The 66,387-nt window shown below is 37.6% G+C and overlaps 12 protein-coding genes and 1 pseudogene across 16 annotated transcripts; 10 read left to right on the top strand and 3 right to left on the bottom strand.

Annotated features, from left to right (window-relative positions):
- Positions 1-3,952: 3,952 nt before the first annotated feature.
- LOC125192036 (G-type lectin S-receptor-like serine/threonine-protein kinase SD2-5 pseudogene) lies at positions 3,953-7,414 on the bottom strand (annotated as a pseudogene). Its single transcript, XR_016129033.1, has 2 exons — positions 7,058-7,414; positions 3,953-6,985 (listed from the first exon to the last, which is right to left on the bottom strand). The product of XR_016129033.1 is annotated as a G-type lectin S-receptor-like serine/threonine-protein kinase SD2-5 pseudogene (transcript).
- Positions 7,415-11,100: 3,686 nt separating this feature from the next.
- On the top strand, positions 11,101-14,438 carry LOC125192623 (Nucleotide/sugar transporter family protein). The gene is made up of 10 exons (XM_048090246.2): positions 11,101-11,330; positions 11,836-11,912; positions 12,093-12,254; positions 12,358-12,491; positions 12,935-13,065; positions 13,146-13,190; positions 13,287-13,384; positions 13,461-13,568; positions 13,818-13,874; positions 13,951-14,438. The coding sequence occupies exons 1-10, from the start codon at positions 11,198-11,200 to the stop codon at positions 14,023-14,025; spliced, it is 1,020 nt and encodes a 339-aa protein (XP_047946203.1). The 5' UTR covers positions 11,101-11,197; the 3' UTR covers positions 14,026-14,438.
- A 163-nt stretch (positions 14,439-14,601) lies between these two features.
- Positions 14,602-15,401, top strand: LOC125192624 (ATP synthase subunit b', chloroplastic-like). Its single transcript, XM_048090247.2, has one exon. The coding sequence runs from the start codon at positions 14,676-14,678 to the stop codon at positions 15,306-15,308; it is 633 nt and encodes a 210-aa protein (XP_047946204.1). The 5' UTR covers positions 14,602-14,675; the 3' UTR covers positions 15,309-15,401.
- Positions 15,402-15,979: 578 nt separating this feature from the next.
- LOC125192622 (GDT1-like protein 1, chloroplastic) lies at positions 15,980-18,354 on the top strand. Its single transcript, XM_048090245.2, has 11 exons — positions 15,980-16,208; positions 16,540-16,604; positions 16,684-16,959; positions 17,063-17,116; positions 17,197-17,258; positions 17,351-17,419; positions 17,511-17,562; positions 17,640-17,714; positions 17,788-17,917; positions 17,994-18,064; positions 18,146-18,354. The coding sequence occupies exons 1-11, from the start codon at positions 16,103-16,105 to the stop codon at positions 18,263-18,265; spliced, it is 1,080 nt and encodes a 359-aa protein (XP_047946202.1). The 5' UTR covers positions 15,980-16,102; the 3' UTR covers positions 18,266-18,354.
- A 4,799-nt stretch (positions 18,355-23,153) lies between these two features.
- On the top strand, positions 23,154-24,602 carry LOC125196660 (adenine phosphoribosyltransferase 5-like). The gene is made up of 6 exons (XM_048095265.2): positions 23,154-23,316; positions 23,389-23,499; positions 23,614-23,706; positions 23,879-24,028; positions 24,110-24,171; positions 24,254-24,602. The coding sequence occupies exons 1-6, from the start codon at positions 23,226-23,228 to the stop codon at positions 24,323-24,325; spliced, it is 579 nt and encodes a 192-aa protein (XP_047951222.1). The 5' UTR covers positions 23,154-23,225; the 3' UTR covers positions 24,326-24,602.
- Positions 24,603-30,603: 6,001 nt separating this feature from the next.
- On the top strand, positions 30,604-38,569 carry LOC125193725 (TRAF-like family protein). Its single transcript, XM_048091590.2, has 10 exons — positions 30,604-32,231; positions 33,485-33,958; positions 34,064-34,365; positions 34,633-35,355; positions 35,453-35,731; positions 35,887-36,048; positions 36,136-37,065; positions 37,138-37,353; positions 37,536-37,796; positions 37,984-38,569. The coding sequence occupies exons 1-10, from the start codon at positions 30,842-30,844 to the stop codon at positions 38,311-38,313; spliced, it is 5,067 nt and encodes a 1,688-aa protein (XP_047947547.1). The 5' UTR covers positions 30,604-30,841; the 3' UTR covers positions 38,314-38,569.
- Positions 38,570-38,931: 362 nt separating this feature from the next.
- LOC125195831 (putative sucrose-phosphate synthase 1) lies at positions 38,932-43,300 on the bottom strand. Its single transcript, XM_048094084.2, has 12 exons — positions 43,011-43,300; positions 42,788-42,877; positions 42,489-42,718; positions 42,346-42,409; positions 41,563-42,258; positions 41,360-41,467; positions 41,077-41,208; positions 40,739-40,915; positions 40,627-40,680; positions 40,481-40,543; positions 39,514-40,416; positions 38,932-39,441 (listed from the first exon to the last, which is right to left on the bottom strand). Exons 1-12 carry the CDS (start codon positions 43,191-43,193, stop codon positions 39,043-39,045), a joined length of 3,099 nt encoding a protein of 1,032 aa, XP_047950041.1. The 5' UTR covers positions 43,194-43,300; the 3' UTR covers positions 38,932-39,042.
- Positions 43,301-43,513: 213 nt separating this feature from the next.
- On the top strand, positions 43,514-47,479 carry LOC125196929 (synaptotagmin-5-like). Its single transcript, XM_048095594.2, has 13 exons — positions 43,514-43,894; positions 43,976-44,080; positions 44,156-44,206; positions 44,285-44,405; positions 44,725-44,846; positions 45,001-45,102; positions 45,193-45,267; positions 45,664-45,743; positions 45,831-45,981; positions 46,056-46,286; positions 46,413-46,700; positions 46,804-46,917; positions 47,092-47,479. Exons 1-13 carry the CDS (start codon positions 43,790-43,792, stop codon positions 47,233-47,235), a joined length of 1,689 nt encoding a protein of 562 aa, XP_047951551.1. The 5' UTR covers positions 43,514-43,789; the 3' UTR covers positions 47,236-47,479.
- A 69-nt stretch (positions 47,480-47,548) lies between these two features.
- LOC125196782 (putative vacuolar membrane protein YML018C) lies at positions 47,549-50,014 on the top strand. Its single transcript, XM_048095404.2, has 8 exons — positions 47,549-48,088; positions 48,283-48,624; positions 48,708-48,922; positions 48,989-49,053; positions 49,117-49,212; positions 49,305-49,422; positions 49,490-49,625; positions 49,744-50,014. The coding sequence occupies exons 1-8, from the start codon at positions 48,008-48,010 to the stop codon at positions 49,795-49,797; spliced, it is 1,107 nt and encodes a 368-aa protein (XP_047951361.1). The 5' UTR covers positions 47,549-48,007; the 3' UTR covers positions 49,798-50,014.
- Positions 50,015-50,193: 179 nt separating this feature from the next.
- LOC125196548 (hydroxyproline O-galactosyltransferase HPGT3-like) lies at positions 50,194-53,546 on the top strand. Its single transcript, XM_048095111.2, has 12 exons — positions 50,194-50,520; positions 50,596-50,671; positions 51,088-51,137; positions 51,245-51,426; positions 51,765-51,825; positions 51,920-51,992; positions 52,356-52,479; positions 52,566-52,653; positions 52,786-52,836; positions 52,931-53,002; positions 53,084-53,196; positions 53,285-53,546. The coding sequence occupies exons 1-12, from the start codon at positions 50,387-50,389 to the stop codon at positions 53,305-53,307; spliced, it is 1,047 nt and encodes a 348-aa protein (XP_047951068.2). The 5' UTR covers positions 50,194-50,386; the 3' UTR covers positions 53,308-53,546.
- Positions 53,547-54,000: 454 nt separating this feature from the next.
- Positions 54,001-56,722, top strand: LOC125192094 (Leucine-rich repeat (LRR) family protein). Its single transcript, XM_048089547.2, has 6 exons — positions 54,001-54,320; positions 55,158-55,388; positions 55,732-55,878; positions 55,999-56,141; positions 56,218-56,332; positions 56,428-56,722. Exons 1-6 carry the CDS (start codon positions 54,045-54,047, stop codon positions 56,506-56,508), a joined length of 993 nt encoding a protein of 330 aa, XP_047945504.1. The 5' UTR covers positions 54,001-54,044; the 3' UTR covers positions 56,509-56,722.
- A 437-nt stretch (positions 56,723-57,159) lies between these two features.
- Positions 57,160-59,849, top strand: LOC125193107 (putative anion transporter 5). Of its 3 annotated transcripts, XM_089070251.1 has the most exons (3): positions 57,160-57,310; positions 57,868-59,308; positions 59,593-59,849. In XM_089070251.1, the coding sequence occupies exon 2, from the start codon at positions 57,979-57,981 to the stop codon at positions 59,305-59,307; it is 1,329 nt and encodes a 442-aa protein (XP_088926377.1). In that variant the 5' UTR covers positions 57,160-57,310; positions 57,868-57,978; the 3' UTR covers position 59,308; positions 59,593-59,849. The 3 variants fall into 3 exon arrangements, with proteins under 3 accessions (XP_088926377.1, XP_088926376.1, XP_047946806.1); XM_089070250.1 differs by lacking the exon at positions 59,593-59,849 and having other exon boundaries at positions 57,868-59,540; XM_048090849.2 differs by lacking the exons at positions 57,160-57,310; positions 59,593-59,849 and adding an exon at positions 57,351-57,486 and having other exon boundaries at positions 57,868-59,540.
- Positions 59,850-60,000: 151 nt separating this feature from the next.
- Positions 60,001-65,809, bottom strand: LOC125193106 (ubiquitin-like domain-containing protein CIP73). Of its 2 annotated transcripts, none has more exons than XM_048090847.2 (16): positions 65,638-65,809; positions 64,907-65,048; positions 64,223-64,340; positions 63,667-63,735; positions 63,424-63,518; positions 63,271-63,342; positions 63,034-63,153; positions 62,765-62,834; positions 62,522-62,679; positions 62,105-62,269; positions 61,946-62,017; positions 61,735-61,867; positions 61,171-61,551; positions 60,585-60,844; positions 60,396-60,473; positions 60,001-60,316 (listed from the first exon to the last, which is right to left on the bottom strand). In XM_048090847.2, exons 2-16 carry the CDS (start codon positions 65,033-65,035, stop codon positions 60,308-60,310), a joined length of 1,929 nt encoding a protein of 642 aa, XP_047946804.1. In that variant the 5' UTR covers positions 65,036-65,048; positions 65,638-65,809; the 3' UTR covers positions 60,001-60,307. The 2 variants fall into 2 exon arrangements, with proteins under 2 accessions (XP_047946804.1, XP_047946803.1); XM_048090846.2 differs by having other exon boundaries at positions 63,424-63,542; positions 65,638-65,808.
- Positions 65,810-66,387: the final 578 nt, after the last annotated feature.

Raw genomic sequence — 66,387 nt, 5'->3', positions numbered from 1 at the left:
ACTTGTTAGGCTTTGGGAACCTATATTTCTCTCTCTTTAAAAGATTGGTGGTAATTGAGAATTTCGCTTTTTGACTACTCCAATAATTATACTTCTACCATTAAACCCTATAATTATATACAAGATCATTTATTTTTGTGCCGTTTAATTTTTGCATTTTTAATGGGTGTTATACTGTTATAGCCTACAATACGCAATTTATGATATACTACTATACCGATTATGTATCGAGTAATTGCAAAATTAATTATGACATGAATAGGCTATCGAATATTACTATTGATTTATGCATTATATTAAAAAATGATGATAAACAATTTATATTATAGTGGCTCCGTAAATATTCGAACTTTTAATGTATTTTTAGAATCACCTTTTTTTATAATTCAGATACACAAATTTTTTATCTTGTATTCCATACAAATTTCGGGGGAGAAGTCTATAAAGCTAATATGACAAATTAAATCTAGCATAGGGGTAGTAAAAACATAATTTTTTTTTATTTGGATCTTAACTAATTTCAATTTGCCAATTTCGATTTCTACACCAACTTTTTATAACAAAAATAAATAAACCTAAATTTAACATATCTGAATTCAATTTTCAGAAGAAAAAAAATCATAAAAACACTAAAAATCCATGTATTTACATACCTATTAAAATGTTAGATAAAACTCAGTAAGCTTAGGGCATCCACAGCAGTGTCTCTTATCCGTCTTTTAATCGTCTCATCTCTTCACTATTCATGGGCCCCACTGTATTTTTCACTCCATCTCTTAACTAAGAGATAGCACCCACATCCATCCATCTCTTAACCATCTCATCTCTTAACTATTCATTCAATTTCATTTTTCATTTTTATTTTCAACAAATCCAATTAATAAAAAACACACTTCATTAAATAAAATAAAATTACAATTTAAAATCCTAAAAATAAAAAAAATACATAATTAAAATCCTAAAAAAATAAAAACACTAATTAAAATCCCAAAAAAATAAAAATACACACCATTAAAAAAATGGAGGCAAAGAGCTGTCTAATGAAGATCATTTGCGTCTACTCGTTGCCAAATTTTACCCAAATGTGCTCCATTAGATCCTCCTGGAGTTGGCCGTGGGCGGTAGAATCACGTGTCCTAGCCCGAATACACATCCGCTCTTCCAAAGACGGATTCAATCCACTGCGAGGCGGACTACTTGCGGTAGATCTTCCCGCGGTCTCAGGGTCGAACCAATTTCCCGCCTGAGGTCCTTCGTCGGCAACAATCATGTTGTGCAAGATTATGCACGTATACATGATGTCGACCATATTATCTATAAACCAAGTACGAGCCGGGGCTTTGATAATGTTCCATCGAGCTTGGAGAACCCCGAACGCTCTCTCCACATCCTTGCGAGCAGCCTCTTGCTTCTGCGCAAAAAGAGCCTGTTTTTCGTTCGCAGGCCTGTTGAACGTCTTCACGAAGGTTGGCCACTTCGGATAGATGCCGTCGGCAAGATAGTACCCCATTTTATACTGGCGGTTGTTAGCGACGAAGTTGATAGCCGGCGCTTTACCATTCAGAACTTCGGTGAAGAGGTCGGAGTGGTTGAGCACGTTGATGTCGTTGTTCGAGCCGGGGACCCCGAAATACGCATGCCAAATCCATAGCCGGTAGTCGGCGACGACCTCGAGTACAATGGTGGGGTGGGTGCCTTTGTGGCCGCTCGTGTATGACCCTCTCAACGCCGTTGGGCAATTCTTCCATTGCCAATGCATGCAATCGACGCTCCCGAGCATCCCGGGAAACCCGTGTGCTTGTTCGTGAAGTTGGAGCAGAAACTGACAATCCGCGGTGTTTGGCTTCTTCAGAAATTCGTCGGTGAAGGCTGCCCGGACGCCTTTGCAGAAGTTCATCAAACAAAGTCTCCCAGTGGTTTCTCCGACGTGTAGGTATTCGTCGAACAAATCCGCCGTTTGTCCAGTAGCAAGCTGACGGATTGCTGCAGTACATTTCTGGAGCGTCGTGTGACTGGGACGGCCAGTAGCGTCGAAACCTTCTTGGAAGTACTCTTCCCGGGCCGCCAATGTATTTGCGATATGCAAAAATAGCGGGCGTGACATACGGAAACGGCGACGGAAGTAGGTATCATCCCATCTCGGGTTGTTAGAGAAGTAATCGCGTACCAACCTTGCGGCGGCTTGCTCCCTGTCACGATGGATGTATTTCCGGGTTCGCTTTTGACGCGCCGCGGCTTCCTCCTCCTCCCTACGTCGATCTTCTTCTAGCGATTGTTCCATTAGTTGACGCATTAGCTCAAATGGATCCATGAATTGATTAAATTTGGGAGAAGAAAAATGTTTTGAGATGAAGAATGTAGTGTGTTTAAGTGAGAATAGAGAGTTTTTTATGGTGGATAATTTGTGGGAATGATTTGGTATTTATAGAAGTGATTTGGGGCTTAAAAAAAATTTTAAAAAAATTAAAAATTTGTAAAAAACAGCTATAAACGGCTAGTATAATTTTTGAATTTTTTTATATATATATTTTTTATTTTTTTGAGTTTTTTCTAATTTAAAAAAAAAAATCAATTTTAACGGATATAAACGACGCCCACTCGTGGGACGGCGAGTGGGCGTCACGCACGAACCAGAGCTCGCCACGTCGCCCAAGCGCGTGGCGTCTCGTCTCGCCGGGAGCCCCTTCACTAAGAGACGTGGGACGAGATAGAGACGGGATGAGGACGGGATGCATCCCACAGCGGCGTCTCTTATCCGTCTCGTCTCTGCGAGACGAGATAGAGACGGTTTTGTGAACCGCTATGGATGCCCTTATATTCGGGGCCGAGTGGCCCGATTCCATAAAGCACACTGTGGGCTTTACGGCCCATATTATTTTTCAGCACTAGAGAATAGCTCTGCTTCCGAATTGTTGGTGAAAATTCACTTTCTTAATCCTCTTTCAAGCACATCATTAGTTGCTAATTGCTTCATTAATAAGGTGAATTAACGTTCAATAGTGAAATTAGGTATGAATAGGGCCATAATGATCCTAGTCATGGCGATTTACCAACTAACAAAACTTATAAAGGTACCTTCAGAGTTGATCTACTTATTTTTTTCACGAAGTTTAAGAAATTGACGCCTAGTATGTTACATGGATATGTAATATATAGATAAATTAAGATAAAGAAAAAATAGAGAGAATAAGGGAGGAAAGAAAAATTAAGAGTCATAGTTGGTTTGAGCATGAGTTTTAAGGAATATATAAAGAAAAATGGATTGAATAAGTTAGTGAAAAATGAATTCCATTTATATATATATATATATAGGGGTGTACTAGTATAACAACTAATTTTAAAGTTACAACGTACATCCAACCACGTGCTGCCACATGGCACGAAAAATGCAATATTGTACACAGAAAAATGCAATACGCATTTGTAGAAGCTATAAATGAATTTCGGCAGATTGCATTTTTGTTATATGCAGATTGCATTTTTTATTGTTAAGTTTTGCATTTTAGATATTGACTGTTTAAATTGCATTTTATATATAGACGGATTGCATTTTTATATGTGAAAATGCAAAACTTAACAATAAAAAATGCAATTTATGTGAAAATGCAAAACTCAACACTATAAAATGCAATTTACATACAACAAAAATGCAATCTGCGAAAATGCATGTACAACTAGATTGCATTTTTGTGTTTAAAATATTGCATGTTTTGTGCCACATGGCAGCACCAGATTGGATGTACGTTGTGACTCTAATTAAGGGGGCACCCTAGTGCTCCCCTATATATATATATATATAAATTTTTTTAAAAAAATTTCACACAGTTGAAATGAAAAAAAAAGAAATTGGCGAAATTAAAGAAAAAACGACTTTAGTTGATCTAAACTATATTTAAAACTAAAGTTAATGTTGATCAAATACAGCTACTACAAAATTGTAACACAGTTGAAATGAACAAAAAAAAAACAGAGCTTTTCTATAGATCAAAATCACTAATTTACAAATGAAGAATACAAAACATGACATATATTTGAGATTTAAGATATCTTTAGCGTTACAAAACTTGAACTACTACAATTTACACAACACAAGCTGTCATCTAGGGCCTGAGAGGCGAACCGCAGAGAGATAGGCGTCGCTGTTGCAGTCCGAGGGGCCCGAGGAGGTGCCCCCTTCACTGATGGACTTAAAGAAGCTTGAGTAAAGCCTCGACCCTAGCTGGGAAGCCGTTGGAGGAGGAGGGACCGGGCTCAGCCCTTCGAGCATCTGCACGACTTTAGTCATAGGCGGCCGAAGATGCATATCATCTTGTATGCACCACAAAGCAACTTTGATGGCTATATCAATCCTCTCATCTTCCTCATTGATCTTCAGCTTCTCATCCATGATCTCCTTCAACTTACCTTCCTCCATCATCTTGAACGCGTACGAAGGGAAGTGCGACTTCTCAGAGCTCTGCGAAGGGTCATAGTTTTTCCGGCCACCAATGAGCTCGAGCAACACCATGCCATAGCTATACACGTCGCTCTTCTCTGATATAGCGTAGCTAGTGATCCACTCTGGTGCAAGATAGCCTCTGGTGCCCCTCATCGTTGTGAACACGTGGCTTTGCTCGCGTGTCATGAGCTTCGCCAGCCCAAAATCGGAGACCTTAGCCATGAAGTGGTCATCGAGAAGCACGTTCTCAGGCTTGATGTCGCAATGTATGATCTTGACATCACAGTCCTCGTGGAGATAAGCGAGGCCTTTGGCTGTTCCGACAGCAATGTTGTATCGCGTGTTCCAATCAAGCAAGAATTCGCCTTTGTCTTGCTTGAACAGCCATTTGTCTAAGGAGCCATTGGCCATGTACTCGTAGGCTAGGAGGCGGTGGCTACCATCCGCGCAGAAGCCCCTGAGGCGGACTAGGTGGACGTGATGGATGCTGCCTATGATGCTCACTTCAGCACGAAACTCCTTCTTGCCTTGGCCAATGCCTTCGAGTTGCTTGACAGCGAGGCGGGTTCCATCAGGGAGAGTACCGTCATAGACTGATCCGAACCCTCCTTGTCCGAGCTTGACAGAGAAGTCCCTTGTGGCTGTCTGGAGGTCTTTGTAGCTAAACCGGATTGGCATCCCGGATAGGCCTTCCAAGAAGTTGTCCTCCTCCTCTGAGCTCTCCCTATGCGTGTCAGGTGCTTTCTTGTTTTTCCGGTAGAAACGGAATGCAGCAAACACCATTGCTAATATCACAACCACAGTCACAATCACAATGACTATCACTATATGGGAAGAAGGCTTACTACTGTCTCCGCCTCCGTCCCTCCTTCCATTGCTCAAGATTTTGAGATACGAAGTGTAGCCACCTCCGTTACTAGATCCTTCCATGCTCCCTATCTCATTAAACAGAAAGCAATTCCCCGAACTATTCTGGAAAAACATAGCACCACATGAGCAATTGCTAAGACACGAAGCTTTGCAGCTGTCTAAGGTGGTTTCCTTACTGAATGGCTGAACAAATGGCAATGCGAAGTAGCTCAGATCATCACCGCCACTAACAAGTTCTACCTGACCATCACAGGGAGGAGCGACCATAGATTTGCACGAGGTAATGGATGAGGGACACTGGCATGAATTACCGGGATAACAGACTGCGTAGGGATCACAGGCTGTAGGCCTACTACATTGATCTTGTGGTATTCTTGTCGAAGATGGATTAGTCGAGCTACCTTGAAGCATGGAGAATGTGATAGAGCCATCACTGCCTATCACCGCAATCCACGTTGCATTTGCATTGGTGCTCTCCGAGAAGATGAACTGCCAAAGCAACACCTTACTCGAATCATAGAATTTCCAAGAATTGCCACTTAGAATAGCTGAGGCCGCTGCACCGCCCCCTTTATTGATGGTTATCCGGGTATCTCTTCTCATAGTCCAATACAGCTGTGGGGGGTTGAAACCCGCGCGGAGAGACATGTCCCCGTCCTTGATCTCAAGCGAGTAAGTCAAGTTGGCCGTGCCACGGTCACTAACAAGCCTCATTCCTTGAGAGAATTCTTGATTTGGGAGAAGGGTGTTAGTGGGATGGCTAAAACTCTGCCAAACAAAGCTAGTGTTATCACTCCCAACCAAAACAAGATTCCCATTATCCAACAACTGCAATGAAGAAACTCCTTTGTTTGCAGTATCAGAAGACCAGATTGTGGATCCATCACTCTGCAAGAAGGCATTGCCAGAGACATCGAACTCGAAGCTGTCTGAATTCTTAACTGGGGAATCCCTGTTGGCAGCCCAAACTATAGTTGAGCTTTTGTGCATCACAACAAGAAGAAATTGAGTAACATCAGCAGCAGTGGTGGTTAAACCGAAGGCGAAATTCGAGTTGTTCGACAACATAAACATTCCATCATTGTCTATGTAGTGCATTTGAGCACCTCTGAATCCTGGATCTATTCTCCCTATACGTTGCACACTCCCATTGCAGAATTCCAGCAGCAACAGTAATACAATAGGAATCAAGGAAAACCCCCAATTTCCCATCACCACATACAGATTTGCTTCAGCAACAACCAATATCAAAAGTAAACCAAACTATAACTAGTCCCTCTAACTCAGCATACCTCAACCAGAAAACCCACTATATCAACTGATTCAATGGTCCCCACTTTTTCAAAAAACCCACAATTCTGAAACATCAAACCCCAATTGTTTAAACCAAACCAAGCAATGAACAAGAAAAATTCGATCTTTCAACTAATTTTTTATTCCTTTCCTTTCAAGAATTTGAAGGAATACCGCAATTTTGAAGATGCAAACCCCCAAAAACAGACCATAAAATTATCCAATTGAAGTTCTTGACACCCAAAGATTGCAATGACAGAGAAAGGGACAGCTCAATTTTGGCAGCAGATGAAGTTCTTAAACAGGAAGCTTGACAAATAAATGATCCAATTGAAAAGTAGACAGAGTTTCCAGTCCAAATTCATCAGATGAGACTGCAATTTGCTGCAAAAGCAAGACTTCGAATTTAAGAGGAAAATACTCTGCAGCAAGGCATTATAATAAGCACAAACATACCATTCACAGAATTGCAGCCACCAAAAAATGGAGTCTTTTTTGCATAATAAGACTGACGGAGGAGGAAAAATAGAAAGAAAAAGAAGAAGAAATACAAGTGGGATTTGAAGAGATTGGAATTTTCCTAGAATTGAAGGCAGAAACGAACAAAGAGAATTGGATGAATGTGTCTATGCTTATGTCAAAGGCTTGGAGAGATCTGAGGTAGGCATTAAGTTTTTATTGTCCAAAAACAAAATACAGGTGGGCTACTAGTATATAAATACACCTATTATGGGGCGATGACCATTTTTTGATTAAAAAACAAGATTAAAAATTGGAAGTAGGACCCTAAGTTCATCCATGATTATATTTTTCCTTGATATCAAGAAAATGCTCATGTATGTGTTGCATAATGTTTGCGTATGTGTGTGAAATTATAAGGTTTTGAAGTCAAGAAATTCAATCGAGCATCAACATCAACATCTACACTACCTAAAAGTTATTTCTGGACTCGTGATTGGTGTGAAGAGTTTCCCAGAAATTTGTGTATATTCTATGCTGGATTTTCACACAGCTTTCGCCTTTTTGGTAGGAGAAAGTAATCATTCCTTTTATTGCAGAAATACATAATTTGTATATATGAAATTTATATCCTCGTAGTCATTTTAAAATATACTCCATCCGTCCCAGTTTTCCATTTCAGTCTGTCCCACATAATTTGTCCAATTTCACTTTTATTATTTTTGGCAGTGGACTCCATATTCCACTAACTCATTAATATTCACATTTTATTATAAAACTAATATATAAATGTAGGATCCACATTCCACTAACTTTTTCAACCCACTTTTCATTACAATTCTTAAAACTCATGCCCAGTCAAAATGACCCGAATTATCTAAGACGGAGGGAGTATTATATAAAATTTTCAATGAACAAAATTATGTGTTTTCCCTAAAGAAACAACTACACTTACTTTAGCTGTAGCTTGTAAGTATCAACTTTACCATACAAATTTAAAATGATAACTTGCACTCATAATAATAAGGACTCGTTAATAATTTTATTAACTTTTTAATTGTCCCTTTTGAAAATTTAATAGAGTAAATATTTTACTAGTATTAACGCGAAAGTTGAAAAAAAAAACATTGCTTGATGTGAAATACAATTCACGAAGTGATGTTTCAAACATGAATTATAAAAGGACCAATTAATTAGCAGATGCATTCACATGATGATACCACTAAATTAAATATAATCCAGTTGGAACGTGCATGCATAGTTGATATATGTCGCATGATTATTATTAGTAGTATGATATTTGATTTTTGAAAAATAGAATCGTGATTGGTTGGAGTGCATCTAACCGATTTCAGGATTTGCACCCCATTCATTCACGTTCTAAATATTAAATACAAAATACTCCTACAACTTTATTTTCAATTCGTACGAGGAGTTATATCTACTACTCCTATTATTTATCTTGAGATCAAGACAAGTTTCAATTTTGTCTAGTCAATTTCGATTTCGAAAATTTCACACCACACTATATTCTAAGAAAAATCTTTTCCAAAACTTTGTCATTATTTCCGTCAATATATTCATAACATTATAGTAATATTTAATGAGATAATTAATTTCGATGAAAGCGGCGATATGGCAAAAAAACTGAGGAATATTAAACAATGAATACATGAATTAATTAGATCGATTGAGGTAATCAATTTGTATTCTCGTATATTGGGATTAACGAAGATAACGGTTGCAAAATGACAAGACAAATACAGTACGTATTGTCAATACGTATTTTATTTTTAATTTAATATTTATACAGCTGGCAAATTTGTGATTACAATGTCGCTGATTTCTAGAACCATTCTTGATGCAACAATGTTGACAATGAGATTATGGCTCACAAGTATATACTACGAACACATGTAATAAAATTAATTACTGTAGTATTTGTTGGTGGGCGTATCTATTTGTTTCTAGAAATAGAAAAGTTCAACGTTAGCAGTTGAAATTGAGTTGATCATGCAAGAAATGCAAATATGTAACCGTATAAATATTATCCAGGCTCAACTTGTCACTTTCTTTATGATTAAAATCTAATTGGGGGTATCGAATGAAATAGACGCAAAATAATTATAAACTCACAACTTGAGCAATGTGAGAAGAAAAAAGATTAAGTCAAAAACTTTTACCATTGGTCAAGATTTGTTTCAAATATTTTTTACATATACAATATGCCGTATCTTTTTATGTTGATTTCTATATGTTGCGTATATTTCCTTTAAAAAATACTACTATACTCCAATAAAAGTTATAGTAGCAATTATTTTACATATATTGATGTGACGAAATATGAAATATATATCCATTTTCCATTAACTGATTTAACTTAATTATCAATTCATATGTTTTCAAACAAAAGAGTATTGATGGAATCATGGAAATGTCCGAGTTGGTTAGGCATTGAAAACTGCAGCAAGGAAAGCACTAAAAATTTACAATTACAATTATCATTATTAAAAGTGAAAAGCTACTTTTGTTTGAAGAACACTTCTTCTCACTATTAAACAAAGCATTAGGTTAGAAACTTTATTTTGAAAAAAACTTCAAACACTAAAAAAGCTATGAATTGGTATTGGACAAAGATGCGGCTTAGCGGTGTTTTATTTTATTCATTGATAAATAAACATAATTTTTTTTAAATCATACCATTGTGAACTTGAACTTGTGATCCAATTAAATTAGTAGGACAATGTAAAAATTGTTTGTCAAACGTTAGATAAAACATTTGTGGGATTAACTGCAATAGATTAGCTGCATTGTAAACGTTGAATAAGTTAGTAATACCAAGATATAGAAGCATATATGGATATTTCTAATTGTTTGATATCATAGTTAAGCTTAATTCAAAGCCCAATATAAAACCAGGGCCCTATCTAATCTTACTAAAATTATAACATTAACCTTATTTATGTATCTCACCAATTTGTCAAGTTAAGCCATGTTATTTAATATACAATACAAATTTAGATAATTTCTTTTCTATCAAACAACAACATAAAAAAATTATATCTCTGCATATCTTGACATGAAGCTCGTATTTCTTATATTGTTTTACATATCTTCTCATATTCCATCTTTTGTATCAAACGAGTCCTAAGTATATCCTTAATCCTCGTCATACTTGAAAATGAAACAAAATTTGTGTTCCTACATTAGTGCCCGATAATGTGTTATGTGTGTATGCCATTGTAGGGAAAAAATAAAATCCGAATTGATTCTTTAATTAATTATATAATGTAGACTGCCAGTGAGAATTATTTCCACCCCATAGAAATACTTTTGAACAGCCATATTCTCTCTCTGTGGAAAATTTTCTCAGTTCTTATAGTGGACGTAGATCACACGGCAAATTAATGCGAATTTAATGTTAAATTGATAAGAATAAAGAGAAAATAATTGAAGTATTGTTAGTTAAAATACAAATCCACTTTATTACGGAAAAACTTATCAAAAGTAACAGAGATTAATTTTGATGGATAACTCAATTTTTTTTGAACAGATGTAAGAATAACTAATATTTTAATTATAAAATTAAAATTTACTTTTATATTTTAACTCCTCTAAACTTGATTTGTCATTTTAAGTAAACTTCTGATATAGATAAAATCATTCGTAATTGAATATCTTTGTGAAAATATGATTAACCTGATCTTATTGTTTCAAGTACTTCAATTGAACTACTCATTTTCGCATAACTTAGAATTAGAACCCCTAAAATTGAAATCATGAAAAAACTAAAAAAAAAACAAAAATAATAATCATGACCTAGATATTCATAATTAATGATGAGTGTTAAAATGACATGAAGAATTATTAGCAACGGTAATAAAGAAGTGGTGAAATAAAAGGCTGAAAAATTTGAAAAGAATTTATTTTGAGAAGAAAAAATGACAGAAGAGGTTTTGCCTTTGAGTATCTATATTTTTCCGAAATAACATAAATTCGAACACATAATCTTTATTTATGAAATAAATTTATTTCCTAATCAGAAACCCAGAAATTGAAATAAAAGTATTCAACAGAAAGAAAGTATTCCACTCTGTTTAAAGAATCTGTTTCAAACGCAAAGAAAGAGACTAATCGATGGCTAAGAGCATTCCGATTCTACCAATGGCGTCGGCCGATCCTTCGCCGGTAGTCGAGGAGAAGCTCTTCAAAGGATCCGCCATGACTAAACGAGGAGCGTATGCCGCCATCTCTTACATGGCTTGTGCTGGTAATCTTTTAATTCTCTAATCCCAAAATAGTTGTTCTGATTTTAGTTAATTCGTTAAGCGTTAAGGCCAATAGGCGAAGGATTCAATATAAAACAAATTAAGTTGATTTACTGTTAAGGGTTTGATTTTCTGTGCAAGTGAAGCTGAAATTATTAGTTCTAATGAGAGGATTGAGTTTTCCTCAGTGTTGAATTTCCGTAGATATTGATATTCATTGAGGTTAAGTTGTCTGAATTGTCAATTTTCAAATCAATGTGGAGTTCAATTGAGTATTGGAACTGTAAAATATCAACCTTGCTGGGAGATTTTTTTGTGCAGGTTTAATTTCCAATAAAAAGGTTAAAATATTAGTTCTAATAAAGATTAAGCTTACCATGTCTTGGAGAATGAGAATTATTAGCTACAGTATTGTAGTCCTATGCAAAAATCATGCCTCACTCAGAGTTTTATGGTGCGAATTTGATTTGTCGTCTTTAAAAAAGTGAGTTCATTGTTATTTTGCAGTGCTCTTGGTGTTATTTAATAAAGCTGCTCTTTCTTCATACAACTTCCCGAGTGCCAACGTCATTACACTTTGTCAGGTATAGTAATATTTTCTGATATCAATGGTGAAGGGGTACCGATGGCAAAAGTTTCCATCAATGGTCATTATGGAATTCGGTAGTCATCACTTTAGAAGGAGTACAGCACTTTGGTTTTCATGTTTTAAGTTGCAGTGGATGACATGGTTCTGATAACTTGATTGATTGTATATGCTGCAGATGATATCTTCATGTTGTTTGCTTTATGTTCTACGACGCTCAAAGCTCATTTCTTTTAATGCTAACGAATCCGTAGCTGCCAGTGACAGTTCCAACATGTTGGTATCAATACAGACGTTGATTCGCACTTCACCTCTCGCTTTTACCTATTTGCTTTACATGGTAACATTTCTCTCCTAATTTATTGAGCTTTGTCCTGTTGCAGATGGTAATCTTTATCCCCATACAAAAGTTTATTCACAAATTCTCTTGGTTGCCTTGAAAGCTAGTTACCATGGAGTCAGTTCGAGGTGTTAATGTTCCAATGTATACAACACTGCGAAGAACTACAGTTGTAGTTACAATGATTGTTGAGTACCTCCTTGTGAGGCAGAAGTATACACGTCCTATTCTTGGAAGGTAAGCTCCATCTCACTCTGTCAAAGCTTTTTGATTAGATTATTTAGCTGCCTATCTCACAGAAAGTGCATGGTAGCATAAAAGGTTCACTATGTTCGAACTATGATAAAAACATACATTATCACCCATCGATTGACATAGCAAACCAATTATGAATCATAAGTTTATTTACTTTGGATCGAACTCTTCAACTAGACTTTAAAGGTAAACTTTCACCCTCCACGGTCAATGTGTTGGAACATAGATTGCTACAGTCCACAATCTACTTGCATTGAATACACAAACATTGCAAATAGAAGTTTTATCATGACAGCAATCTACTTTTGGGCCCTCTTCTGAATCTGGACTCTCTATTTCCAAAATATTTCTGCTTAATATGGATATGTTCGAAGTGAGATTATTTCATTCCTTTTCTACTGTCTTAATAATTATGGTTTTGTTAGTGTGACCTTGATAGTTCTGGGTGCTTTTATTGCTGGATCCCGGGACTTGTCGTTCGACTCCTATAGCTACCTTGTTGTTTTTCTGTCCAACTTTACCACTGCAATATATCTAGCAACCATAGCCCGTATTGGTATTACTCCTTTACCCTCAGTTCAAATGTTCTCTTTTTAGCTCCATTCTTTGCTCATCATTCCAATTTTCTCCCCCCAGGAAAATCCAGTGGCCTCAATAGCTTCGGCCTTATGTGGTGCAACGGTATGTACCTATACAATTGTAGCTTTGAAGTCCTAAACTCCTAATTATTCAGACACCACACTCTTTGTTTGAGAGTTAGACCTGTTTTTTCTGTAGGAATCTTATGTGCTCCTGTTCTACTGCTTTGGACCCTTTTCCGAGGTGACTTGGAGATGACGATGAGTTTTCCATATTTGCTTTCTCCTGGTTTCCTGGTAATGCGTGTGACGAATTTTTAGAGTGGTGCATCTTAATACATTTATAAGTTGTTTCATGCTTATATGGTTTCAGGCAGTGCTACTTTTTTCGTGCATACTAGCTTTCTTCCTGAACTATAGTATATTCCTCAACACGACTCTGAACTCTGCACTCACACAGACTATCTGTGGTAATTTAAAGGTTTGTCCTATTTTCCTTCTACTTCTTTCTTTTATACTTACTTCTTAAACTAGTTTTAATTTTCGAAGTTGTGACGATTTGGTGATCGCATATAAATCAAACTTCTTTTTGGGTTCCCCATTCATTTAATGAGGGCAGGAACTGAACTGAAGCAATATTGTCACTACCACCCTTTCAAAATCATGTTCACAGTGTTGTCGACTGCCAAGAAACTTATGCTAACATGCCTATTTTGTACGGTTTTTGCAGGATCTTTTCACGATTACACTAGGCTGGGCTATTTTTGGTGGGCTGCCATTCGATTTGGTACGTGCAGTACACGATACTTCATTTTGTTCTCCTATGCTTCTGACCCTAATATGAATGTGTGTTTTGTTGCCAGTTGAATGTGATTGGGCAACTTCTCGGCTTCATAGGCTCAGGCCTGTATGCCTATTATAAGCTTATTGGGAAATAACTGCTTTCAAGTCTCAACTTCTTCAATGGATTTTTGTGCATTGCGTTTGCATCTCTTGATATTTTGACGGTGGTACAAGATTCTAATGTCCAAGAGGGAAGCATGACTTTCGAAGGAGGACTTGCTGCTGTAAAGCATACTTTCTGGTTTTAAGAAGTGGAGATTGGTGACGCATTTCCACCTTATAGAGAGACTAGAATTGGTTCTTGTTAACAGCACTGCAGTCTACAGTCACTTTGATTATTCCTATAATGTAAGAGAAGTAGCAGTAATGTGTTTAAAGAGAGGAGGCTAGAAACTAACCCATTAATCTTCTTTTTTCCTCACGACTTACTAGTTACATTTTCGATGTGTTTGTAAAGATACAAATTAATTGAAAAAATTGTGCAAACTTCCACAGAGTTCAAATTTTATTCTAAAGAATTTAGTAATATTCCTAATTAATTTACAGTTTAATAAGTGGTTTTATTTAGAAGAAGGATAATATTTTGGATTTTGGCATGGAACGGCCACCTCTCATCAATTTGTGTGGCAGAGAAAGAGATAGCCTTTTTTGCAAGATTTGGTTACCCTCTCCAACACAAACAACCACTCCACTCAAAAACAAGAAAAAAAAATCAAGAACTTGCAGAAGCTGAAGCAGAGCATCCATGGCCAACATGATCATGGCCTCTCCAAGAACTCTAATCACCGCCCACAAACCCAAACCCCAAATCCAAACTCAACCCCATTTTTCTGTCCCCAAAATCAGTCTCCCCACATCCCTCAAAGTCAAGCCCCAGCACCTCCTCGCCGCCGCCACAGCCTTGTCCCTAAGCCACGCGCCGCCGTCGCTGGCGGCAGACATCGAGAAGGCGGCCCTTTTCGACTTCAATCTGACTCTCCCCATCATCGCGGCGGAGTTCCTGTTCCTGATGTTCGCAATGGACAAGCTGTACTACTCGCCGCTGGGGAAATTCATGGACGAGAGAGACGCGGCGATCAGAGAGAAGCTGAACAGCGTGAAGGACACGTCGGCGGAGGTGAAGCAGCTGGAGGAGCAGGGGGCGGCGCTGATGAAGGCGGCCAGGGCGGAGATATCGGCGGCGCTGAACAAGATGAAGAAGGAGACGCAGGTGGAGGTGGAGGAGAAGCTGGCTGAGGGCAGGAAGAAGATCGAGGCGGAGCTGCAGGAGGCGCTTGCTAGCCTTGAGAAGCAGAAGGAGGATACCATTGCCGCCCTCGATTCGCAGATCGCCGCCCTCAGTCAAGACATCGTCAACAAAGTGCTCCCTACTTCTTGATCGATTTCCATTCTACTTCCTATGTATTTTTTAAAACAAACTATAGTATGTAACTACTGATTTTTATGTTTCAACTCTGTTTTCAACTATCAATTATCTCATATTGCAACCATAGTTTTACTAACACCAAGATTTGATCTTTGAAAAGATTCAATCTTGATGTCTATTTTAGTTCTACATATCTTGGTTTTTTCGTGATTGCACAGGATGTTGGAGGTATTTTTAAGCTGTATAGATCTGAAATTATAAATCTTGATGTAATTACTGATTTTGATGCCTGGACTCTGTTTACAACAATCAATTATCTCAGAATGCCACCAAAATTTCACTACAGATTTAAGAACACCTAGATTTGATCTTTGAAATGGATTCAATCATGATGTGAATCCATCCTCTAGTTTCAGTGTTGGCTGCTTCTTGAGGGAAAAAAGATTCAATCTTGATGTCAATTTATACTCTTTTTTTGGTTCTATATATCTTGGTTTTTTCGTGATTGCACAAGATGTTGGAGTATATTTGATTTAATAAAATGGTAGTGATAAACTACTTATATGAAAAAAAAAGAAAGAAAAAAAGTGGTATGGGTTGAATTTGAGCCCCACATGCCAAATCAGCATGGGATTCAGTTGTTTCCACCACATGTATATATCTAGTGCCATATCAGTGTTATCACTTCACATTTGCAATTAGAACAGTTTTCATCCTCAAATCAACACATATTGATGGCTTCATTTCATGCTTCTTCCTTATTCTTTCCCAAAATATAAAGGTTCATTTTTTTTAGACACAGAGAAATGATGGGCCACAGTAGTCTATCTGGGGCTCGCTTGGCTACCTTTCCATGGAGCTCTCTTGCTCATCCCACCCTCAATTTCTTCTTTCCCCCACGGTTTCATTCAAGTAATCTCTTAACTTGGAATATTATCATTTTCTTTCTATTTATTTGGAGTTTTTAATGTGATTTCTCTGTAGTTTCCAAAAATATAATTCTTCTGTTTAGTGAAAGAATTCATCTTTATTTTCTGGGCAGACTAATGATGGTTACTAAAATGTGGAGTAGTAGCTTTTTAGGTACAGATGTTAATTTCAGCTGGTGCATGATATCAGATTGCATTGTGAAATGCTGTATCCAAAACAACAATTTAGACCTCAGTTTTGTGAATTCAGAGTGTTTTTTACATATGCACATTGGTTTCTTGATATATAGATGATTGATTTGCCTTGCTTGTAGGGAAGAAAAAGCCATCTTCGTATGGTTCTCTGGTCTCATCTTTTGCGGTTTCTGCATCGGCTAAGGTTGCTAATGCCCATAGTAATACCACATTACACAGCATCAGATTCATGTACCTTGAAACTGTATAGTTTTTACCCTCAGGAACTCAGGAGAACGAAGGAGAAACGAAAAATTTGCAGCTCTCCTGCAAAATTTACATTTCAGCGTCAACACAAGCCAAGGAAGAAATGTGACACATTGTTAGACCATGAAGTTGGAGATGCTCCGTCGCTTAGTTTCACGAAGATTCTACTGTCTTCTGGACTCTTCACCTTCCTAACCGCTCAACAAGCGCTTGCAGGTCCAGACGTTGCCAGCAGCCTGCAATCGCTTCCATTTTTAGGGGATGCTGGCGATTTAAGCACAGGTTTTGCTTCAGTTAGGAAATTCTCCCTTTTAACTTGTACAATAATCTTCATGTCTCCCTCTATTTGCTCCAAAATCTTCATTACTTTTAAAAATTCACAATCCTTGCTTGCAGGCCTTCTTGCTGATATTTTTTTCAGAACTCGGGGATAAAACCTTCTTCATCGCAGTAAGACACCACTAGTGTGAATGTACATGAATAATCTGTTTGCAATTTCAGTAAGATGAGCATTGTGATGTTGTGAGCAGGCACTTCTAGCAGCTAGAAACTCTGCTGCTGTCACATTCATTGGGACTTTTGGTGCACTCGCGTATGTTCTTACACCTCTCGAGTCTCTATACAGTCTATCAAGTATGTTGTTAGTAGTCTTTCTCATTTCTTGATGCTATTTGGACTGGACAGAGTTATGACAGTTATATCGGTTGTTCTTGGACGAACTTTTCATTATGTCGATGACATCCTCCCGTTCAGGTTTCATGTCAAAATTACTAGTACTAATATATAGTTTTTGTTTGAATCTTTTTTTTTTGTTGTTAACATAAATCTGGCCTTTTGCAATCAGGCTTGGAAATGCTGATTTGCCTCTTGATGATCTTGCTGCAGTTTGCTTGCTGGTAAGGCTTGCTTTCTCTCTCGTCATCACTAGCTACCTCAGCTTGTATACCTAATTAACTAAAACTAAATATATTAGGTATATTTTGGTGTTTCATCCTTGCTTGATGCTGCATCTGGTGATGGCCTCAAAGCAGAAGAAGAACAAAAAGAGGTATCTTATCTACACACACATAATGATTCAAACTTGTTTCCACAGTTGAATGTCAAATGATTGATCCATGCAGGCAGAACTGGCTGTTTCCGAAGTCTCAGGGTCGGGCGCAGGCATACTTTCCGCTGCCAACACGGTCCTGAGCACATTCGTGCTCGTATTTGTAGCTGAATGGGGGGACAAATCTTTTTTCTCCACAATAGGTATATATCGCCTCCGTCAATGCCTTCTAATTCGAGTGTGACTAGAATTGTTGATGCGAAACATGAATTGTTGTAGCACTTGCTGCGGCTTCATCGCCCCTAGGAGTCATTGCAGGGGCACTTGCTGGTCATGGAGTGGCAACACTGGTGAGCTTGCAAGGCATCGTTCTATATGAAATCCGAATACTGACTGATTTGAACCTGAGATCTTTGGTTTGATAAATGCAGCTTGCTGTTCTAGGGGGGTCGTTCTTGGGAACGTTCCTCTCCGAGAAGACTATTTCATATATTGGCGGCACTCTCTTCCTCGTCTTCGCAGTAGTGACTTTAGTTGAGATCGTGAGCTAGGATTAGACCGTCGCAGCTTTCTTTCGAAAAATCTTTAGCAACATTCTAAGCATCTGAGTTTGATTTACAAAGCCTTTATTTTGATCTAATGCAGTACTACAACATAGGGTTCGGTGCCTCAATTGAATAGTAATCGTAGATTTCAAAGTGTGAAATTCAAATGCAATCAAATGACGCAATATACAATGGATGTTAATTACTATTCCTAATCAAATCCTATCTAAAGGTCTAATATATTTACTTTTGTATATATATGTAATAATAAAACAAAATATCACAATAACATAATAAATTCAATGTCACAATATATGTCATTCGAAACAAAATTTATTTTTTAGATTTACAAGTAAAGTAATTAAGTTTAAAATCTAATTAATAATTGAAATTCCAGTTAGTTGGGACCAATTCATTCAATTAAGATTATTAAACTACAATTTTGATTAATAAATACTCATTTTGTCCCATAGTAATTAAGTTGTTTTCTTTGGATCGTCCTGGAGTAGTTGAGTCGTACTCTCTTTGTCCCATAATAGATGACATACTTGGAAAATGACACAAAATTTTAGAAGATGTTGTTTTGTGTGTTAGATGGAAAAATAAAATAATATATTTATATTAATGTGAGAGATAGCTTTAAAAAAAATGTGTCATCTATTATGGGATGGAGAGATTATTTTTGACAAAAAATTTTGTTATCTCATATTTATTCTCTATCAAATTAACATCTAAATACTCTAATTTCCGTGACAAAATGAACGCCACGACTAATATAGGAATTATGGGCTTGTGTTGGTATTGAGCTTGGATTTACAAAATAACCCAATTGGAGCTCATTTCAACCAATGAGCCTAACCCAGACCCAGCTCAATTGACAACTCTAGGCAGCATGGAAGTACTATGATTCACACACATCCCATAGGCAGTAGCAGTAAACAAAAACACATATCCCTCCATCAATATAATAGTAGAAGTAGTTAAAAGATTGGACGTCAGATACCTACCTCCCATTTCAATTACAGTAGAAAAATCTTGCAAAAGATTCTCAACGGCTGTGATTAAAGAGAAGAGCAATATTAGCATTTAGCCGTTTGATATAAATGGACATTTCTAAGAGCAAATTTCTAAGAAAATCTTCAAATGATTGTGTTATGAGACGGTAGTTATTTTTCTTTTCATACGGCGGGCGTGCACATGAACATATCTCCCACGTCGATTATACCATGTGGGACCTTCCATCAATTGCCAAATCCCAGTTTTTTCAATTTACAATCCTTCGGCTTAATTATTCTAAATACAATTATGAAAAATAAAATTTATTAGTTTCGTAATTTTATAAATTAATTAGAAAAAATTTCAAGTTTAAATTATTCCAGTACTATTATTATATTATGAATGGATAACATTGAGACTAATTGTTGGTGATAAATAGATTCGATTTTCCATTTTTCATATCAGATATAATTCTTGTAAATGAGTTTGTTGTATTCTAGTTGAGGCAAATCAAAATTTCTTATTTTTTTATAGTAAACTTTAACAGTTATTGGACATATCAAAATTTGATCAAATTTTAAAATTTTCCATAAATTTGCCTATCTAAATAATTGTTGCTACGTTTTAGTTTGAGAAATCCATTACTAATATCACGAACTTTTGTTGAATTTTAAATTTTCACATAAAATTAAAAATTGATTGTAAATGCCATGAACTTTGATATTGTTGCTAATTTTTATAGCTTAACTATTTAGGCGAAAATATCAAGCATGGAAAATCGGCAACCAACAAAGTTCATTAGTTTTATGTTATAGTTTTAAGTTGAAAAAGTCCAAAATTTTATCAAAGTTCGTGATATTTGCAACTAATTGTCCTTTTTTAGTAGTTTGAAGATTTAGTTAGATAATAATATTATGCAAATGCAAATATTATGTACGTCATCCGTCACTCGTTATGTGTTCCACACGGCACATGTCCCTTATAAAATGTCTCATTTTATTTTTAATATATTTGGCAAATGGACCTTGTAGTTCACTAACTTATGTATTTTTTTAACATTTTACTATAAAACAAATTCATTTCTACACATATTTTATTACTAAAATTAATAAAATTTCTATTAACTTTTTTTAAAAAAATTTCTTGAATTCATGCAAATTTTTGTGTGATATTTGTTGGTGGATGGATGGAATAATATATTAGTAGCACTAATTAAAGACGAGAATAATTAGAAAAAGGGGCTGGACCATCATGATTATATGGAAACTAACCTTCGTCAATATTTTCATTAGAGCATTCCCAACAGTTTTCCTAAAACCTCCCTTATTTCTCCCTAACTCCTGTCACATCAGCGCCACATCAGCACCATAATTTATCCTCAGTTTTTAGCCAACTTTTAGCCAACAGCTCCAATGGTTCCTCCCTTATTTCTTTCTAACTCAACATTTCATTTTTACATCATCACTAATTTAATTGTTTTATTTTTGTATATAATAAAGCTAGCTAATTTAATTTATAAGACAAAACAAATAATAGTAATTTAATTTAATTCTCGTCGGACCGAGAATGAGAAGACGATTCAGAATTCATTAAATATAGATGGAGAGAGAAAATAAATGAAGAGAGAAAAGGGATGAGGAGAGAATGAAGAGAGAAAAGGGATGAGGATGGGGAGAGAATGAAGAGAAGGTGTGTATTTATAGGGGGGGAAATTAAAAAATATATATATATATATATATATATATATATATATATTTATCGCCCACAGTGGTCGGCGATAATTCGGCGATAATCCGGCGATTTAACGCCGGTTGGCGATAAAACGGGAGGAAAAATTGCCGAATTATCGCCGACCTCTCCCATTGGTCGGCGATAACTCGGCGATAGACGGCGAAGAAACGCCGACTTTTAGCCGGCACCATAGTGAGGGTAAGAAAGCAATCCAAATCAACGTAGACAAACAAATTTCATTATAAATATTTTTTTGGAATGTGGAGTATTCTTTTACATCTATCTTATTCTTGTGATTCCAAAATCATAGTATTATCGGATATTCATTTGGAATCATAACCTAAATTTGTCAATACTTGAAGGGTCCGATAAATTTACATTGTCATTCATTTGAAATAAACATTGTTAGTAGGAGTACAAACAAAAGTTGCAAATGAAGGAATGGCGGGGCAATTTTCTAATACTGCGAAACATTAGGTTTGGTTTATAATTTTAAAACGAAGAAGGCGGTGGGTGATTTTGTAATTGTGTAGTTATAGTGGGGTGAGAGGGGAAAAGAGAAAAATATGAATAACGAAGTTGAGAGTGGGGACCACAACAAAATCTAAAAAGGCTGAACTTACATGATTCTCTGCATACCTACAGCCGTCAATTTTCATCAAAAGTACCAAATTATCCTCCTTACCTCGATTCCCACGAAAAGCCACCACATTTCATTTGTAATCACCAAGATTTATAATCACTAAGATTTTCCAATTACTGCGAAACATTAGGTTTGATTTAATCACCAAGATTTTTCTTCATGTTTTACTTAATTTTTTCTTGCATTTATTTGGAACTAAGAAAACCTCTCGTATTAGGTAAGATTATGTACTAGTAATAACTAGTCCCTCTGTTCCATAGTAATGAAGATATTTTTTTTGACATGAATATTAAGAAAAATTATGTTAAGTGAGTTAAATAGAAGTAGGATAAAATGGAAAATAAAAAAAATAGAGAGATGAAGAGAGAAAAAAAAGTAAGAGAGAGTAAAGTAAGTATGGAAAAATATGTTCCTTTAGAGAAATGACTTTATTCTTATGGAACGTATCAAAATGACAAAATGACTTTATTAGAGGGAATAATAAATTTGAAAGAATAGCTGATTCTTGTTTTTTTCCAAATTACGTAAACAAACATAATTATGAATTTATGAGACTTTGTACCTTTCAAACACTTAAAACCTAACAAGTAATCTTTAATAGAGCTTGGACTTTATTGATCGATATCTCAAAAGATTTTAGTAGACTTTTTGCCAAACCATTATGGTTTAATATTTATTACTACTACAATTTCTTTAAACTAACCTCGATATTTATGAAGAAAACTTCCAATTAAAAACTCCTACCAATTTGTAATATCAAATCTCCACTTTAGTCTTTTAGATATGTTCTATTTCATTTATTTGTTGCCATTTTAGTACTACTAGTTATCATTTTTACGTTGAATGAATATTATTTACAATTACACTTATTTTTTTATTTATCGAAAAATATTCAAGTTTGTTCATAAAATAAGTTATTGAGTATGTTGAATGGGAAATTGGTCTCTAAAACCATGAACTTTGCCAAATATTTGGTATTTCCCATGAACTTTGAAATTGGTATATAATATCACAATCTTTACATTTTGTTTGTTATTTTCCCACGGCATGTTTATTACTATATTTGACTAACTTACGAGGCTTTTTAATCATACTTAACACAATTAAATTTACATGGTTTTCAACGTGACTTTTTATCCTATATGTTATGAACTTAAAAAGTGGTTTAAAATATTATAAAACATATCACGGTTGCTTCCGTTAAATAAGATTTTGACGAAAATATCATATTTGGGTGAGTTTGGGAAATACCAAACAAAATACAAAGTTCATGGTATTATATACCAATTTTAAAATTCATGGAAAATTCAAAATTTTGGCAAAGTTCATGATTTTAGAGACCAATTTCCTATGTCGAAATAATAAGAAATCTTACATTACTGCAATACCAAGACGTGGCTCAGAAAGCAAAAAGAATGGCCAAAAAAATAAATTTAGTGAGACTTTTGATGAATATAGGGGTATTTTAGTAATCGAAAATAAAGGAGTAAGTAGAAGTATTTGAGATGATTTTGAAAATTTCCCGCATCAGTCTTGTTTTATAAAAGCACAAGAAGCAGAGAGAGTCAGAGAATTGGGAGAAGGGAGGAGAGGAAGATGTTTGCAGCAGAGAATGGGTTGAAGGGAGACCCAAGGCTTGAGGCGATTTCTGATGCAATTAGAGTGATACCCCATTTCCCAAAACCAGGTCTTGGAGCAACCTAAAATGTCTTCCTGCTTTCTTTCTGTATGCATGTTCAATTTGAATTTTTGTTTGTAGGTATAATGTTCCAAGATATAACCCCTTTGTTTCTCAACCACAAAGTTTTCAAAGACACAGTCGACATTTTTGTCGAGAGATACAGAGACATGGCCATTTCTGTTGTTGCAGGTTTTTCACCCCCTCTCTCCTATCCATTTTTCGCTTTATATAAACTCTCTTCATCAGTACTACATTTGGGCTGGAAATGTGGGATTTGTAAATTGGATTTCCTTGTTTTTGAAGGAATTGAAGCAAGAGGATTTATGTTTGCTCCTTGTATTGCCTTGGCTATTGGTGCCAAGTTTGTTCCACTGCGCAAACGTGGAAAATTGCCCGGTATGTATTGCATATTTCCTTCATAAATTGAATACTTTCAAGTCATTAGCTAGAAATAATGTTGGAGCCAGTAGGGCTGGCAAATGGCAATGCTAGTAGTCAGGTGAGATAATTGAAGGGGAAATAATAAATGAGGTATAGTGAGTAGTACCTTTGACCACAAGGTGTGTAGGTAAAGTAATATCAGAGGCGTATGAGCTGGAATATGGTAAGGACTGCCTAGAGATGCATGTTGGTGCTGTGCAACAAGGGGAGAAGGCAGTGGTGATTGATGATCTTGTTGCTACTGGTGGGACCATTTCTGCAGCTATCAAGCTGTTAGGTGAATTTTCCTTCTTAAGATGGTATTCAAACATTTTTCATGCTTCACAAATAATGGTGTTCTGTTTGGGTGTGTTTCAAGAATGCGTGGGGGCTCAAGTGGTGGAATGTGCTTGTGTTATCGGAGTGCCCGAGCTTATTAAGGTAACACTTGGTCCGAATCATGTGTTGTGTTGTTGAATTTGATGGTTTATGGAAGTTGAGCATTTGTTGGATCTTGTTATAGGCAGAGAACAGGCTAAATGGAAAGCCACTTTACATGCTTGTGGAGCCAAATGAAGTACAAGGCTGTTGCTGATCCTCATCAGTATAAGAGGCTTCAACCACACTTTTTCACGCTTCTATACAAGCTTGCTGTTTTGGGCTGTTTCTGAAAATTTTCTGGGGATCCATGTGAAAATATGAGATATCAAACTGCACTTTTCTTGATTTATTCTATTGTAACTTTTGAAAGTTGATTAGAGTTTAGTTGGCTACCACCAACACTGTTATTAGGTATGGATTGAATTTTTCACTTGGAAAAACTTGAGCACATCAGCACTACAAACCTATGAACAAATAGTTGTTCTTGTTTACTCAATTGATTGGGATGTCCCAAGAATTCAATTGCAAAAGCCACAAAATGCTAGTCAAAATAGTTGAATATTTGTCGATTCAATTTGTGATACAACTACTATCATGTGAGATACAGTTACTACCATGGCTGCCGGTTCTCACTATACTTGTATGTGTGGAATGGTTGGCTAATGAACTGAGTATGAAGGTTGGCATTGCAAACACACATGTTTATTCTCCTGTACTAGTGTTCATGGTGAGGACTGTACGAATATAGATTAAAGAGGTGTAGGGCGTGCATCTGAGTGTTTTGTTGCATCAAAGAGTGAGTAAACTACTTATGCTTATATTCTGGATAAAATGTAGGGGAAGATTGGAGCTTGGAATGTTGGTTAGCTCTCTTTAGTTGCTTGGGTTGCTTTGGCTCAATTGGTTATGAATACCATGCCACTTTATGCGATGCAGGTCGTCCCAATGCACATGCACCGAGATGGAGAAGGTTGTCAACTGGTCGGCCCGGACGAGGCCTAATGAGGCATAGTTTGGTCTAGGCCCATGTCCGAAGCGAGCTGGGCTCTGGACTCAGCTCTGCCTAAGCCCCCTTGGTAAGTGGGCTGGATCGAGTTGGGCCGTATTTTTTTTTAATACGGAGTATATAAAGCAGATTGCACAAAATTCGTTGCACTCAAATAGAAAAAATCAATAGTCCGAAAAAATACGACAGTAGAGCTCAATTAAGAAAATGTAGAAAACCGAAGCTTATCCTTAATCATAAAATTGAAGTGGTAATGATGCAACAAAATGCATACATAAGCAATACAAGACTCTCGTATTAAAAATAGTAAATTTCATTAACCAATAATAATACAAAATTAAATTTAAATTAAATTTAATTATGAAATCTAATGTTGAAAACTGAACCGATATCAAATCAAAGCACTTCACTGATAAACTGTCTAAGAAGGAGTACTAAATTGCATTAGACTAAATTAGAGTACTAACTTAACCAAAACATCCAGCATCATTAGCACCAAACAACTCAAACACCATTATTATACCAAGAGAAATAAAATATAAGTATATAATAATCCATGTCATATTCAAATGGGTACCAAAGAATATACACTTGAAAATTGAAATCTACCATGCTTGTTTAAGCCTCAAGTCATCAAGTAATTATGTTATGGAAAAGAAAATCCCATAAATTTAAGTAAGATTGGTAAGATCATATAATTATACTTGATGCCAGAGATGGGTGGGACCCAGGGGGATTTAAGATAATTAAAGTACTATATACTCTAAACCCTAATAAACTGGCATGGGCTTGGACTGAGGGCAGTTAGCGGGCCTGATTTTGGGCCGTTCCTGGGTTTTCAAACGAGTCTTATTGAACCTTGCTATCCCAAAATCCGAAGTTCTTTTGAGTAGAGTTCTAAGTACCAAGTACTCCTTCGTCCCAAAGAAGATGTTTGGCATGTGAATTTATACAATTTTATTTTGTGTATAAAGTGTAGAGAGTAAAGTAAAAGAGAAAATAAAGTAGGAAGAAAGATGTTTTCGTTTTAGTAATGTGTCATTTTAGTTGGGACAAACCAAAAAGAAAAATGAGTCATCTTTAATGGGGACAAAGGAAGTATGAGTTTGACTCGTCATTGGGGTTCGGTCGTGTGCCCTCTCAAGTCCTCTACACCTTTCTGGAAGCTTGTTTGAAATTTTGGGACTATAATGTGCAAGAAACTGATGTACTATTTTTTAGCACGATAATTAATTGCAAGTGGAGACATATCAACTATATAGCTTAAGGGTAAACAAGTGTATCATATCCACAAGCACCAAATAATTCTAAGTACTACAACATAAATATCTTAAACGATCTAGACGACACATAAAATGAGTTTTCATTATTCAAGTAACAAAATGATAAATGATAAATGATAATTGGGATGAGAGCAAAGGAATTCTAAGATTCTGATTGCACAAATTCTCTGTTATAGTAATCATTAATTCAATATCTAGCTACTTCAAGATTACTACGAGTCAACGACGATCGCACTGTGTACATAGGCCTCGTTTATGACAAGACCTAACAGTAGGTTGTATCTGTCGAGGGAATCTCTCCCGCTAAGATACTCACCAATACAACTCCAAGAAAATATAAAATCTTAAATGCTCATAGAAATGTTCCCAAATTCTTCGGTGGATTGCTAATAAATTTGAACTTTCGATGAGGCATGAATTTTAATGTAAAATTGGCAAAATAAGAGAAATGAAGAAAAAAATGTAGTAGAAATAATATTAGTGGATAGTGGGATCCACATTATTAATAATTTTTATATTTCCTAATTTAAAAAGTTCATAATTTTCAGGGATGGATTAAAAAGAAAATAGTTCACTGTATTTATTAGAGAACGTAGGGAGTATCATATAGGAGCTTGGAGGGATGAGTTTATAGCTAATGTCATGTGTTGTTCTATTGTAACTACATAAAATTGGTGCATTTTATATGGCTGAGTTTGGCAAAAGAGTTTAGTTTTAGAAAATTAGAGGTATATATAGTGATTGCTTTATCAGAGTATAAATAATTATGAGAAATTGTGAAATCTCTATTGGTTGTCGATTCGTTATGGGGAAGACACGTGATTTGCTCCAAAATTTTGATTTAATGGCGATTCATCACAATTCATACGCACATAAAAGAGAATTTTATTGCGATTTTTTTGTCACATTTTGCTTATAGCGTTTATGGAAGAATTCATATCTTAGAGACACAGAGTGAATATCAATAGCGGACTAATTTAGGATCGATAGATTGGGAAGCACGCTTTGTCAATTTATTTGTAAAAAAGAAAAAGAATGGAGTAAAAACAAAGTTAAAAGAGATAGATCTATATTTTCAAAAATTATTATCAAGGTAACACACAAGGGACATGTTATTGTAATTAGTAATGGTTAGATATGTTTTCTATGAAAAAACAACCATTGTTGTTCTCAACATTAGTATGGTGCACCCTAACTTTTGTCCGAAATCTTAGTACTACGAATACCCTCGCAGCCATACCCACATAATCACCCCAGATGGAGTCTCCATTAGTTGTCGATTCATTATGCATAATTCACGTAATATCTCCAAAGTTTTATGTAGAGGTAAAATTCATCACAATTCACACACACATAAGAGAATTTTGTTGCACATTTTTTTGTCACATATTGCTTATAGTTTTGATAGAAAAATTCCTATCTTAAAGGCACGAATTAATCTCAATAGTTGACTAATTCAGGAAAAATTAGGTCACTTTTTTTAACCAAGCTTTGCCAACCATTTTTATAGAAAATAGAGAAACAAAATTAAAATTAAAAAGAGAGAACTATATTTTCAGAAATCATTTTTAAGGTAACACACGTGACATGTTATTGTAATTAGTAATGGTTAACATAATTAAGTCGTACAAATGACTACTTAGTAAAGCTCTAACAAATTCTACTATCCCTGGCACTAGGACCACCATTGTTACTTCATTAATTGTATCTCTAACTTTTCCGAAGTTAATATTGTCCCTAAAAAATGTTACTCCATCCGTCCTAAAAAATAAGAATATTTGAGACGACACAAGAATTAATGCATAAGTGGTAAAGTCAGAGAGATGAAAAAAATAATAATTAAAATAGTGTTAGTGGATAGTGAAACCCACATTATTATTAAGGTTTAATGATAGGCTCTAGTAGTATAAATTGTAAATAAATTGATGTATATGAGTAATGAGTTTGGAGAACTTTCCACAAATGGAAAGGAGATATTTTTATGGACGGAAAAAAAAAGAAAATGTTCTTTTTTTTGGGGGACGGAGGGAGTATATGATCAAAGTCTTTATTAGAGCATCCGCAATGGTGCTTAGGCCAGCCATAGGCCAGCCGCAATAAAAATAATTCATAATATACTACATTTACGGAATTAAAATTACGATTAAATTACGGAATTAAATTTACGACACATATACAGGAAAATTCATTAATTGCATTTAAAAAAGTTACATAGATAAAAAAAAATCCGGGCTTCCACACACGAGCCACCGCCCCACTCTACTCCTCACTAATTTATTAAAAAAATACATAAAAAATGTTAGTATGCCTTGAATTTGTGTTAGTTTGCCGCTAGCCGAACGGGGGTCTTAATTTTGCTCTTAATTTTAGGTATGACATGTTTCTGTTTTAGGTCTTAATTTTGTATTGGGCTAGTTGTTGTTGTCCATCGCTGGATGTTGCTCTTGTACAGAAATTTAGAGATAGAGAAAATCGCGTTTATATAGTTTTTCAAAAATTAAAAAAAAGAATTAAATTTTTTTAGTAAAAAAGAATTAAAATTTTTTTAAAAAAAAGAATTAAAAAAAAATAAAATTCGGCGCTGGCCGATCGTTGGCCGATCGGGCCGCCACAATGGCGGCCAGCGCCGAGCGATCGGCCAGCCCACGCCGATCGGCTCGCCGATTTCGCTCTCGCCGACTGCAATGGTTCGGCTAGCCGATCGGCCAGCGCGACGAATCGGCTAGCCGGTCGCTAGCCGACCATTGCGGATGCTCTTATAGAGGAACCTAACTAGTTGAATTTATTTCAGTTAAGTAAATAAAATCAATCAAAATCCTAAGCACTCTTTGAAAAAATAAATTAATTAAATTGAGATATGTGCAAGATCAAATAATTAATGGACACAAAATTTCTTAAACTAAGAATGATATATGGCTCAACCTAGGTTTTCAAAAATTAGTAGTAGTATATAGTGATATATAGTTTTATATGAGAAATTATGAAGTGTTTTTATTAATGCAGAAGTATAATTTGCTCTAAAATTTTGATTTAGTGATGATTCATCACGATTCACGCGCACATAAAACTTAATTTTGTTGTCACATTTTGCTTTTATAGTTTTAATAGAGTAAGTCATATCATGGAGATATATAAAAAATAAATAGAAACAAAGTTAGAAAAAGAGATATCCATATTTTCAGATCATTTAGTATTTGGTTAACATAATTAAGTCTTACCAATGTCTAGTATTCCATATGTTTTCGATGAAAAAAATTCCATTGTTATCCGCAACATTAGGAGTTTAGGACTAGCATTGTTATCCATTAACCGTATTTCAACTTTTCTAGAGTTGATATTGTGTTATGATAAAGTCTTTATTATACATGAACCTAACTAGTTGAAATTTATTTCATTATAATGCTTTAACAAATTATAGTACTCCATATGTTTTCGACGAAAAAAAATCCATTGTTATCTGCAACATTAGGAGTTTAGGACTAGCATTATTATACCATTAACCGTATTTCAACTTTTCTAAAGTTGATATTGTGTTATGATCAAATCTTTATTATACATGAACCTAACTAGTTGAAATTTATTTCATTACAGTAAAAGATCAATCAAAACCTTTAGCACTAATTAAATTGAGCCTATGTGCAAGTTCAAATAAATGGGCGCAAAATGTTTTAAACTAAGAAATAAATCGGCTTAAGAAAAGCCGTCGGGTTTTTTAAAATGCATTTTATAAGGCTCAACCTAGCAAAAGTTCGGTTTTCAAAAATCAGAGGTATATTAACTTTATCGGGGTATTAATTAATATGAAAAATTTATGAAGTGTTTATTAGTTGTCGATTCGTTATGTTGAAAACACGTAATTCGCTCTAAAATGCATTTTATGTGGCTCAACCAAGCAAATAAGTTCGGATTCCAAAAATTAGAGGCATATCGAGATCGCTTTATCGGGGTATCAACTATTATGAGAAATTATGAAATCTTTATTAGTTGTCGATTCGTTACGCAAAAGACACGTAATTTGCTCTAATATTTCGATTCAGTGGTGGTTCATCACGATTCACACGAACATAAAACAGAATTTTGTGGTAAATATTTTTGTCACATTTTGGTTATAGTATTCAAGGTGAGACACAAGGAACATGTTATTATATAATTGAGGCTTAGTTAAGAGTGATTTCACAAATTCTATCTGTTTTTGATGAAAAAAACAGCCATTGTTATCCCTAGCATTAGTATGGTGCAGCCTCACTTTTGTCCAAAATCTTAGTAGTACCAATACCAATACCCTCGCAGCCATACCCACACAATCATCCCTCTCTCTCTCAATTATGATGATGAGCTAACAACATTGAAATCAGATGATATATATACTGGCGGAGAAGCGATAGATTGTTTCAATTCACAAACTGATTCTCAACAAAAAACCTAATCAATCATCACTACAATGAAGCACCTCCACCACCACGACGCCGCCGTCTCCTCCTCCGACGCCGCCGCGCCGTCCGCGCCCCCGTCGCCCTCGCCCTCCAATCGCTCATCGGAGAAGCCCTCGGCCGCCGTCGAGGATCCGTGCCGCGACGCCGTCGCCACCTCCTCTTCCTCCTCATCCTCCTCATCATCCGCCGCCGCCGCTGCCGCCTCCGACTCTGTCGTCGTCGAGCGCCGAGGAGACTACTCCGCAATCTGCAAATGGACTATTTCTAATTTCCCCAAGATCAAATCGCGCGCGCTCTGGAGTAAGTATTTCGAAGTCGGGGGTTTCGATTGCCGTTTGCTGATTTACCCCAAGGGTGATTCGCAGGCGCTGCCTGGATACGTTTCTATCTACTTGCAAATCATGGACCCTCGAAACACTGCTTCCTCTAAGTGGGATTGTTTCGCCAGCTACCGCCTCTGCATTGAGAATTTATCGGATGATTCGAAATCCGTGCACCGGGACAGCTGGCATCGGTTTTCCTCCAAGAAGAAGTCCCATGGCTGGTGTGATTTTGCCTCGCTTAATTCACTTCACGACCCTAAGGTTGGATTCTTGCATTTGAATAATGATTGCATACTTATCTCGGCGGATATATTGATACTTCATGAGTCCTTTTCTTTCTCGCGCGATAGCTATGATTTGCAGGCGAATAATGTGTCGTCTATGGGTGGTGGAGGGAACGGACTGGTTGTTGGGGATTCTTTGAGTGGGAAGTTCACTTGGAAAGTGCATAATTTTAGTTTGTTTAAGGAGATGATTAAGACACAGAAAATAATGAGTCCAGTGTTTCCAGCCGGGGAGTGTAATTTGCGGATTAGTGTGTATCAAAGTGTAGTGAGTGGGGTGGAGTATCTGTCCATGTGCTTGGAGAGTAAGGACACAGAGAAGAACTCCTTGGTGTCGGATAGAAGTTGCTGGTGTTTGTTTAGGATGTCCGTGTTGAATCAGAAGCTGGGTGCTGGTTCAAACCATGTGCATCGGGATAGCTATGGGAGGTTTGCCGCAGATAATAAAAGTGGGGACAACACGAGTTTGGGTTGGAATGATTACATGAAAATGGCAGACTTTCTGGCTCCCGAATCAGGATTCTTGGTGGATGACACTGCAGTTTTTAGCACTTCATTTCATGTTATTAAGGAGTTGAGCAGTTTCTCTAAGAGTGGTGCTTTGGTTGGTGTTAGGAGCGGGGGTAATTTGAGGAAGTCAGATGGATATATGGGGAAGTTTACCTGGAGAATTGAGAATTTTATCCGCTTGAAGGATCTCTTGAAAAAGAGAAAGATAACTGGCCTTTGCATAAAAAGTAGGAGGTTTCAGATTGGGAATCGGGATTGCCGCCTTATTGTTTACCCCAGAGGTACTTATACATAACTTCACTAAAAAGCCCCAAAAAGTATTGGTTTGCTTAATTTAGTACCATTTGCCCACTTATGTTCTTCTATACTTGTGGCAATAGGTTGATGTTCGTTCTTTCTATTTCTCTGTTCCAAGAAATGTACTACTATGCCAAAACTGCCGAGTATATTGGTTTGCTATCTGGTTATGTTCTATTATTGGAAATTTCCCTAAAAAGTCATGTATGAATTGTTTCCTAATTTAGGGTGAATGATGTGCACTTGCACATACTTACTTACTTGGGTCAGAGATGGTAATGCCTATGCTTCTGAGTACTTACTTTGTTGTGCCCCTGTCAGGTGCAAGTAGATGGATTAGAGAAAGTGCTAGGTATTTCATTACCATTAATCTGTATGGCATTGCTTACACCAATGTTAAATTATAATATGAGGAGCTAGCAGTTAGCATGGCATTATAGGCATTTGATTGTGAAGGAACAAAATGGGGATAGTGCAGAACCATGAATGCTGCATTTTTTGTTTTTATGCAGTAGTTCTATTTAAACCATCAATCAGTCACTAACTTTCTATAACGTAGAATACCCTCTTGCATTCAATGGTTTCTGTCTAGAGATCCTGCATAGGACCATGAAGATTTAGCAGCTTGAAATTCTAGGATATTGCCTTGGTGGGTTATGAACTTATCCAATTAGTGAACAAGATAAGTTAACATTTCAACATGCTTCGGTGCCTTGTTGTATGGGATTATGAACGGTAATAACTAAATCTGATTGCTGAGCATTCAACCTGCATGTATTTGTCATGTTTAGTAGAGAACATGACCCTGAGACCAACGTTGAAGCTAACGTTGTCTGATCTGGGAATCGTCCTTGCTCATTTTTCATTTTTTTCTCTTGCTACTAACTAGTAAGTTCTGTGTACCCTTTTCCTCAAAACTTCTTCAGCTTCCTTGTTTCTGCCGCTTCTATATCTTATTTAGTCAGGAAACACCCTTGTTTTTATATTCTGTGTATTCATCTATTGAGCCCTTTTATTAGTTTATTTCGTGGTCTCTCTCACAGTTGACAGCACATGGGTTGTTTAACATATAAAAAGTGGAGATGGACGAAGTAATCTTAATAGAGTCCTGAGTATATATCTATGTCATTCTGATTCAATTATTAAACTTGCGTGCTGAGCTTATATGAAATTTGCTTAACTACCTGTCCTCTTCTGAGTTTTGCACTGATAAATCTTTTTATGCTTCTGGTATCAGGACAGTCTCAGCCTCCATGCCACCTTTCAGTGTTTCTTGAAGTTACAGACTCGCGAAATACTAACAGTGAATGGAGTTGCTTTGTGAGCCATCGTTTGTCAGTTATCAATCAAAGGATGGAGGATAAGTCTGTTACTAAAGAATCTCAGAATCGATATTCCAAGGCTGCCAAGGACTGGGGTTGGCGCGAGTTTGTGACCCTTACTAGTCTCTTTGATCAGGATTCTGGATTTCTAGTCCAGGATACTGTTATCTTCTCTGCTGAGGTTCTTATATTGAAAGAAACATCCACAATGCAGGACTTCACTGATCAAGATACCAACTCACAGAATTTGCCTTCTTCATTAGACAAGGTTGGGAAGAGGAGTTCCTTCACATGGAAGGTGGAGAACTTCTTGTCTTTTAAGGAAATAATGGAAACTAGAAAAATCTTTAGCAAGTTCTTTCAGGCTGGTGGCTGTGAGCTTCGAATTGGTGGGTGGTTCTTTAAAAGCTCACATTTTTAGAATTGCATTACTGTAGCAGATAAGGATTGCTAGTCAATTCTAATTTTTATCGTCCACACCTTTGGTTATGCAGGAATTTATGAGTCCTTTGACACAATATGTATATATCTGGAGAGTGATCAATCAATTGGCTGTGAGCCTGACAAGAATTTTTGGGTGAAGTATAGGATGGCTATTGTGAATCAAAAGAATCCATCCAAAACTGTTTGGAAGGAGTCTTCCATTTGTACAAAGACGTGGAACAACTCCGTTCTTCAATTTATGAAAGTATCAGACATGATGGAAGCTGATGCTGGGTTTTTGCTGCGTGATACGGTTGTCTTTGTCTGTGAGATCCTGGATTGCTGCCCATGGTTTGAGTTTGCTGATCTGGAGGTTAGTAAGCTTTCAAAAATCCTATCCTTCAAAAAATTAGCATGGTTTACATTGGTGAAAGCTTTCAGTCCTGAAATCCTTACTTCTCCTATCCTTCCCCTTGATGTTACTGAGTACCTTCAAAATTAGCTATACTTGTGCATAAACCAATGATTTTATTCATATCTTTAGTCCCTATGCTTTTCTCTCTTTGAGAGATGCTTTATTAATATCTGAAACATCCAGAATCATGTGTCCATATAACTTGACACATATTCTTATTCTCAGGTTTTAGCTTCTGAAGACGACCAAGATGCTTTGACAACAGACCCTGATGAACTAATTGATTCTGACGATAGTGAAGGTCTAAGTGGAGATGAAGAAGACATCTTCAGAAATCTTCTCTCGAGGGCTGGCTTTCACCTTACTTATGGTGATAATCCATCTCAGCCTCAGGTCACTTTGAGAGAAAAACTTCTAATGGATGCTGGAGCAATAGCTGGTTTTCTAACCGGACTCCGTGTTTATCTTGATGACCCTGCAAAAGTAAAACGCTTGCTTCTTCCTACAAAAATATCTGGTAATATTGACAGGAAGAAAATAAATAAGGACGATGAATCTTCACCCAGTCTGATGAATTTGTTGATGGGAGTCAAAGTTTTGCAACAAGCGATAGTTGATTTACTTTTGGATATAATGGTTGAGTGTTGCCAACCGTCGGAGGGGACTAGTGATGATTTGTCAGATGCTAGCTCTAAACCTTTCCCAGACAGCAGTGGCGCGATTAGTCCACTAGAGTCTGATGGCGAGAATGAAACAACAGGTTCTGCACAGCTTTCTGTGGATGATAGATTAGAGCCTGGAATTGGTGAAAGTGTAAGCGCTTCTGCTGTGCAAAGCTCTGATGTGAACAGGATTAACCTAGGTGCAAAAGCTGTTCCTGAACAGCCTATTTGTCCTCCAGAGACATGTGCTACTATTTCCAATGAAAACCACTCTCATCAATCCAAGGTATGATTGCATTAACACCTACATTAGTACATATATATATATATATACATATCTTATATGCTTTTTGTACAAATTGATTAAAGAGCTTTCCATTCAGGCTAAGTGGCCAGAGCAGTCAGAGGAACTCCTTGGATTGATTGTCAACTCTCTGAGAGCACTTGATGGAGCTGTCCCCCAAGGTTGTCCAGAACCAAGAAGGAGGCCGCAGTCTGCCCAAAAGATTGCTCTTGTATTGGATAAAGCTCCCAAGCATCTACAGCCGGACCTGGTTGCTTTGGTTCCAAAATTAGTTGAGCACTCAGAACACCCACTTGCTGCTTGTGCACTTCTAGAAAGGCTTAAGCAGCCTGATGCAGAACCTGCACTGCGTTTACCCGTAAGATAATCTGCAGCTATTCCACATTGTTATTTCCTTAGTTGCCGAAACAATAAGTGTTGATTTGTATCAACACAACAATTTTCTGAGTTCTCCATCTGCTCAATGTTGCTCGTACATTTGTAGCTCATTTTAAAAAATCATTAATTTTCCAGGTTTTTGGGGCACTTACTCAGTTAGACTGTAGCAGTGAAGTATGGGAGCGTGTTCTTTTCCAGTCACTGGAGCTTCTGACTGATTCCAATGGTGAAATCCTTGCAGCAACAGTGGATTTTATATTTCAAGCTGCATTGCACAGTCAGCATCTTCTTGAAGCAGTAAGTGAAGAACAAGAGAGAGATCACAGCCTTTCATTTCTTTCTGATTTTTCTTTCCCCTGCTTGACAATATATTTGAATTTGCAGGTGAGATCAATACGAGAGAGACTGAAAAATTTGGGTACTGAGGTCTCTTCATGTGTATTAGACTGCTTAAGCAGGACCGTAAGTAGTTGTGCAGATATTGCTGAATCTATTATTAGAGATATTGATTGTGATGATGGTGCTAGTGATAGTATGCAATCAGGGATTTTTATATTTGGTGAAAGTGGGCCTGTTTCGGAAAAACTGAATTCAGGAGAAGAGCAACATTTGCATGTTAGTCGTCATTTTTCCGATATTTATCTTCTGATAGAGATGTTATCTATACCTTGCCTTGCAATTGAAGCTTCTCAAACTTTTGAGAGAGCTGTAGTTCGTGGCACTTTTGTTCCTCAATCTGTAGCAATGGTCTTGGAAAGACGCCTTGCTAGACAATTGAATTTGACTTCCCAATATATTGCCGAAAATTTCCAGCAGCCTGATGTAGACACGGATGATGAAGCCATTGAGCAACTGAGAGCTCAAGCAGATGATTTTGCTTCAGTTCTTGGTCTTGCTGACACATTAGCACTTTCCAAGGATCAACGGGTCAAAGGATTTGTAAAAATTCTTTATACTGTGTTGTTCAAATGGTATGCTGATGAGACCCACCGATTAAGGATGCTAAAGAGGCTGGTTGATCGTGCAACAAGTACTGCAGATGCGAGTCTTGAAGTAGATTTATATTTGGAGATTTTGGCGATATTAGCATCTGAGGACCAGGAAGTGGTGAGACCAGTCTTGAACATGATGAGGGAGGTTGTTGAGCTTGCAAATGTTGATCGGGCAGCTCTTTGGCATCAGTTATGTGCCAGTGAAGATGAGATTCTTCGTGTCCGTGAAGAAAGAAAGGTGGAAGTAACTAGTGCTGCTAAAGAAAAAGCTCTTTTATCTCAGAGGCTGAGTGAATATGAAGCTTCTAATATTCGTCTAAAGGTAATTATTTGCTTTACTAATATTTTCTTGGAAAATTATTGCTAATACTGATAGCCCTCCCTGGGCTGGCAGTCTGAAATGAAGGCTGAGATGGATCGCTTTGCTCGGGAAAGAAAAGAGCTGGCTCAGCAGATACAAGAAGCAGAGAGTCAAATGGAGTGGGTTCGCTCAGAAAAAGATGACGAGATTACAAAGCTTAAAGCTGAGAAGAGAACTTCTCAGGATCGTCTCCATGATGCAGAAGCACAACTCTCCCAGTTGAAATCTCGAAAACGTGATGAATTAAAGGTCGGTCTGAGTCTGATATCTATTAATGATGTAGTTTTTTCAAAAACAAAATCCCTGTTTCAGTATGATAATTGAAGGACACATCATCCGTAATTTTATACTCCTAGGTTGCTTGTGAGCTCTGGCCCTGGCAAGGGTATAGTTTCTGTTATAACGTTGCTCTGGTCAACTGTATGTTGCAGAGGGTAATGAAGGAGAAAAATGCTCTTGCTGAGAGACTGAAGAGTGCTGAAGCAGCACGGAAACGGTTTGATGAAGAGTTGAAAAGATTTGCCACAGAAAATGTGACTCGTGAAGAAGTCCGACAATCACTAGAGGATGAGATTCGTAGCCTGAGACAAGCAGTTGGGCAAACAGAAGGCGAGAAGCGTGAAAAGGAGGATCAGATTGCTAGATGTGAAGCTTTTATTGATGGGATGGAATCCAAATTGCAGGCCTGCCAGGTTGTGGCTTTAACCCAACTTGTATATTTGAAGATGCCTATGATAATATCATAATTTCTTAATATTTATTGATGACTGCTTTTTTTTCCTGATGAAATTGTCAATAAGAATTTTTGAGTGTGCAAAATGGGAAATGCATTAATTGATTACTGAATGACGATAATGACACATCTTGCTTCTCTGTCAGCAATACATTCGTCACCTTGAAGGCCAACTTCAGGAGGAAATGTCGCGACATGCTCCTCTATATGGTGCTGGCTTGGATGCTTTGTCAATGACGGAGCTGGAAACACTATCACGCATACATGAAGAAGGGCTGAGGCAGATCCATGCCATCCAACAACGTAAAGCAAGCAGTCCTCTTGTAAGTAGTCACAATCATTCTCACACTCACGGGTGGTTCCCTTCTACTTCACTTCCAATGGCTGTTGGATTGCCTTCTCCTGTCCCAAATGGCGGTGGGATCCATGGCAAGGGTCACGCAAATGGTGGTACCGGACCCTGGTTCAGCCAGTAGAGCGGGAGTATAGAATCCATGCCACATGTCCCCCGACTGGACATTTGACATGGTGAGATACACATTTATAGCATACCAAAATCAGTGGATCAATTTCTACTTTTGTTAGTTGGCTTAGGCATTTTAACTGGTAGGCTTTTTGGAGAGCCTCGAGAGAAAAGCTGATACAGTAGATCCCTTTGGGAAAATATTGATCTCTGTAGGCTGTGAATCCAATAGCAATTAAATGCCATAATTGAGTTTTTCTTCTCTTCTATTATTTAGATGCAGTTATTTTTTTTTTCAACCCCTTCTCTTACCTCCTGACATGCATTGATGAAGTGAAAAATGGGAAGATGAAAAACAGGGTGTGATGCATCATGATTTGTGCGTTTTGATGCATTGATTAGACTTGTAGATTGAGCGAATTGCTTAATACTCTAATAAACGTGCTAACCTTCCATAAATATTCCAAGCGATTGATCTAAAAATAGCTAAACATAAAAGGTTTTAAAGAATTCTAACGATTTATTTAAGGTTATATAAACAATGAGAATAATTGTTCTTAAACATGGTAGTGCAGTACTATTGTTATTAACAAGAAGTGTTTATTCGAATTTACTTGCGAATGGCAAGATGTAAAAATAAAAGAACAAGGGAACGATATAATAACAAAATACTACTATACTTATTACAAAAATAAAAAAATTGAAATTGTAATAGAGAAATCGGTTTTTAGTGGAAAAAACATTATTTGAGCTGCGATAGTTTGGTAAGTATTGCTTTGATTCCATCGACGTCAGATTTTTGGCATTGGAGAGTGTTTGGATCATCAGTAGGCAGAACTTGTTGGAGAGGATAGCTGCTGCTGGAGTGAATCTTTTCTGCACTCTTGCAATATCCCTTTAGAACTACAGTTTTGTGCATTCCACCAAAGTTTGCCTCATAGTCCGAATCTCCCAACTCTCCTACGAACACCACTACTTTCGACAACTCCATGCCCCATCGAACATGCAGATACCTAAGGGCTTGAGCTCGAGAAGCAAGCACCGGAACCACATTTATCCTTTCCCCGCTTCTGCAGTACACGCCATTGCATCGAAGGGCCTGAATTCTCATCAATCTCCTCAATTCCTTGAAAGGAGGAACCTGCACACAAGATGTACACATACATGAGTCAGATCCAGTTAAGTTCGACTACCATTGAGTTCAGGCACTTACCAATTCTGGATCGCGTACGCTGAATCCGTAGCAATGGCTAGATCCCGAGTCCAGTTCAGTGATAACAGGCCCTTCTTTATCATCTTTTGTTTTCTCATTCACTGAAGCAGCCCACCTCACCAGATTATTCCTCAAGCTATCTCCGCCCCAGAGATAGTCTATGTGAGAATGATAATCTGTATCTTCTAAGTACAATGAGTCCGAAGAACTCTTCTCCGGACTTGGAGATGGGAAGTAAAGCTCACCCCCACTGTTACAGATAAAAGCGTCAAAATCACTGGCTTTCAAGCCAGCCTTGTCAAGATGGCTGTTTATTTCAGATATACTAAACGATGTGGATAAGATGAAGCCGGTAGAGGGAGAATCCTTGGCTGAGGGATTGGCTGAAAATATGGTCTTAGTGATACCTAGAACATCAGCTACTGAATCACAGTCCACAGAAACTACTATGATCAGTTTCCTCATGTTCAATTTAGGAGACCTGCTGTTTTCTTGTTTCTCATTTGGTGACACCTTCAATGGTGCACTCTTCACCTGTTTTTTACCACTTTCCTTGCCTTTGCTAACTAAATTCTGAATCCCTTCTGCAGCCTTGTCTCCATCTAATGAAAGCTTCAAATTTAGAGATAGATCATGGATATCTTTCAAGGACCCTGCGGGAGAATCACGTTCTGGATCTGCGTATGGGTTGTCTGGCCTTTGCCATTTTGGCTGTCTCTGCTTGCAGCTGGTTATTCGGGATAAATACGTCCTGCAGTGCTCCGGCCATGAGAAACGGTGAATGTTTCTCAATCCGTGCTCCCTACATCTGGCCCAGAGTTGCTTGTCAGCAACCAGCTTCAGAAGAGCATCAGCAATGGACTGCTGATCATGTGGATCAACCAGCACGCCGTTGTCAAGAACCTGAATGAATTATCAAGTGGTTATCCAACTCGTACCAAAATGTAAAAGGAAATTTCATACCAACCCTGTGAATGTCGACAGGACCTCCATTTTTTGTAGCAACAATTGGCAGACCACGAGCTGCTGCCTGCATATAGACGAGGGATTTTTATCTCTGAACTAAATAAATAAAACATATTTGAACAATCATGGAAAGAGAATCTGAGGCACCTCAATTAAGGTGAGGCCAAATGGCTCTATAAAAGCTGGATTTATGAAAACGCCCTGCAAAAGAGGCAGTCAGTACTAATAGAATACAAATGAAACTTAATATGATTTGCACCTTTGTCTTGGCTGCTAGACGGTATATTTCAGGGACATCAGATTGCTTGTGATGTTTAGGATATGCAACTTGACCATACAAGTCATATTTGTCGATCAATTTGATTATGGAAAGGAGAACCGATGAATTTGTAGCAGACATTCCATCAATATCATCCCGGTTTCCCATGATCAAAGTCTGCAACAAGTTCAAATAGATTAATACAGTGAAGCAATTGCAACAAGTTCAAATAGATTAATACAGTGAAGCAATTGAAAACAGAAAAAAGGGTGCCATTCTAACAGCACCAAAACACTTGTTATAACAGGAGTTACGGCTATCAAAGAGATACAACATACGAGGTTTGCAAGATCTCTCAGGCCACGGCACTCTCCAAAAGCTTTGACTAAAGTGATCAAATTCTTCTTCGGGTCTGGCCTAGCAAGAGCAAGTATCATTGGCTTGCGCGGATTGGTAAAGAAGCGCATGATCTGCAACAATGCAGAAATAGAATAAATCTGATATTTTCACTCAAAAGGGTATGAAAGCCTCCTACCTAATTCTGTATTGATGAGAAAAGAAATCATAATACCACACCTCTCCACCAAGACACATCTTCAGAGTAGGGAAAATATATTATACCTCTGACCAAATAGGTGGATCTGAACCTCCAGAACTCTCGTTTCCATCTATTTCTCCGTCAATATCTTGAACAGAAACATTACGGAACTCCATTCCAGGAGGAATCACCTGAAAATTTTGATTTTACGTGCATGATTCAAGAAGAAAAATGAAGCAAACCAACCCCTACATTCAAATTGGACAGATATGATATCAAGACTTACAACCATCCGCGGCATGATCCTTCCAAAGCTACTAACATTTCGTTTGATACGGGCTCTTAGCTTGCGCTCTAAAACAGGATCAAATCCATCATAGAGCCGCCACTGCTCTTCTATTTCCTGTCTTGTGCTTGTGATTATAACTTCAGAAACATCAAGAGAAATTTCCTCAGCCTCAATACGCCGCATAATCTTGTATACTGAATCTATCTCCTCCCTTGACTGCCTCCCTTGCTTTAAAAGTTGTTCTAGTTTGTCACGTCCGAGAGAGTGGCCTGTGAAAACCATTGGCACGTTTAGAACACCAGACAAAAGAGCTGCAGAGTTCCCTGCATCAGCGTAATGTCCATGGATAGCAATAGGCCAGAGGGGACGCTCGCTGCCAATTTGCTTGCCAAGGACCTTTGACATCTGCATAATGTGGCCGAGTGCACCATCAACAAATTCCGGAATATGAGGCCACAGAACTTCTTTAGAGAGGTACTTATCTTTAGGGCCAAAAGGGATGCGGATAATATAAGCACCACCGCTCTCCCCAATTTCGTCCATTTGGCTCTCGGGTAACGGATTTAGCATCTCTGTTGGCTCGCCATACGTCCAATCCACATCTGGTGCCATTACTTGCCTCGTTAACAAATCAACACGATAAACTCCTGGCATCGAACCTAATGCTCTTGCTAGCTCCACAACATACTTAACCTGAAAAATGGCAGAAAGCAAGTATGCAGGAAGCCAAGTTGAAACAAGCTATTGAAGACATTTGGAGATGGACTCTGTTATGCATACCTGGCCTCCCGTATCAGAATCGCGTCCAAGTTCCATGTTTTCTCCCCTTATCAGTCCATGAAGACTGCAGGTGAAAAGATAGAAGAAAAATCATATACTATTGATTACGACATATGCGAAAACAGTCTTATATTACTATATACCTGATGAGGACAAGATACAGCTTCTTATCCAAATTTGCCATCATATCCATAGAACTAACTCTCGACATTCTTCCTCCCTTGATACTATCACTGTGAGCTAACATCTCACCAACTACATCCCCCTTTTCTCCCTCAGATAAGTCCTCTGACATATCAGCAGCAGCGTTTTTACGGGCCTTCTCACGATCAACGCGCTTCTTCGCCTTGCGCTGTGCTTCTTCGCCCTCAATCTATAAGCGAAAACACACAATCAACTATCGCCCAAACCAGATTGAACGCTCATCTATACTATCACTCACCAGTTTTTTCTTACGTGCCAACGTCCAAATCCTCCAACACATATTCTCCAACCTCGTATTCCTCTCCTCTGAATTCCGAATCGATGATGCCTGGTACATGCAAAATGCAGAATCACACAATTCAAGGGGAAATTGCATTTTTCATCAATCGAAATCGAGCGATCTCACTCTCTACAATCAGATTAATAATCAATTTCATGAATAATCGAAATTTGGCACGTACGCGAACCCAGGAGCGGTGGAGATCGGTCTCATTGAAGCCGGTGATGACCTCTTCGACGAAGTATTGGGCGGGGCTGAAGCGGCCGCGCTCCCGCAGCAGGAGAGACGATTTCTGATCATTGATCCCGGTGTCGACGTCGAGGATCGCCTCGAGATAGCTGTTTATCCAGTCGTTTCCAGCCATTTTTCAGCTCGTCGGCGCAAATTGGTGTGTGTGTGTGTGTGGAAATGGCATTGAGATCAGATAGAATAGAGAGAGACGGTTATTTGCTGCTGCATGTGATAGGTAGTTGGTCAGCCCTAACCGTTTCCCGCGACCCGGATCCGCTTTACCGCCTTCTCAATAGAATCACGACAAATACAATACATTTTTTATTTGAATTCAATTCAAACGTGACACCTTATTTAAAAGATAGAAATGTGGGAATAATTGTATGAGTGACACGTCACTTTTTAATTGATAACATTTCTTTGGCAGCTGGAGTAAGTCATGATGGTGAATGCAGCTTTCAAACACACAATGATGTGTTATTGATCAAGAAGATTTCACTACCAATTTAGTCAAAATGGATTCTTGAGAAAATAAAGTAACTTTACACTTTGACAGTATCAGTTTGGAGTATAACTTTTGTTGGGTGTTGCAGAAAGCAGAAGAAAGGGATAGATTACACTAGCCCTTTATTCCTTCCCATATCCTAACTCAAACTCAGCAACAAAGTCGAGAAAAAAACTGATCTTCATGTGAAATAATTTTCTGGGCTTTGCGTAAATCGAAGAAAGATGGGATTTTTGGTGGGATATGTGCTGGGTTTTGCTTTTGGAGTTAGTATGATCGTGGGTTATGCTCGCCACCAGCTTACCAGATCAAAACGGCGAACTGATTTGGTATCTGAAACCGACACTCTTCGATTCCAATTGTATTTCAATGTCTGAAACTGGAGTTTTGATTTGGAAATGTGTGTTTAGGCGGCTGCAGTTGCATCTTTTGCCAGGATGACTGTTCTTGATTCAAGAAAGCTCCTTCCAGACAAACTTTGCCCTTCTTGGGTTGTCTTCTCAGAGAGACAGAAGGTAAGTCTCTGCAGTTCCTTATTTGTTCACATTTGGAATGATATAAATGACAGTCTTTTGTTCATGGGTTTGCAGTTAAATTGGCTCAATAGCCACCTTGACAAACTTTGGCCTTACATCGATGAGGTTAGTTAATTTCTTTCTTTGATGAGATTGTGAACCTGTTTATTTTGGATTGGGGGTTTTGAGTTTTTTGTTGCACAGGCAGCATCCCTAGTAATAAAATCGTCGGTTCAGCCAGTTCTCGAGCAATATAAATCTGCAATTTTGGTATCTCTCAACTTTTCTAAGTTGACTCTTGGCACCGTCGCACCACAATTCACAGGTCAGCTCAATTGTTTTTTCATGCATGTTGTCCATTTCATATGAACTCAGGGGGATAAATCAAGAAACATTTAAACTTTAAATATGGGAATAATAGGAAAATTTGACAAGAGTCCATTGGTTATGAGATCAAGATTTAGATTAATTTATTAATGTTCTCAAAATTTAAACTATGTAATGTGGAGTTTTGCTCTGATATTATGCTGCTAGTTGATGATTGTTTTTGTAGAGTTTGCTCAACATGTGATGTGAAGTAGTCCATGTCCGTCTTAAGACTTTTCTCAACATGCCTAATTTTTTTATTCCCCAATCTCAAATAGGAGTATCCATAGTTGATGGTGAGCCCGACGAGGTTATCATGGAGTTGGAGCTGCAGTGGGACGGAAATCCGAAGATTGTTCTTGATATCAAGACCAGAGTTGGTATTTCACTACCTATAGAGGTACCAGCAGCTTCTACCTTGAGTAGCATTACTCTTACCTTATCCCATCTCCTTTGTTTTCAGTTTTGACTGCTTTTACTGTTTCATGTGTTGGAAAATATTTTGATTGCTTAGATAAAATACATTTAAATCATCATTACTTCTCTTGGTGCAGGTGAAAAATATTGGATTTACTGGGGTGTTCAGGATAATATTCAAACCATTAGTTGACGAGTTACCTTGTTTTGGAGCTCTTTGTTATTCATTGAGAGAAAAGGTTATTCCTAAACATTTTGTTATCATTGTTTATCAGTTCTTCGTGCTTTACTGAGTTTGTCATGTTCGTGAATCGTGATTTTACTTGCAGAAAAAACTAGACTTCACGCTGAAAGTAGTCGGTGGAGATCTCTCATCAATTCCAGGCATATCTGATGCTCTTGAGGTTTGAAAAAATCTCTTACAGAATCCTCTTAACTTTACCCACCCAAAGAAATCTGTAGATGGGTAATATCATTTTCTCTATTAGGCGCGCTAGGGGGCATAAACCCGAGAGTTTTGTCATGCTTAATGTTACAGAATCTGCCCTTGGAAAGTCTTTCCAGGGTGAAGGGAAATGTATGAAAAAATACATGTTGGGACACCACCAATAACCCTTGTTAGCCGGTTTGCATCTATGTCGTTGCCCCCTTTAGAGCATAACAATATATATGCTCTTAATCTTGCGATTATGTCCCTAGTAATCCTTGCTAAAATAATGGTAGATCGACTTAATTTAATGCAATTATCTAAGTACTGGCTCTTAGTCGAATCGATTATGTAAGACGCCATGTGTTGGCAGGAAACAATACGAGATGCTGTGGAAGATTCTATCACATGGCCAGTCCGTAAAATCATACCCATAGTACCTGGAGATTACAGGTCAATTATCTCTTCATCCTGTAACCAACGCAAAAGCGTTTACATTGGAGATATTACTTCTCATGGAGGTATATTTGCTTCCTACAGTTATCTAGAATTGAGGCAAGTGGGGATTTTGGAGGTGAAGCTTATAGAAGCTAAGGATTTAACAAATAAAGACATCATTGGCAAGTCTGATCCGTTTGTTGAGTTATTCATTCGTCCACTACGTGACAGGCTAAAAACCAGCAAAACAATTGTGAGAATACTGACCTTCATTTATTGACTGTTTCTTATGTTTAGTTTGTAATAAACTGCTTTCGTATTAATTAGGACAACCAAACGAATCCAATCTGGAACGAGAGCTTTGAATTTTCTGTGGAGGATGTATCCACCCAAAATTTGACATTAAGAGTTTATGACAACGAAGGGATTCAAGCTGCTGAGTTGATTGGTTGTGCTCGACTGCCATTGAGTGAGCTCGAGGCTGGTAAGGTGAAAGATGTATGGCTGAAACTGGTGAAGGACCTCGAGGTCCAACGAGACCAGAAGAACAGGGGTCAGGTGAGCTACACAAACTTAACCTGTCCGGCTGTTCCCGTTTTCTCTTCTTGCTCGTTTATCATTTAACTAAGATTTCCTCAGACTCGTGTAACTTGTTTTGCTACATCTATGTATGTCTGATTAAAGGTGCATCTGGAGATCCTGTACTATCCTCTGAACGCGAGTAGTGAATTGTATAATCCTTTCAACTCTGAATCTGGAATGACGATGATGGAGAAGGTCTACAAACACGCCAATGAAACAGTGGATTCGTTGGCATCTGCTTCCCAGCTGAAAAAGGAAGTCATTATCAGAGGAGTTCTTTCTGTCACAGTGATCTCTGCAGAGAACTTGCCAGCTACCGATCTAACGGGAAAGTCCGATCCTTTTGTGATGCTAAAACTCAAAAAGTCTGAACAGAAGGAGAAAACAAGGGTAAGATGTGAATGATCCTTTCGGCTTTGATCACTTCTGCCTGCACACTTTCTTAAAACAAACACCTGTTATCAACGTATTTCGTCCTCGTGTATTTATTCAGGTGGTGAATAATACGTTGAATCCAGTTTGGAATCAGACATTCGAGTTTGTTGTTGAGGACGGGTTGCACGAGTTACTAATTTTGGAAGTTTATGACCATGATTTATTCGGGAAGGTATGTATAACAGCAAAATGAACTTAACGTGTTTCCTTCCTTGTCAACGTGATTATCTTGTAGCTAGATGACACGTTCACTCGCTTTCACTCTTGCTCATTGTCTGCTGAACCTCTTGCTTCACGCGCAGTGTGTGTTTTATTTTGCGCCTTACTCTTATACTCGATTTTTTAGGATAAAATTGGAAGATGCATCATGACGCTGACCCGGGCTATACTGGAAGGAGAATTTAAAGAGAGTTTTCCGCTCGATGGCACTGAGTCTGGAAGGTTGAATGTGCTTGTCAAATGGGCGCCACAAACGATTACTCGAGATTAAACGAGCCTGAGCCTAAGTCTTCTACTGGTAAGCCAACAAGTAGCAGGAAAACTGGGATCAATGTATATGTTTTCGATCATTATATTATGTCAGTTAAACCAACGGTTTTTTGGTATTTCTTCTTTTTGGAGGGAAAGAGGTTGTGCATTGAGAAAACTTCATAGCTCTGTAAATTTTACTACAAGGTTGATGCAGGTTACTTGTAAACAAAATTCTCATGCAATTCATTTTCTTTTCTTTTTTTTTTTCGTCATAATCAAGATTATTGATATGAAATTGAGATCAAATCTAATACATTAAAACAAAAGATATAAGATCCCACATTTATGTAAAGTAATAAATCCTAATTTGGATGCAAATACATTTACAAAGTGATAATTTTGGGAATGACGATATAGGCAATCTGGCAAACATAAAGCCTAGCAACATAAAAAGCAAATTTTGTATGAAAATGATACCACTTTTTTTGTCAGGAGAAACATAATACAAATTCCATAATCATCTCTAACTCTAATCAATCGAAAAGGGATCAAATTCGGAGCATAGATTAATTATTCTTACTGGATAAACAAAGCTTATTAAAGTCTACGTGAATTCCCTCTTTTTTCTTCTACAGCTTTCCTAAGCCTTTTAATTTCATGATATTTTATTAGGGTTCATACAAGTTTAGACATTTAGGATCGACAAGATATCAAAGATTGAAAAGCACTTTTTTTTACACAATTTCCATTAAAGATTATATTTTTTGATCTGGGTTTTTGTTGACGCTGTGATGGATTGTAGATATAAGAGTGGTCTGATGTTGATTGGTGTGGTGGTCTTCATTTGGGTTTCCTCTGCTGAGGTCACTCAGGTCAGAAATTTTCTTTCTACTCACATTTTATCTCTTCAATTCCATGTTTTTGAATATCATGTTTAGATTTTGCTTTAATGAATCCTTTGTACATTGCATCAATGTGATGTGTTTGGCTACTTTACCAACTCTTAATGTTGCTGGTCTGGATGAAAAAATCCATGTTCATGTGGTGGTAATTTTTTGAGTCGCAGAGAATTTTCAGAGTGTATGAGCAACCATTTGCAGTGACATATCTGGGAGCTTCTTTAATGGTGATTTATTTGCCTATATCATTTGTGAAAGAGTGGATGTGTAACTGTCTCAAGAGACGCTCGCCCGAATCTCCCTTGGGCTACATTGGAGGGCCGGGATTCTTCGAAATGGAAAGCCAAGAACCATTCAGCAGAAAAGGCAGCGACTTAGACCTTTCTCAATACGAGGAAGGAATTGCTTTAGTTGGTGAACATGGAGATGGTGGTAGAGTTATGAGATATAAATATGACCAAATTGCTAAATATGGATTCTACATTGCACCTCTTTGGTTCATCACAGAGGTATAGAGTTGTACTAGTTCCTTGTCCAATCATTATAATTAAGTTTGAGTTTCATAAGCATGAGATCCAATTTATGGTTGCAGTACTTATCAAACGCTGCACTTCTACGTACAAGCGTTGCAAGCTCGACTGTTTTATCGTCTACCTCAGGATTGTTTACACTCCTGATCGGTGCACTTCTTGGGGAAGACTCCATCAATGTAGCAAAGGCAGTTTCTGTGGTGGTGAGCATTCTTGGTGTTGTGTTGACAACTCTAGGAGGGACTTGGGCCTCTGATGACGACTTACATCAGGATTCGTAAGTCCTTTCACGATATAGTTTGTTGATGAGGGAATTGAGGTTTGATGATGATGATATATGCAGGAGACGAACGTTCGTTGGGGATGTTCTTGGGCTGCTATCAGCCGTGTCGTATGGCTTATTCACAGGTTTGCTGCTCAATGCATATATACATAGTGAATATGTATTAATGTGTGGTGGTGGTGGTGCAGTACTTCTTAATAAATTCTGTGGGCATGAAGAGAGGAGGGTGCAGAAGCTGTTTGGTTATATTGGATTATCTACAATTGTTTCACTTTGGTGGCTAAGTAAGAATTAAGTAGTACATACACATACTGATATAACTAGTGATGTTGTGTGAGAAAAGATTAATATTGGTGGTGTGAAATTGTGATATCAGTTTGGCCACTCAAGGCTATGGGGATAGAGGCAGAGTCGACGCTTCCGAGTTCGGGTAAGGTGGCGGAGCTTGTGGTGGCCAATGGACTGATCGGAAGCGTGCTCTCCGACTATTGTTGGTAAGTGTTTTGTGTTTCTTTATTTGGAGGAAATTAAGGTCGGAGGTTGAATCGATGATGTGAATAGGGCGTTAAGTGTGGTGTGGACCACGCCACTGGTGGCGACTCTAGGGATGTCTCTGACGATTCCGGTGGCGATGGTGTCTGACATGATCATCCACGGACGACAGTATTCGCTTATCTATGTCATTGGCTCTATTCAGGTTTCGTATTAATTATCAAATCAACCAACACTAGGGTATCGTTTAGTCACAAATAAACATGACAATAGAAGGAGTAGTATTTATTTTGGATCAATAATTTCTTCATTCCCATTTTCAGGTATTTGCTGGATTTATAATAGCCAATCTTTCTGATTGGTTATCAGCACTATGATCATCTCAACACAAGATTTTGCTAAGTTGTAGATAGGTGTATTACTAAAAAACTAGGAACTTTTTTTTCTGGAAATGACTAATGAAGAGAAATATTTTTAGGCATTTCTCTTGACTATGGGTGACAGAGGGGTTGCATATATTAAATGAAAAACGACTGTATTTGTGAGAGTTTGTGGACTCAACATTTATGTTTTTAGGTAATTTGCCCAATCTAATTATCAATTATTGAACAAAAATGTGAAATAGTTGACAACATATTATATATTATGGTTAAAGGTTTTTGAAATCCGATGAAAAAATAAGAAAACTTGAGGAAAAAACGGTTAGAACATTGTTAATCGAAAATGGATCCACTCATTCGAGAATGATAAAATTTTATGAATAGATGAAAATGGAAAAGAGTAATAAATATAATAAATGTATTTGGCAATTGAGAAATGAAATAATATAAATAAATGAGAAGGAAGTGTAACTGCCGATTTTATATTTGAAACAAACTTAACGACTTAGCAAGTCCACTCCACAAGCATTCAAACCGGAATCCTTCCGTTTCTATTGCGCATCTGCTTGATTCCTGAATTGGATCAATGGAGAGCAGTCTGCCGATCACTACCTCCAAATCGGATAGACGATCCAAATCCAAGAATCTCCAATCTACCTCCAAGTCTTCTGTTGTACTTGCATTTCTCTCTTGCCTCGCCTGGCTCTACGTTGCTGGCCGGTTTGTTTTCCTAATCGCTTCACTAATTTCCTTTTTTTTTATGATCATCCTGTCACACATACCTTTTTTGGTCAGTTTGTGGCAAGAGGCAGAGAGCAGAAAGATGCTGGAAAATTTGTTGGAGAAGAATTCTGGATTCATACGAAATAAAGTACTACTATAGTTTTGGATTGTTGTTGCTTTTATTTCTCTGTCTTATGTTTTTAAATGAGGAAATTCGTTTCCTATTTTTCATGATTGAAATATTCGAATACACGAATTGGAGAGACTAAAAGAGTCCCGATAATGAGCTAGAGTTAAAAATAGATGTGTATTTTGTGAATAATTGAATAATTTCTCTTCCAATAACTAGTTTGGCTTCCAATAATTGTGGCATCATCTAGGAGAAGGTTTTGTATGTTGACAAAGTCTTTGGAATTGTGTGGATTGAACTTTTAACCACATGGACCATGGAATGTATTTGTATTTTCTGTTTTACTGAATAGGGAGTCTTTATGAAACTTAACACTGGTGAAGAATCTTACCGAGAAATCTAATTAGTCCCTATGTTTGTGATTTTATTGGCAGCAACCTAAGGTGATCACAGTGGAAGACAGACTAATGGTCTATGGATGCAAGTACATGTTATCATAACTCACTTCTTTCTATTTATGGACAGTTTTCTTTTCTTTTCTTTCCTTTCTCCTGATGCGTATCGACCTTATTATCATGATTAAACCTTTAGGGACTTGGAGCGAAAAATTGTTGAAGCAGAGATGGAATTGACAATAGCAAAGAGTCAAGGCTTTCTTAAGAGCCAAGTGCAGCCTTATTCTGGTAGAAAGCTGCTTGCTGTAATCGGTATATATACTAGTTTTGGTGGTCGATTGCGGCGCAATGTCATCAGGGGCTCCTGGATGTCAGATGGTCAGTGTAAAGTTCAATTTTGACTATGGTATTCTCATTCTAAATTACTTTGATATCCTACACTCTATGCCATCTTCGAAGAGCTTGGCCATTGTGCATTCCGTGTTAAACCTTGATCCATATTTTGGTTTAGATATGAGTGATTAAGGATACAACCTCAATTACCTCCTCCATACATGCAATCCTATCCATAAATACAAATATACAATCATGTATTCTTTCCTTTGCCTATATATTTCTTATATATGTAGACTGCATTCATGATGTATGAATTATGATTGTTTCTGGTGCAACTATAACCAAATGTCTAAAGTTTATGAACTTGGTTCTGGTTGCAGCTGCCGCGTTAGCAAAACTTGAACGAATAGGGATTGCTGTAAGATTTGTCATTGGGCGCAGGTTTATGATGCAACACTCTTCTCTTAATGGAAACTATTTTCCTTGATCTTATTGCTAGTTCGCCATTAAATATGATGTTTTTTAATTTTTCCAGTCCTAATCGAGGTGATACCTTGGACCGCAATATTGACGAGGAAAATCTAACAACGAGGGATTTCTTAATTCTCGTGAGTCATTAAATTCATTCTGGTTAAGTTAGTGTAAGGGTGCTCTCCTTCGTTGGATTTTGGATTCAAGTATTGATCTTGATCTATGGTAGTCAGCTTACTCGAAGTTATTGTGCTCGTCAAGATATTGAAAGTGGCTAATGAACTTCAGGCACAAAAATGATTCTAACATTAGAAAACTATATACTCCGTCTCAATCAGAAAAATTTAGAGCCAAAAGAACTTGATATATTATTTGTGATATTCTTGAATGACAGCAATAGTTGCATTTTTTTTCTAATCTGGTTCTTTGCGTCCCTTCTCATCTGCACTTAGAGGGTACACTTTAATATAATGCGAATTACCACATTCTTTTGTGGTTAGGATTTTCATGAGGAGGCTGAAGAGGAATTGCCCAAGAAAGCAAAATATTTCTTTGGCACGGCAGTGCAGATGTGGGATGCAGAGTTTTATGTTAAAGTTGATGACAATGTTGATCTGCGGCTTGGTAAATTCTGGATATTATTACTTTGTACCTTAGCTTAAAATTCATGTGCTTGATAAGCATATCATATTTTTGGCTTCTCTTGGCAGATGATTTGATTGAACTTATCCAGAGCCGCCGTGGTCAAAATAGTGCTTATATTGGTTGCATGAAGTCCGGGGAAGTAGTATCTGAAGAGTAATTCATTTATCTTAATTTGATTCTATTCAGACGAGGCTCTTGCTCATGCTGGTTTATCGAATGATCCAATTGTGTCCATTACTAGTCTAAATAAGGGAATCGCCTTTGAAAATAGTGTTTAATTTTCAGGGGAATGAAGTGGTATGAGCCTGAATGGTGGAAATTTGGTGATCAGAAATCGTAAGCAAAGCAATCTGATTAGGCAGCAGTGTTGTCGTTTGTATAAAATGTGATGGCATCTGCTGATATTACTAGCTAATGTATCATGTTTCAGGTATTTCCGTCATGCCGCTGATTCTATCTTCATACTGTCACAAAATTTAGCAAAGTACATACATATTAACAGGTGAGCTATCATGCCTTAAACTGAAATTATGAGTTACATATGTAGTTTGTTGGAAAGTAGATACCATCCACTTGCTTGCAGTGCATCATTGAAGGTTTATGCTCATGGGGATGTATCTGTTGGATCATGGATGATGGGCATTCACGCAACCTATATAGATGACCCTCGTATGTGCTGTGGTTACTCGAGCCAAGGTAAGTAATGCCTTAATACATGAAACCATCTACATCTCATCTCTTATTGTCATTGTTTTGATGGTTTATATGTACATGTATGCTGCAGACAAGGTTTGCTCATTGGCTTGACAAGGATTGCTTCCTCAAACATGTAGAGAAGAGACGCGCTCGCAGAGCTTTAGATACAGGATTCTTAGTTTTTTAGCTACCCAAAGCTGCTGCTGCTATTCTTGGGGTAGTTGATACCACAAAAACATACCGAGATATCTGAATTAGGTGGATTGGATACATTCATATACTTCTTCTTGCAATTGTTACTGATACTGTTAGTTTTACATGCTATATGAAAGTGGTTGTTTTCTGAGCTATTCCTGTTATCAAAATACTAGTCTGTTTCTTGTTTTGGTTTAATTTGTTGATGATCATCTATGAATAAGACCGAGGATTTCGATACTGATGGGCCCAAACTACTGTTTACAATCGTTGCATATTTTTTGTGTCAATATCGGCAGAAACGATCCCGACATGAACAGAATAGAGCCGAGAGAAATGGTGATAATGGTTATAAACCAATTCTCATTGTTCATTGATCATTCTCTTCATGAATCTATTTAGACTCGAAAAAGCATAATTTGGAGTAAAACATGAATTCAATATTATCACAAAATTCTTGCTACGACTGTATATTTTAATAATCCTTTGACTACCAAAGTAAAAAAAAATAAAATTGATGATCATAAATTTTGATAGAGTTTATATCTCCGAATTTATATGTTATTTTATTTTCTGCTCAAATAAATAAACGATGCATAAAACAGATTTAATTAAATAACAAAACAAACTCGGCAATCGTTGTCTCCCGAAAAATGGACTCGTCGGCGAAGCCCGAAAACCACGATCCGCCGCCTGAGAGCGACGCCGCCACGCTCCTGGATCTGAGCAGCTGTCAGCTGCGCGATCTCAGCTCCGTCGACCTGCCGCCCACTCTCGTGGAAGTAGACCTGACGGCGAACCGGCTGACGGCGTTAGACCCCCGTCTCTCGCAGCTCTCAAATCTCAAGAAGCTCTCTCTGCGCCAGAACCTCCTTAACGACGATTCTGTCCTCCCCTTGTCGTCCTGGCACTCCATCTCCGCCCTCCAAGTACTCCTTTTCTTTTCCCCTTCTCTTCGTTCAATCTCTTTTTAGGTTAAATTGATTTCCCTCTTTGTTGTTGTTTGGTTTCAGATTGTCTATTGTTTTAACTTGCTTTTGTAATACTCGACCTAAATCCTCACTTTGTTTAGTTTCATATTTTGATTGAGAAAATAAGGGTTTTCAATTAACAGGATTGAATTACATTTCTCATTACTGCATTATGTTATTTTATGTACAATGGTGTGGAACCACAAGAACTGGTCTTTGCCTTCATGGAGCATGAATTAATGCCAACTTCAACTACACTGCAATAGCCTTGCGTCAATATGTTCTGAATCTAATGTTTTGAGCTTTTTATGTTAAATTTTTGTATTGATTCTATGAGATGATACTAGTTTTTTTTATAAGGCAAACAAGTCTTAGCATGTCTACTTATGTGGGATATATATAGTTATAGAGTGCAGTGAATTTGTATGCTTTATGCATACTGGCATACATTGTTTTCATATTTACAGAGAGCGTGTTCTTTCTCTTTTTTTAGGAGCTATTGGGCTTCCTCGAAATCATGTGATGCATTTCTGATTCCTTACTGATGCAGAGGATCTGTTGAGTCTTCCTAAAACGAATAAAGTTATAGTACCTGAATGTATGAATTAGATATCTCTGAATTGCAAATGTGTTTGTACGGATGCATGCATGGGATGGATGTGCAAATAAGAGTAAATTATGGATTGATTATTTGATATTTTAGGGTAGTCTTCTTGCATTAAAGATGCTTATTCAATTTGTGTATCATCGATAAAGTAATCCTCATCAGAAGAGCCTATATTTCTTCTTCTGCAGGAGCTGGTGCTGAGGGATAATCAAATGAAGATGATTCCTGATGTCACCATATTCAAAATGCTTCTGGTCTTTGATGTTTCATTTAATGAAATTACTTCCCTCAATGGGTTATCCAAGGTTTCAAACACACTCAAAGAACTATATGTGTCCAAAAATGAAGTAGCAAAGATTGAGGAGATTGAGCACTTCCATGAGCTGCAAATTCTTGAGCTCGGATCCAACAGACTCCGGGTTAGGCCCATTTCTCTTAGGATATGCGATATTAATTCTTTTCACATTTAGAAAGGCATGCATTGTCCGTTCATGGATCAAACAAGTGTAGCTCCATGAGTTGGAAGCATATACTAATTTTGATCCTTGTTGAGAAGGTCGTATTTGGAATCATGAAGTTTGAAACACTCAGCAACCTAATGCGTCTGAATGTTCATTTTTGTGTCCTCCCAGTTAGCACTTGGCAAACCCTTTGTTAATGAATTGGCTTGATTGGAAAATATGAAATGTTCGCTTCATCTGAATTATAGATGGACAGTGGGTACGTGATTATTTTGGCCATTGAACCGAGTCTGATTATCAGGTGATGGAGAACCTACAAAATTTATCATCCTTGCTAGAGCTATGGCTTGGGCGCAATCGTATCCGTGTCATTGACCTTTGTGGACTAAAATGCATTAAGAAGCTCAGCCTTCAAAGCAACCGCTTAACATCTATGACAGGACTTGAGGTAGCCACATGGACTTAATGTTCCTGCATTTGCAGAAATTTCCTTGGATTCAACTTCTTTTGAGAAGAGTCTCTGCATAATTGCAGATCAATTTACATTTTACTTTGCCATGATGTGCAGGAATGTGTTGCACTTGAAGAATTGTACTTGAGCCATAATGGTATTGCAAAAATGGAAGGGTTATCAACGCTAGTGAACCTCCGGGTCTTGGATGTGGCATCAAATAAGCTCACAGAAGTAAATGACATTGCAAATTTGACAAGGTGAGGAAATCAATCTGAAAAAGCAATGCAGTATATATCATATTTCTCTATTACTTTTCTGATGTTTGGTTCGCAGGTTGGAAGATCTGTGGCTTAATGACAACCAAATAGCGTCGTTGGATAGCCTAGCTGAAGGTGCTGCTGGTTTCAGGGAGAGTCTCACAATCATCTATCTCGAGCGCAATCCCTGTGTATGTGCTTATACGATATCTTTACCCTCCTTATTCAATTCAATAAACATCATCTTCATTGTTAGTGATGTTGTGACTTTTGATTGGCATTGCAGGCAACTTCTCCCAACTACATGTCTAGGATGAGAGAAATATTCCCCAAAATTGAGCAAGTTGACTCTGAAATCTTTGCATAGAGATAGAGCTTTTTGCTTAAGCCGTTTTTGTTTTGTTTGAGAACAAACTAGTGTTGGCATGAATTTTTACTCATTGTTTTCACTTATTCCCCAAATATAATTGAAGTATTGTGTAAATTTTGGTTTATGTTTTCTGATTGTAAAACAGCTGCTTATGTGTTGTAATGTTGAAGAAACCAGAAATGCACTGTCATAAGGCTGACAATTTCAATAATTATGAATTTTGCGCATCTACTTACTTGGAGTTGAAATTTGAAATGATAATTTGATCAATTTAAAATACTACTCCCTCCGTTTGTGATTAGGAGTCTCGTTTTTTCATTCCATTTCGTTCCCAAATAGGAGTTTCGGTTCATTTTTAATGTAAACAGTAGTACCAAATAGGTTTTACATTTCACTGACTCTTTTCACTTTTACGTAAAACTATGTATAAGTGATATTCATATTTCATTAACTTTTTCCATCTATTTTATTTAACTTTTTTTAAAATCCGTGCTGGAATGAAATGAGACGCACAGTAGCAACGAACGAGTTATAAAGAATGGGTTGGGCCAATCAGATAAAGGCCCATTAAGATGGTGAGGCCCATGAATAAGCAGTTAGTGAAGTGTGCGAAAATGGAGATATGTTTAATTCAACTGCTTTGAAAATTATTTTTCACTCTCTTTCCGAATCTCACTTCTTCGCCATAAACACTACATTCACTGCTGCTGCTGATCTCTCTCTCTCTCCCCTTTTCCTTTCCCGAAAAACAGCGTTGCTTAGTCAATGCGCTTTACCTAATCTGCCTCTCTTCACAGAGGTAACTTCACTTTCATTCTTTATCGCTTTTTCTTGTAATTCAATTTTTGTCAGCCCTTATGTTTGGCAATGCTATGCCTACGATTGTTTGGCGGTTGTGTCTATCTTTTATAATTAATCCGCCTCAAATTCTGGGTATATTTCATTATTGTGTGCAAATGTGGTCGACCATGAAATGTAATGTATCCTTTTCATCAATTAGCTAACTTGTTTTGCTGATTTTCGTTTATTCTTAGCTCGTGTTAATTTTCCGAGATGTGCTTTTTTTAGACAGTGAAAGGAAAAGTAACCTTCTTTTCTTTTGGTTTGGGAAAGACTACATAAATTTCGTATTTGTTACGATGTGATGAAGGTTAGAATGCTGAATGTTTGTCTGCTAAAAGTAAATTGTGCCACAAATTATTGGCTACAATTCTGTTAGGATCATGCCTTAAACCAAGTAGGTCAAGTGTTAATTGGAGTGATCAGTCTGTGATTAATCTCGTCTGGATGGGAAAATTGCATCTTGGACTGCCTTGTTTGTTTCTCTTCCTAAATTCAGTTTGAATTCTTTTGTAGGATGATTTCTCCCTTGTGATTCACAGACTTGTTGGACTTGGTTTTTGAGTTTTGATGAAACATCTGTAAAGAAAAAGTAAGGAGCTTCGCCATTCATGAAACCAACGGAGGATGAAGAGTAAATACATCCCAAAACGTTATGTGATTGTTATTTTGACCTTCATCTGCACTTCTGTGTGCTACATAGAACGAGTCGGCTTCTCGATTGCATATACTGCGGCTGCTGATGCTGCAGGAATAGATCAATCGAGCAAGGGCGTGATACTGTCCACATTTTACTATGGCTATGCCTGCTCACAAATTCCGGGTGGTTGGGTGGCTCAAAAAGTTGGAGGAAGGCGTGTTCTTCTATTTTCATTTCTTTTGTGGTCCCTGACTTGTGCTTTTGTCCCACTGGATCCAAATCAAGTTGTTATGTTGGTTGTAGCCCGGTTGCTTGTTGGGGTGGCCCAGGGCTTCATCTTTCCATCCATTCACACTGTACTAGCACAATGGGTGCCCCCACATGAAAGGTCCAGATCTGTATCTCTCACAACGTCAGGAATGTATTTTGGCGCAGCTGCAGGAATGCTTATCCTCCCCACCCTTGTAAGATTGAAAGGCCCGCAATCTGTATTTCTCGTTGAAGCGGCTTTAGGCATCATGTGGTCTCTACTTTGGTTGAAGTATGCCAGTGATCCACCTCGCTCTGAACATCCAAAGGCTACAGCTGCTGGTTTTGGTGAGTCCTTGCTTCCGATCAAAGGAAGTCAAAAGGCAAAAATAGAAAACGGAGTACATTCCATGAGAACACAAAAAATTCCATGGAAGAGGATAATTTTCAGCTTGCCAGTCTGGGCAATAGTTGCAAATAATTTTACTTTTCACTATGCTCTTTATGTACTCATGAATTGGCTTCCTACATACTTTGAGTTAGGCCTCAACAGTAGTCTTCAAGAAATGGGTTCCTCCAAGATGATTCCTTATCTGAACATGTTTCTGTTCTCAAATATTGGTGGGATTGTGGCGGATCACTTGATTACCAGGAGAATTATGTCTGTGACTAAAACAAGAAAGCTTTTAAACACAGTGGGATTCATTGTGGCTTCGGGTGCGCTGATTTGTCTTCCCTTGTTTAGAACACCTAATGGGGTTGTGCTCTGTTCGTCGCTGGCTCTTGGTTTCTTGGCACTTGGAAGAGCTGGATTTGCCGTTAACCATATGGATGTGGCTCCAAGATACGCAGGAATTGTCATGGGGGTGTGTAATACAGCCGGTACGTTAGCCGGCATAGTTGGGGTCGATCTTACAGGTAGACTTCTGGAAGGTGCCAAGGCCGCGCAGTTGGACCTAACAAGTCCAGAGAGCTGGAGAGCAGTTTTCCTTATCCCGGGGTTGCTCTGTATCTTCAGCTCAATAATGTTCCTTGTATTATCAACAGGGGAGAGAATTTTCGATTAAGGTGTGCATTGTAGAATGAGCAGTCATTGAAAAAGGTCTAGTTTTTAGTGGAAATCGTCATTTGCTTGGCTGGCTGCTAGCTATTTAGAAGTTGGCTGGCACTGGAAGAGTAATCTACTTTATAGCATATCATAACTTGTAAAATTGAATATACATATCATGGATTCAAGTTGCCCCCTCCATCATTGGAACATGGCATATCTTATTTATTTTACTGTACTATTTTTTGAGCACTCATCATCTTCTTCGGCATACACAAACCTGAAAAGCCTCTCTTTCATACAGGCATGGGCTATATTCTGGAGCCAGGGACAGTAGTTGATACACTACCCACGCCACTCCTATGACGGATATACAACCTCCTCAACGTGGCTTCCATTGCCTTACTAACCTGTAACCACAGTAGGCCTGGGTAGTGTATCATTGCCCTTCCCGGGCTTCTTTGAGTTGGGAAAGGAAAAGAAAAGATTTGACGGATCATAAATTTTGTAAAAGACTAGCACAAATAATTTAATTATGGATGCTTATACCTCGCGAAACAATAGACTACCGTTGGGTATCCAATCCTTGCTTACAGCCACTATGCACCAAAACATGTATCATTATCATAATTTCATTCGAATTTCAAACAAACAAAAAAAAAACAATCTATCAAAAAAAAAGTTACCACCTTATTTTCAAAAAAAGATGACATTAATGCAATGTTTGCATGCCATTGATGAAGTAAAAATTAGGAAAAGACAATAAATACAAGATTGTAACATTTGGTGTTATGCTTGTACACTATCACTTCTCCATGCCCTCTCTCTCTAACCTAATGAATAAAGAATAACCTTACTTAATAAAGTCGAGGAAGATCACCCAATAATAGAAAATTGATATTCATAACAAAAAGAAGACCAAGGAAATTATGTACGTCTCTGTCTGACTCTCTTATCATTAGCTGCCACTGCCAGTCCATCTCAGCCCTCAAATAAAGGTCTCTTCTTGACTTCTTCCACTACTCCCTCTGTATATGCAGCATAGAAGCCAATTAGGAAGGAGAAAAACAGATCAAAATTCTAAGGCTAATAATGAATGTGTCATACCCTCTGACGTTTTTGATTTTCTTGTGACTCAGAGCCTCTCCTGCGACGAGAAGATCCCTGATCACTGTTTCCATCTCCCTGCAAGTGCCATAAACACAGAATTATCTTTTGCAAACACAAGGATACTAGTCCTTTTGTCTAGGTTGAGCTATGACCATCGAAATTAAGTCCTGAGAAAGCACGCTTTACCTGCGCTTCATCTGCATTTGCTCCTTCAGTGGATGCGGTCATGTTATCAGAGAGCATTGGCATTATCTGGCGTAGAATATTAGATAAAATTACCCCTTCTTCACTCACAGCCTCAGAATTGTGAGCTGCTTCAGATGCTGAATGAGGGAGCTCGGTACTTTCACTTAGGATCTGACCCCCTGGAAATATACTACTTAGCAGTTGCTCGAGTCCTGAAAATCCATGATCATTAAATGCTTCAGAAGGTAAATTGCTGCTCCCTGAAAAAGTGTGCCTGTAGTTAGCCTATAACACAATCACTCCACGGTCCACTCACTTATGAAGAATAGTGAGCTGACTACCTCTCATCAAACAATCCCCAGTGGTAGATGATCAAACGTTGGACTTAAGCATAAACTAGACTAATTTACTTTCGTGCTATACATTTTGTTCTATCTTATGTGCACTGCATAGGTGAACTTGTTATAGTGTTAGATCATACTTCGGTCAGTTTTATCTTTTGTGTGCGTCATTATTCATAACCTGCATATCCATACTTGATGACACATCAGCAATAAGAATCATTTTTAAATGGTTGCAAATTTACCATTTCCTCCAAGGATTGGAACATGTTGCTGTTGTGTTGAAGAATCAGGCTGTTCAGCAGCATGACCATTTTGATCCGATGCTTGAGAAGTTCTTGCATTATTTGAGCTTCCTGAAGATTGATGTTGAACTCTAGCCATAACTGGATATAGGATCCCTACTGAACCACGAGATGAATCTGCACTACGACCAACAGGGGCTGGTACTGCAGCGACTACAGTTCTAAGGGGAATTGCCCTCAGTTGTGGTTCCCTATTGCGCGAGTTTGGTTCAACTGTCGCAGCATCTTGTTGCTGACTGGGACTTGTGCTATTGGGTGATGGTGTACCAGTTTGCCCTTGAGACGGAGAAGCAGTAGGCTCTCTTCGAGGAAATAATGAACCTGATTTCAGAAACAAGAGATAAAAGGATAAAGATACCATGCCTCAAAACACAGAGGCTGCAATCTAATACGCACTCATCATTAAGTTCATTCTTATATTGGATATAAACATTAACATGAAGGAATTAAAGCTTAACAAAAGTCATCAAGTTGAACTCCATATGAATAGAATTGCTATACCACCTGCTCGTATTCTGATGTCAATATTTCTGGGCAGGAAACCTGTAGCAGAAGAGCTTCCAGCTACACCAGAGCCATGCTGAGCAGTACCCACAGGAACTGAACCAAAACTCGCCCCTGGTTGGAAAGGCAGAGGCTGAATTCATAAAACAGCAGAGAGTAAGTATCCATATCCGGTTGAACAAAGTGAAGAAAGTGCATGGAGATATATGACCTGAACCATTATAGGATTGGGCCCAGTTGAAGATATGAAGACTGATGGTCCAGCATTAACCAATGCATCAGCCTAAATAATGAAGCATTAATAAACTGTTTATGAAACTACATTAAGTAACATGGTATATAAGACATATCTGAAAGTGAATGAACATACCGGTGATTGACCCATTCGTAGGGTCATCATGGCCCTACCAAGCTCTAGCATCAAAGCACCCAAATTTTGAAAAAGAGCTCCTGATCTTATAACACTAGATTGAATTCTTGACCGCTCCAATGAATCCGTCACACTTGACTGAGATTCAAGCTGTCCTGAAAGTTGCTGCAGTGAAAGCAAGAAATTTATTCCCATGTAGAACTCTAATTGCACGAGCCATGTTTCATAACAAGATGTGCAATATAAATTTATTGGGATGTGGGCTTCTCCCAGCCACAACTAAAAAGAATGAGCCTAGTAAGAGCACGTAGCAAGTTTATGATTGTCTTCATCATTCCTAGGCAACTATATGTTCAACTATCTAAACAAAATACTAAATCAACCTTCTTATTGCTAATGTATAGTTTGAGAACATACCGAAAGGCACTCAGTGGCATGTTCAAGAAGAAGTCTTCTGGCAGATGACATCACCTCTGACAATGACTCGGGATTCAGAAGCCCTCTTGGCTCACTAGAATGCACAGGAGATTCTGACTCTTGCCCATCAATCCCATTTTGAGCATTTGAACTTTGGCCTGAAATTGGCAATCCAAAAACAATTTACTATTCAGCTAACTGCAATATAAACGACAGATCTAGTCAAAGAGGAAAATATCTTACCGTATGCAGAAAATTCTTGTCTCAAATGGCTCAAGTACTGTAACAAAGTAGTCAATGAATCGGGTATAACCTGCAGAGAAAAAAATTAAATTATGGACTGACGTCTTAGAAAAAATAAAATTTAGGGCAAGAGTATATAATAATCTCAAGGGACATATTAGAACATTTTATTGTGTAGCATACTCAAATAATGTCACAGATTTTCACGGCATCCATATTAAGTTTATGGCTTTGAAATGAAAATAAATAAATAAAAACAGTAGAGCTACCAGTGGCTGCAGAGGTTCCACAGGAACAGAAACTGAAGCTGCTTGGTCAGTTTGCGGTCTGAAAGAATTTCTGGTACCACTGAGCCCAGGCGCAGTTGGTTGACGTTCCGATGGAGATTGCTGGCCAAGAAAACCATAAAGGATGAAAGCGACCCATGTAAGAATAAATTAAGTTGTCCACTATATGAACAAGCATACAAATAAAAGTCACCTTGCTCAAAACTTTTAGATACTTACATTTAAATCAATCCCTTCAGCTCCGCTTCCAAATCTTGTAACACCAAAAGAATTAAGTACAGCAGAAACGATCTGCAAGATAGATTTCACAAACATAAATTTTTAACCAAGCTCACAGCCTCGCACACAGTTGTGACAAGTTTAAATCATTACCCGATTTAGATCAGGAAAAGCACCATCTCCCTGCTCTGATATATTAAAGGTTCCAACCACCATACCAGGGCTCACCTGACCACTTGTATTTTGCCCTGTATTTGATGTTGGATCAGTTGCTGCAGATAGAAGAAGCTTTTTAGCACTATCATCAAACATTTCATCACAAAAGGAATACAGTTGCATTTACAATCGCAGCAGAACAAAATTGAAAGCTCATAGCAATCCTAGAGCAAATCAGACCTGGCTGCTCGACTGAGGTAGCAATGGGTTGTCTCACGACAAGATGCAGAGTATGCCCATCTTCCACATCTACAAACATAAGGATTAAGGAACTCAATGAAATAAGCATCAAGAAACCTAAGGATTAAAAAAAGCTTAAGTAGGTAAAATTGACATCGTTAAAGCATGTAATATAGGTGATTCTTAAAACTGCAAAAAGCTTCTGAAAACTCCAAACAAAAGGTAAAGTTGTGAAAAAAAAAACTGAAGAACAAACTAATACTCCCTCCCTCCCACATTACTTGAGGCGTTTCTTTTTGGCACGGGATTTAAGAAAATTGTGTTTAGTGAGTTAAATAAAGTAGATGAGGGAATAAAGTAAGAGAAAGAAGAGAGAGTAAAGTAAAAAAAAGAATAAAGTAGATGAGATTAGATGTTTTGTTTTTAGCCAAAAAGAGAAATGACTCAAGTTACTTGGGACAACCCAAAATGGAATATGACTCAAGTAACTTGGGGCAGGGGGAGTACTTAAAAATCTTAGAGAAATCAACTCAAGATCATAAAAATTGAAGGATACGGTAAGCTGAGAGGAGTTGATCATCCTTCAAAACTTTTCCACGACATATAAGGCGTTGTTGCTCTGACAGGACACCAGTTACAGAAGCAATCTGTTCCTTCAGTTCTGGAACAGGCACCTGCATTACAAAAACCAATAATCTAATATTATATTTAAACAAAGACTACTATTGCAGTGCCACTGGAAACTTGTCAAAAGAAACTCATGCCCATGAATCGGATATTTCCAATATTAACAATTTAACAGAGAAAATTGACTCACACCTCCTATCCCTAACTATATTTCCTTCTCTTGATGGAACATTAACAGTCAGTGGACAAAAGATGTTCTTCAGCCAGCAATAAAGCTACAGTAGTTGCAACCCTGACCTCCAATTTTAGACCACTATCCGTAAGATATTTTTATGCTAATCCTCCTAGGAATCGCCAACCCTACTCTTTCCATGGGTCCACCTCCACCACCATATGAACCCACAGCCAGTGATATCCCATTGATGTGGATATATATTTAAACAAAAAGAAGTAGAATGGCATGTAGCATGGAAGCCTTTGATAAGTAGATTTGTGATCAATTCCTGATATGAACTTCTTAGATAAGTGATTTGTCATTTATATAAACTAACATTATACAGAATATTTTTCAAAAAGTGCCCTGGAGTAGCAGAAATACAGAAGAGTATATTACACATTTATCCACCCGCAGATTGTAAGTTTGAGAATCCAATGTCTTGATCTTGATCTGAACAGTGGTTTGAGAACATTCAGCAGCATCCAGTCCAGAAATCTTTATTTGCTCTCCACCATTACTTCCCATCTTACTCGAGATCCTGAAAAAGAAATAGGTAGCACTAGCATGGTTGAGAAAGTAGAAGACTTTGAGCATTTCTTCTATCCATTTCTGCTAGACTCTAGATACCATTAGCAATCAAGACAGATGTGTGCATTCTTAGGATGCAATAATGACGAAAAACATAGTATAACAGTTCCGACAAACAGGCTATGATAGCAAGCTCTGCCATTGACCACAAAAATGACAGTCACAGAGGTCCTGGACTATATAGAAGGTATGAAGACAGTTCCAAGTCGGGATCAATTTCAGAATAAACTTAAACCCGCAAATCCAAGTCATCTCTCAAACCCTTGTTTTTTGTTTCTTTTTCCAAAAACACTAATTAAGCCCACGAAGCCTTCAAGTGACAAAAAAAGGGGGCTCTTTTCTGAACCCTGGCTATTATCCGAAGGGCAAAAGTAAAACCCCCGACACTGAATCAAAGAAAACACTAGAGAGAAAAGCACCATTCACAATCGAGAAACACTAGGGCATTTGAGATATGCAAAGGAAAGAGAGAATTTTGACATAAACAGAGAGATTGAGATTGAGATTGAGATTGAGATTGGTAGGGTAAAAGAAATAACCTGATCGATCGAGAAGAGCGATTCTTGGAACTGATAAAAGAAATCCAAGTGAAAGAGAAACAGAGCAATCACAGTCAGCAGCGGAGATAGAGAGATGGAAATTGGAAAGGGTTCTTGTCCTACTAATTCTTTTCCAATTTCGTATATTAATTTTAGTGGTTGCCAGATTATTCGATTTTGCCAGACGACGTATATATATTTGGAGTTGTCCAGTTTTTATGGTCGCAATAAATTAGCAATTGCAATTGCAATCGCTTTTTGGGCAGGACAATGGGCTATGTTTTGGACGCGATTGGTGCAGTGCCAAACTGCGATACATTTCTGATTTATTTTATTCTAATTTTCAATAAGTATATTAGTAATATCTAATATTCACATTAACTATCTTAAGAATTTAAATTATGTAATTTTAAGAATTTTAGTCGAGTAATCATTAAATTTGAGAATAATTTTAAAAGAGCTATGCAGTAATATCAAACGATGTTGTCTTTCTTTAAAAATATCTTTAGACAGGTCTAACTTTTAATACTCCCTCCGTCTCATATTTGGAGTCACTTATTGTTTTGGCTCGGATTTTAAGAAAAAGTTGAAGTGTGTAATAAATGAAGTGAAATGTTGGAGTGTGTAATAAATGAATTGAGATGGTAGAGTGTGTAATAAATGAAGTGAGATGGTGGAGTTGGTTGAAGGTGGGTCCTTTTGACTTTTGATTTTTGTTTTGATTTATTTTAATGTAGATAATGACATTTT

Source organism: Salvia hispanica, chromosome 4 (assembly GCF_029641045.1).
Source record: "Salvia hispanica isolate PSC_SH4W2 chromosome 4, Shi_PSC_v1, whole genome shotgun sequence".
Lineage (NCBI taxonomy): Eukaryota > Viridiplantae > Streptophyta > Magnoliopsida > Lamiales > Lamiaceae > Salvia > Salvia hispanica.
The sequence above is the reverse complement of the archived record's forward strand: the minus strand, read 5'-3'. Positions and strand labels throughout refer to the sequence as shown.

Coding starts and splice junctions, on each gene's coding strand:
- LOC125193107 (XM_089070251.1), top strand. CDS start 57,979: ATGAAGAGTAAATACATCCCAAAACGTTATGTGATTGTTATTTTGACC.
- LOC125196548 (XM_048095111.2), top strand. CDS start 50,387: ATGGAGAGCAGTCTGCCGATCACTACCTCCAAATCGGATAGACGATCC. Junction 52,480..52,565: donor CAATGTTGATCTGCGGCTTG/GTAAATTCTGGA, acceptor TTCTCTTGGCAG/ATGATTTGATTGAACTTATC. Junction 53,003..53,083: donor AAGTACATACATATTAACAG/GTGAGCTATCAT, acceptor ACTTGCTTGCAG/TGCATCATTGAAGGTTTATG.
- LOC125193106 (XM_048090846.2), bottom strand. CDS start 65,035: ATGGGAAGTAATGGTGGAGAGCAAATAAAGATTTCTGGACTGGATGCT. Junction 63,543..63,666: donor TACCTCAGTCGAGCAGCCAG/GTCTGATTTGCT, acceptor TTCTATCTGCAG/CAACTGATCCAACATCAAAT. Junction 62,270..62,521: donor ATGCCACTGAGTGCCTTTCG/GTATGTTCTCAA, acceptor CTTTCACTGCAG/CAACTTTCAGGACAGCTTGA.
- LOC125192622 (XM_048090245.2), top strand. CDS start 16,103: ATGATGGGCCACAGTAGTCTATCTGGGGCTCGCTTGGCTACCTTTCCA. Junction 16,605..16,683: donor CGGTTTCTGCATCGGCTAAG/GTTGCTAATGCC, acceptor TTTTACCCTCAG/GAACTCAGGAGAACGAAGGA. Junction 17,918..17,993: donor ATCTTTTTTCTCCACAATAG/GTATATATCGCC, acceptor GAATTGTTGTAG/CACTTGCTGCGGCTTCATCG.
- LOC125193725 (XM_048091590.2), top strand. CDS start 30,842: ATGAAGCACCTCCACCACCACGACGCCGCCGTCTCCTCCTCCGACGCC. Junction 37,066..37,137: donor CTTCTAATATTCGTCTAAAG/GTAATTATTTGC, acceptor CTGGGCTGGCAG/TCTGAAATGAAGGCTGAGAT. Junction 37,797..37,983: donor CCAAATTGCAGGCCTGCCAG/GTTGTGGCTTTA, acceptor CTTCTCTGTCAG/CAATACATTCGTCACCTTGA.
- LOC125196660 (XM_048095265.2), top strand. CDS start 23,226: ATGTTTGCAGCAGAGAATGGGTTGAAGGGAGACCCAAGGCTTGAGGCG. Junction 23,707..23,878: donor CAAACGTGGAAAATTGCCCG/GTATGTATTGCA, acceptor CAAGGTGTGTAG/GTAAAGTAATATCAGAGGCG. Junction 24,029..24,109: donor TGCAGCTATCAAGCTGTTAG/GTGAATTTTCCT, acceptor GTGTGTTTCAAG/AATGCGTGGGGGCTCAAGTG.
- LOC125192623 (XM_048090246.2), top strand. CDS start 11,198: ATGGCTAAGAGCATTCCGATTCTACCAATGGCGTCGGCCGATCCTTCG. Junction 11,331..11,835: donor CTCTTACATGGCTTGTGCTG/GTAATCTTTTAA, acceptor GTTATTTTGCAG/TGCTCTTGGTGTTATTTAAT. Junction 13,191..13,286: donor CGGCCTTATGTGGTGCAACG/GTATGTACCTAT, acceptor TTTTTTCTGTAG/GAATCTTATGTGCTCCTGTT.
- LOC125192624 (XM_048090247.2), top strand. CDS start 14,676: ATGGCCAACATGATCATGGCCTCTCCAAGAACTCTAATCACCGCCCAC.
- LOC125196929 (XM_048095594.2), top strand. CDS start 43,790: ATGGGATTTTTGGTGGGATATGTGCTGGGTTTTGCTTTTGGAGTTAGT. Junction 45,744..45,830: donor ATAGTACCTGGAGATTACAG/GTCAATTATCTC, acceptor TGCTTCCTACAG/TTATCTAGAATTGAGGCAAG. Junction 45,982..46,055: donor TAAAAACCAGCAAAACAATT/GTGAGAATACTG, acceptor CGTATTAATTAG/GACAACCAAACGAATCCAAT.
- LOC125195831 (XM_048094084.2), bottom strand. CDS start 43,193: ATGGCTGGAAACGACTGGATAAACAGCTATCTCGAGGCGATCCTCGAC. Junction 41,468..41,562: donor GGATCATGCCGCGGATGGTT/GTAAGTCTTGAT, acceptor CAAAATTTTCAG/GTGATTCCTCCTGGAATGGA. Junction 40,544..40,626: donor TTGGCCTCACCTTAATTGAG/GTGCCTCAGATT, acceptor GTCTATATGCAG/GCAGCAGCTCGTGGTCTGCC.
- LOC125196782 (XM_048095404.2), top strand. CDS start 48,008: ATGGATTGTAGATATAAGAGTGGTCTGATGTTGATTGGTGTGGTGGTC. Junction 48,625..48,707: donor CTCTTTGGTTCATCACAGAG/GTATAGAGTTGT, acceptor TTATGGTTGCAG/TACTTATCAAACGCTGCACT. Junction 49,054..49,116: donor GTCGTATGGCTTATTCACAG/GTTTGCTGCTCA, acceptor GTGGTGGTGCAG/TACTTCTTAATAAATTCTGT.
- LOC125192094 (XM_048089547.2), top strand. CDS start 54,045: ATGGACTCGTCGGCGAAGCCCGAAAACCACGATCCGCCGCCTGAGAGC. Junction 54,321..55,157: donor ACTCCATCTCCGCCCTCCAA/GTACTCCTTTTC, acceptor CTTCTTCTGCAG/GAGCTGGTGCTGAGGGATAA. Junction 55,389..55,731: donor TCGGATCCAACAGACTCCGG/GTTAGGCCCATT, acceptor TCTGATTATCAG/GTGATGGAGAACCTACAAAA.